This window comes from Elgaria multicarinata, chromosome 21 (genome assembly GCF_023053635.1).
Source record: "Elgaria multicarinata webbii isolate HBS135686 ecotype San Diego chromosome 21, rElgMul1.1.pri, whole genome shotgun sequence".
Lineage (NCBI taxonomy): Eukaryota > Metazoa > Chordata > Lepidosauria > Squamata > Anguidae > Elgaria > Elgaria multicarinata.
This window is the reverse complement of record NC_086191.1, coordinates 6,980,364-7,052,452: the sequence shown is the minus strand read 5'-3', so window position 1 is coordinate 7,052,452 and position 72,089 is coordinate 6,980,364. Positions and strand designations below refer to the sequence as shown.

Below are 72,089 nucleotides of genomic sequence, written 5' to 3'. Positions count from 1 at the left end.
TGGGCCCATAATGTTCTAGCATTATGAGCAAGGTGGGGGGAGGGGAAGCTAAATGTCTCCAAGAAGACCACAAGCAGGACATAAAGTCAATAAAGTTCACCTGCTCTTGCTCACCAGGAACATATGTTCAGTTCAGGATTTCATTTCAGTTTGGATTTATAAGAATTTACCAAAGAGCAGAAAGTTCTTAGTTGCAAACAGTTTCATTCATCCAAGCTAAGTGTTCTGAATGCTTTCTTCTTTAAGGTCTGGGTTTGAATCTCTGTTATTGAAGTCTGTAAGGGCTGAGTTAGAATTGCCAAAATGTCTTGGTGTCTCATCATTAAGAATGTTATGCCAACCAGGTACAACATGGTTCTCTCCATGCTAGGGACAGCTGAACACATTGAATTTAATTCATGCAGTTTGCTGAGAGTTTTGTGACAATTCAATTTTATAAAACTATATAAAAATGGTGGTTAAGTTTCATATTTTGGAGAGAGAAAAAGAATCTCGAAGACACTAAAACTAATACATTCACATATCCATATTTCAGAGTTAGTCTGACTCATATGACTGTTTTAATCCTGATGATTGAGAGGACCTTTGAGATCTCCTAGAAGATTCAAGGCCTACACTAAGGCGAATTTCAGACCAGCCTGAAAAGATCCCCAAGAAAAGGGACTTACCTGCTTTCCCAAGTAGATGTAGTGAAGACACGGATGTCAAGTGAAGCTGTTGGAATTGCAAAGGGATGGTGGAGTTTTTATACTGTTCTGACAGAGCCCCTGGTATTATTGACAACACCCATTTTCAACAAATTTAATTTGCTAAGCAGAAACAAGTTCCTTACCTTGACCTCAAAACACACTGCCTTCAATTTAGGCTCCATAAAGGGGAACAAATGAAACAATTAGTTTTTTTTAGAAACACCCATGTTTTAGATAAGGGATCATCAAAACACTTCAAAGAGCATGGCTTTCCCAGCTTTGCAGCATTTTTCTTTTCTTTTTTGGAAGCACTTTTCCCCCCACGATCGATGCTATCTGTTGTAGCTATAGTACAGGAAGCACCCACATAGTTTTCAGTAGCCATAATGCTTGCTATTAAATAGTAAAGATATGGTGGGAAAGAAGAATAGGAAGACACTTCTCAAACGCCCATAACTTCAGAGAGCCTGGTGCAGAGGCAGGTTCTGGCGTAATCAAACTGACTTTCTCAAGCCTTCCTTCCACCCTGTGCGTTTGAGCTTCTGGCGGACCCTAGCATCAGCTAGCTTGTCGGGATGCTCCCCTCCGGAAGAAAGCTCACTTCCCACTGTGTGTGTAGGATTTGGCCTTGAGGAAATAAGCTCTGGAGAGGGCTGACTCCCAGCTGGGGAATTGCCCGTGAGAGCTCCCTCCCACACTGGTACGGGCTGGCTGGTGTCTGGCACTGCGTCTTCTGGTTCTGAATCTGATTCTGATGGATTACCTGAAACATCTTCTCCCAAAACAGGGGCAGTAGGGTTAGACATGACACTGTGAATATCTGTGATCCAATGTTGAACTGAGGTCTAACATCCTTTGACTTGCCTACAATTCTCTGTTTTTTCATAAAGCTCCTGGGTCATCATGACCATCATGGTGCCTACTGGGTAGACAATGCTTATCAGCAGCCTTTCATTCTTATAACTTTTAATCCATTGTATATTCAGATTAGATTTCTATTTTGACTTTCTCCAGAAGCCCCGAGGAAAATCTTTACTTCTACCTCTCTCCTATTTCATCCACACAAAACCATTTGGGACAAGCTAGGCTCAGGGATATGGACTGGCCCTGTGAGTTTCATGTCTCCTTGTCTGATACTCTAACCCAGTGGTTGGAAATGTGTGGTTCTCCAGAGGTTTTGGCCTTCAACTCCCATCAGCCCTAGCTAGAACAGCCAATGGGGAGGAACAATGGGAATTGTAGGCCAAAACTCTATAGACCCACACTTGTCCTAAGGTCTATGCCACAGAGATCCTGAAAGTAAGATATATTCATCATGAATAGAAGTCACTGATAGCCTAAACTTCCATGCCTGGATCCAGTCCCCTTTGAATAACATCCACGTTTCTGACCTTTGGAACAGCTTTTGGTACAAAATCCCATAGTTTGCCTATGTGCTGTTTGAAAAAGTATTTCTATCTATCTCATAACGTTCAGCTTTATTAAATATGTTGGATTTCTAGATCTGTGATAGAGGGAGAAGAACATAGGTTTATCCACTTTCTCCACACCATGCATAGCTTTGTAAAACTAGGTCAAGTTCCCTCCTTCCTTGACTTTTGTCAGCTAAAAATGTTGCAGTACCCATATCGAATTGGATCATTCTTTCCCCATGGTTATTACCTTCCCAAGACCGTTTTTTCTTTCTTCCTGGGTCAAAACACAAGTTGGTGCCCAGGCCAGTTATAGAAAATTAAGATGGGGTCTTATTTCAGCACTGGCAATTTGAAATTTGGCTACTTTAGGAGGTCTCAATTATGTGTCTCTTATACACAGATTTCTCCTCCAACATATGGGAACATCTGGAGAGTCTATGAAAACAGCTCTGGGGCTATCTCTGCCTACATCTCAGCATCTTCCACCTGAGATGGTCCACCTGAGATGGTCACCTCAATTGGTCCAATAATAAAGTTGTCCCTGTACATACATCTCACACAATTTTTCAAGCTCCACACTCTTCTTCTTCATCTTCGTCTTCTCTTTCAGAATTTTTAATTAATTGGAAAAAAAATTCCAGGCCATAGCTAGACCTAAGGTTTATCCCTGGATCATCCAGGGGTCAAACCTGTTCATCTAGGTGACACACAGGGGATCCAGTGCTCAGGCAGGGGCTAACCCCGGATGATCCCAGGATAAACCTTAGGTCTAGCTGTGGCCCCAGAGTGGGGGAGGGGAACCGATGACAACAGCATACTAAGCAGACAATTCATACTCTAATCTAGATCAACACAATCAGTTGTGTTACCAATCAATGTAATTTCTTGACTATTCCAAAACTTTTAAACCATTTCCATCATTGCGCAAACAAAGCAGAAGACTGCTCCCCTAGGCCTTAGCTAGACTTTGCAGTCTAGCAGGGTGGAGGGGTGAAGATCCCATGATATTTTTATCACGAGATCTCCCCCTCAGTACACACGTGGCATGTGACGACCTCAGAGGGAGAGGCATTACGCCCGCCATTTTTAAATTTTCTTAAGGTGACAGCAGCGCACGAAAGGTTGTACGCAAAAGGTAAGTAATTTTTTTAAAATGAATTACTTTCCCCACTCCCCCACCCCCCACCCCCGATGGGCGCAGTGCTTCTGAGTAGCACTGCACCCCATGCACGGGTCCTGGCTCCTCACAAGGAATCGTGAGGAATCGGGACAAACCACGGCGCCCAGCCATGCGTTCCATGGTCTTGGGCTCAGCCAGAGACCACAGAAAAAGCAGGCATAAAGGGGTGGGTGAGATCCTGGGACAAGGGAGGGATCATCCCTCTGTGATCCCGGGATCCCCTGTGTGTCATGTGGATGCACAGGAATGATCCTGGGGATCGCCCTGGGATAAACCCCATCTTGCTAAGGCCTTAGAACATCTCTAATATTCAGAATTAATTGACTATTAGCCAACTCCAACCTTTGGACATTCGTCTAAGAACAAACTCTAGAATACAAAGGAAAAGATGATACAAATGGATGAAAAGAGGAGCTGGAAGCTGTAATACGCAGGAGAAAATGCAAGGAAATGTCTACAAGCAGTGAAACTTGACAGTCCATGCACATGAAAGTACAGTATCTCAGTATTGTGGATTTCAAAGCTAAACAGGACAAGTGAATAAAGAGAGAAAACCTAATAGTTCTCCAATTTCTGGCTGTTCCTATTCTTATGAGATATTCTTGTCTTCTTTAATTTTCTAGAAATTCAACTAATCCACCCCTCATCATGCTGAAGCCCCACAGAAGGCCCTGATAGGATTTTCAGTAGCTAGGGCACCCCTCTCTCCAGAAAATGTTTTACTTAGGGGCAGATGATTTTACTTTTTATGTACGAAATTACTTTACAGAGCAGGAAGTTATTTCTTCTGTGTTTCATTGACCTCAACACAGAGGTGATTAAATCATTGAATCATAGAACATAAAACAATTAGCAGAAGAATGGGAAACACCCAAGATTGATCTCAGAGATAATCAAAGCATTTTAAGGAGCATTCATTACCACTTTTGCAATATTCAATGTTTTGTTTGTTTGGTTAGTTGTTTAGAGCTTGTGAACTAGCTCATGAACAAATGTGTGGCTTTGTGTGTTTTTCAGAAGTTGTGATCTTCAGTTACCCCATGTTGAAGGCGTAGTGGAATACAATCTGTTCTCTACAACAATTTAATCCAAAGCACTGAGATTGGTGGAGGAAATTGAGAGCCAATGCACCCCCAACCGAAGCCTGTCCAACTTATGCATCATGACCACCAGCAAGGGAAAGATCACAACCACTCAAGATAACTGGTTGCATTGTCCAACTTCTCTATAAATTGAACCATTCCTCCAGATCTTCAACAATGGCCTACCCTCATGTTATTTGCCAAGTAAATTTAAATCTACCACGCATTGGTCTCTCTTGGATATCATATCATTAAATATTTTGGAGAAGTTGCTGAGGTTGACCTTGAGATGAAGAATGAAATCAAGGAGGCATAGAAGGGAGAAAAAATAGGTTGGGTACATCCATCTTCAGTTCACTACAAAAAGGTAGAATGTCAAGATACCCTCAATGCCTGTGTCCTAGATTTTGTACATAAAACAAAATTAAGTTTGAGTATTAGAGTTCGTCTTGGGGTAAGGTCTTCTGCTTTGTCTGACCAACAATGGAAGTGATTTAAGCAATGTTCAAGGAGTAATTACATTGCTTGGTAACTCACTTTGTATTGATCTACACCATAGTATGATGTTTAGTATCCTCTTTATCTCAGGAAAAGCGAACTTTGAAAATGAATAAAAAGTGCCAGAGACAAGCGCCCTGGACTTCTTAATGCAGTGTGCAGCAAAGGCCACTTTCTCATTACTTGTTAAGACTCAAGCTCCACATCTGTTCATTTATAACTGGGAAGGACAGAGGGCATTAAATTGTCCTATCTGTGGGAGAGAGAAAAGTATTGGGCTTTCCTGGAATGGTTAAAACAATAAAAACAGTACTATCCAATTCAGTACATATTACAGCATTTGAACCTTTGTTATTTAGGGCAAAAAAGTCAAGAACAACAGAAAAGATGGAGTTTTATGGAGATATTCAGGTTATCAATTAAGTAGATTGAAATGGCTCCCTCTCTCATAGAACCAGAACCCAATGAGATGTTCCAATGGGCTCAAGTGACGGGAAGCCAGATTCTGGCTGGACATCAGAAAAAACTTCCTGACTGTTAGAGCTGTATGACAATGGAACCAGTGACCTAGGAAGGTTGTGGGCTCTCCTACCCTAGAGGCCTTCAAGAGGCAGCTGGACAGCCATCTGTTAGGGATGTTTTAGGGTGGATTCCTGCATTGAGCAGGGGGTTGGACTTGATGGCCTTATAGGCTCCTTCCAACTCTACTATTCATGATTCCATGATTCTATGATTCTATGAATCTGAATGTTGTAAGATAGATGGACGTTATTCTTCACTCAGCATAATTAAACTATGGAAATTCATATCACAAGCTGTCATGATGGCCAAAACTTTGGATTTTTTTCAAGGGGGATTAGACAATCCATGGCAATTCAAGCTATTGATTTTTACTATTCATGATGACTGTGTCTTACCTGCAGGATAGGTGTGGTGTAGTACTTAGAGCAAGCATAGAAAATGTGATGTTCTCCAGATGTTTTGGTCTACTCCCATCAGCACTCACCATTGGTTGTTAAGGGTAGAGGGTTGTAGGCCATCACAACTGGAGAACCACACATGTCAAACCTCTAGGTTAGACTATTGGACACAAGACATATCTACTGCCTCAAAAGATTATTGTGTGGATAACATTGGTGGTAGAGGGAAACATAGAATCACCTGTGTGCTCTTTGGAGAAAAAGCAAATGAATGGTTATCACCATTGTCAGGCATGGTGGGCCCCAAAGAGTCATGATGGACCAGGTGCTTAATGAAAACCAACAGAGAAATGTAGACAAGTCACAAGTTATAGGCTGTCTGTTTTGAGAGGGTTTCATGCAGATTATTGACATCCTTCTACTGGGAATTCTTTTGTTCTCAATCAGTCCCATCTCACTCATGAAGTTAAATGAAATTCTGGGAGATACCATCTTGTATACCTCCATCAGTTCTCCATGGAATAGCCAAAGCTCATGACTTCTGAAAACTACATGGGTACTTCCATACAAAGCAGTTTTGATTTCATTCTTTTTTGCAATTAAAGCTTTTAACCTATAATGACCACAGATAGCATGGGTGATGTCCCTACCCCTGAACCAAAATGCAGCCTCACCCAAAGAAAAACCATGTAAAACATGGGAAAGCAGATAAAGAAGGCTTTTTGAAGTACTTTGATGTTATCTTATCTAAGCTTGGGTGTTTCTAAACCTCTTTCTAATTGTTTGACCAAAAAAATTATAAGTCACTTCATGGTGCATATATTGAAGGAAGGCTGTGTGAAATTCAAAGTAAGAAAAAAATTAAGCGATTTCTGCTTAGCGAAGTATGTTTGCGTGCAGCAAATTAAAATATCAGCCGGAAACAGGTGTTGTCAAAACAACCAGGGACGCTGAAAGAACTGTATAAAAGCTCGACCGTCCCGTTGCAATTCCAACAGCTTCACTTGACATCCCTGTCTTCACTACAACTTCTTGGGAAAGCAGGTAGGTCCATTTTCCTGGGGATACTTTCATTACGGTCTATTGTCCACATCTATGTAGGACTAGAGTCTTCACAGAAGGGCCAAGGGTCCTGTCAATCAACAGCAGATCACAGAGCTCTGTGACTCAGATTGCCTCTTAATAATTGGTGGGTGAGCATATTGGTTTCACATTATGCTTCAAATGATTTCTCTCTTGAATATGAGGAACTTGGCAATTGCTTTTTTTATATATACATTCTTTAAAAATGATTTGTAATGAAATGTGCATCCATCACATTGATTTAAATTCCATAGATCCAGTTGTTGCTAGCATGGGAAGGACTCAAAGTAAAAGAGCAAAGCACTCAAAGCACTTGGATTGGGTGGATGAAACTTTCTGATCTGTATTTTCCAATATGCATGTATTCATTATTTAAAAACATGGAGTTCTTTGTTCCTCTCTGAATATGGATCTTGTAAATTCTTATGGAAACCAACCATGAAATGAAATTCTCATTTCCTGGTGACCAAGACTGGGTAGAAATTATTTCCCCTGTGTCCTCCTTTTGGGCTCCTTGGAGACATCTGACTTGTTCTCCCTTGCTCCAACTACTAGAACCTAGGCCTTAGCTAGGAAGGAAAGGAAAGGAACCTCTTTTGCAAGCACTGAGTCATTACTGACTCTTGGAAGGACGCTAGCTTTCACTGATGTTTTCTTGGCAGGCCTTATAGCGGGGTGGTTTGCCGTTGCCTTCCCCGGCCGTTATTACCTTTCCCCCAGCTAACAGGGTACTCATTTTACCGAACTCGGGAGGATGGAAGGCTGAGTCGACCTGAGCCGGCTGCCTGAAACTAGCTTCCGCTGGGATCGAACTCAGGCCATGGGGAGAGTTTCAGCTGCAGAAACTGCTGCTTTACCACTCTGCGCCACATGAGGCTCTTAGGCCTTAGCCAGACCTAAGGTTTATCCCGGGATCGTCCCGGGGTTGTCCCTGCCTGCTCCCGGGATATCCAGTGTGTCATTTACATGAACAGGGATGATCCCGGGATAAACCTTCGGTCTAGCTAAGGCCTTAGCGAAGCCATCAAATGAAATGGAATGGTGGGAAATTCAGGGCTAATAAAAATAGGGACATATCACAACTACTAGTGTCAGAATCAGTATGCCTATGGCTGTTGCAGCCATGTGCTATTGCAGTTATGCCCTGCTTCAAAATTCCCCATGGGTGTTGGGTTTGCCACTGTGAGAACATAATGCTGGATGAGATAGGCCTTTGGTGCAATATATAATGACTCCTCTTATATCCATACACCTGTCCTTTTGTAGAACTATGATGCTGCATTTCATAGATCTTTGGTCTGATCCAGAGCACACCTCTTTTCTTATAATAAAATTTCAGTCGCCTCAAACATCTGTCTCTAGCGACTTCCTTGGCCACTAGGGATGAGAACAGTGTGTAGTGTTGGAGTACAACTTCCATAATATTGCTGCAGAATCATGGCAGCTGTAGTCCAATGTAGCTAGTGAACACCAACTTACTGAAGGCTGTGTTAGGGAATTGATTTTGCAAAAATTCTGGCGAGAGAAACAGAAGCAAGGATTTTTGTCTTAATGCTTTTGATCAGTTGATAGTTTATATTTCTGACTTCACGCCCAGCTTCAGCCATGAGGTTGGCATCTGACATACGGCCTGTAAGGTCGATGGCCCACCTGGTATTGAATGTCCACCATTCCTTCAGGAGCTTTAATCTTCCATGATGTATTTAGCAAACCAGACTGTACAAGCTCATATAAGTTATCCTGAAAACAATGGAGAGTATCACTTTGTGCCATTGCATATATAAGGATATGGCAGAGAGAGGGAGAGAGAATGTACATTGCACTTTATGTGGTTCTCATTCATTCTTGTTTCTCTTCCAGACCCCACCATCACCCAGAAAATGGCCTACTGTGGTCCAGCCTGTGCCATCCCAGCCTGTGCCTCTACCCCAGTGGTTGGTTTTGGCTCTGCCGGTCTCGGTTATGGAGGTCTCGGCTCTGGCGCTGGTGGATGGGGCTATGGTTCTGGTGCACTGCTCGGAGGAAGCACCACCTCAGGAGATCTCGGCACCCTGGCTGGAGTCATCCCTTCATGCGTCAGCCAGACCCCACCAGCAGAGATCACGATCCAGCCACCACCCATTGTCTTGACCCTCCCAGGGCCCATCCTGTCTGCAAGCTGTGAGCCTGTTTCCGTTGGAGGCAACAGCCCCTGTTCTCTGGCTGGTTCTGGTGCCTATGGAGGCCTTGGGCTGGGAGGAGGCCTGTGCTGGAGGAGAGGTGGAAGCCTTGGGAGAAGGTCCTGCCGCCGTGGAAGCGTGTGCTACTACTAGACTGTGAAAGATGAGAAGGATATCCTCCCAAGACACGATGTGACCAGGAATCAGAGACAAGACGCAGTTTCCTTGAGGAACGTTCTAAGCCTTGATTCAGAGCAGCTTTACCAGAGGAAACCCTGAATGACTCTGGGACTATTTCTTACACTTCACTTCTCCATGCTTTGCTTTTAAAACTGTAACATAAATCTATATCTTCTCACTGCTTTGCTCTTAAAGCCACAATTTAAATATATATCTGCCTGCATTGCCTGTTTTCATTGCCTAGTGTACAACTGTTAGTGCCATTTCTTTTACTTTTCCAATAAAGTTTCTGCTGCATTATTACAACCAATGTCCCTGTTTCCTTGAACCAATGATCAGGGAGATGAAGAAAGCTTTTCTCCACATTCAAATTTTAGACAAGAAATACGCTACCTTTTTATTTCAAGAGATAGAAAGCTACAGGCTCAGTCCAGACTATGGGTTAGTTAACTTAGTGTGAACACCCCACTCAGTGGTTGAATTTCTAGGGGATCTTGATAGGCTGGAGTGCTGGGCTAAACAACAGAATGAAATTTAATAGGGATAAATGCCGAGCTCTAAACCTAGGAAAAAGAAGCCAAATGCACAATTACAAGATGAGGTACACTTCACTTAGCCACACTACCATCTGTCAGGGATGCTTTAAGGTGGATTCCTGCATTGAGCAGGTGGTTTTACTTGATGGCCTTATAGGCTCCATCCAACTCTACTGTTCTATGATTCTAACTCCACTGTTGCGTGACTGTGGTCTACCATGGTGTTGAGTAAAAGCCAACAAAATGGAAAAATGTTTATCAGCACACAACTGCTAAAATGCTAAATGATATCAAAGCAACTGGGGTGGTAAACAAACATTTTATATAAATTTATCGTAAGTGAACAAACATTTAATATAACAATAATCAAGTATAAATAGTTAACGAAACTGAACAAATTGTCAACAGTACCAAACTGAAGTAGTGACAACAGAGTGATAACTGAGAGGTTAAACTACAGGCCTACATTTTTTTTCTACCTGTTTCACAACTGCTTAGTCAATGTCAGGTGGAGGGCCTTCTCTGCTGTGGCACCCCAGCTGCGGAATGAGCTCCCTAAGGACTAGTTCTGAGGCATCTTCTGACGGGACGCCAGCCGGGCAGACTTTCTCTCGCCGTCCTTTAGCTCCGCCCGTTTTAGTCTGCGGCGTACTCTAGGATCGGCTAACCTCTCTGTGCTCTCCCCCTTGGAAGAATATTGGCTTCCCACTGACTGTGTATTATTTGCCCTTGAGAAGATAAGCTCTGGAGAGGGTTCACTCCCAGCTGGTGAAGAGTCTGTGAGAGCTTTCTCCCCCACTGGTACAGGCTGACCTGTTTCTGGCACCGACTCCTCTACTTCAGAGTCTGATTCTGATTGATCACCTGAAACACCTTCTTCCGATCCAAGGGGAGCAGGGCTAGACATGACAACTACTGTGCAAAAAGGCATATTATTATTTTATACACAAAGTTTGTAGCAATGACAACCTATCAGATGAGGTGAAGGAGGCACATAAAATTAAAAGTAACAGCAGAAAATTTTTGAAGATTAAGGAAATGTTTTGAAAGCTGGGAGAGAACTACATGTACTGTGATGCCACAGGAAAGATTTCGTAGAATCAAAGAATCATAGAGTTGGAAGGGGCCTATAAGGTCATCAAGTCCAACCCCCTGCTCAATGCAGGAATCCAACTTCAAGCATCCCTGACAGATGGCTGTCCAGCTGCCACTTGAAGGCCTCTTGTGTATCCGAGAGCCCACAACCTCTGTAGGTAATTGGTTCCATTGTTGTACTTTAACAGTGAGCACCTTAGGATGGATGGCAATGAGGGCAACACTTTATGGGCATGGAGTTAGGATTGAGAAATTGTAGTTTGTTTCTGCCAATTAAATAATTTAGTTCGCTTCTGGCTTTACAATATGCCAAATGCGATCACTTCCCCACCCCATCTCAACCCAAGCAACAGACTTGTTTTGCTCCATGAGCAGTGAGGATGTATTCCCCTTGCAGCATGCTTGTCTGTGAGTCTCTTCAACAGTAATCAGACATTGAAAGTGGCTTGAAAATACAGGGATGGGCAAAGTCACCCAAGACCGATATTATTGCATTTATATCCTGCCTTTTAATTAGTTATTATTGCATTTATATCCTGCTTTTTTTTTTCCTCCAAGGAACCCAAGGTGGTGTATCTAACCCACCTCCTCTCCATTTTATCCTCATGATGACACCCCTATGAGGTAGGTTGGGCTGATAGCCTGTGACTGGCCCAAAGTCACCCAGTGAACTTCCAAGGCCGATTGGGGACTAGAACCCAGATCTCCTGACTCCCAGTCCAACACTTTAGCCACTACACCACACTGGCTCGCTCCACCATGCTCTCCACCATCTTTCCCTGCTCCTCGAGCTGTGTGAGCTTCCTTTGAGACTCGGTGAGGCCAGATGAATGCTTGCCAGCTGTCCGCCCTTGCTCTGAAAACTATGTACCTCCATTGCATAAATGGCAGCCATAAAGCCCCCTTCCACACAAGGGTGAAACTTACAATTTCCAAAGCCTCCATTGCTCACCAACTGTGTAAATGGGTGCTTACAGTCACTTTTTATGCAAAGGGGGAGGAAACGTAATTTCCAGAGCTTCCATTGTGGCTCACAATGGTGACTCCACACAGGGAGTCGCCATTAGGCCAACTAGGCAGCCGCCTAGGGTGCAAACCTCAGAGGGGCGCAGTACTGACCTTTAAGGGTCACAGTTCTATACGAAAAGATACTATTTATTCATTCATTTATTTATTGATTACATTTGGCTTGGCAACTATATCAATTGAACATGCCCAGGCATCAGCACTTGATCTGGTTGAACTGGTGACAAAATCTGCAAAGGAAAAAGCACACAAAGTGAGATTTTGATGTGCCTGGAATTGAAACGTTTATGAGACAGTTTTAGCTCTGTTTCTGTTTTTTGTTTGTTTCTCTGTCTGACTGTAAGCAAAATATTGTGTTAACGTGACGGGAAGGTTACGCCAAGTAACCTTAAATAGTAAATATAGTTAAAGGTGTGTGAAGTAAAAGGGTTTAACATTGTGTTGCCAATGGCAGAGGTATGCATTATACCGAGTGCCCTTTAGTTCACAACGATTTGTGTGCCAAAATATTTTCTTTTGTATTTGCGAAAGATAATCAAAAATGGGTTATTACTTATTCTTGCAATTTAAAATAAATTTAGCAGTTTCAAGTTTTGTGCTTTTTATTTTTCCTACAAAACGTCTGTTCTTAAAAATCGAAGTTGGCAAAAACAAATTTGGGTTGGGGGGTTCAAGTAGCTCACCTTGCCTAGGGCGGAAAATAGTCTGGCACCATGGTGGATGGCTTCAGAGCACTCTTTGGGCCTCATGGGTGCATGGAGTGCAGTTCCATGAGTGTGACATTGAGTGAGCACCCCCCTCTGAGGATGGGGGGGTGTTTGGGCATGGGGAAGTCTATCAGACTTCTGGACTCAGCCAGGTGCCTATGACATCCCTATTTGGAGAGGACTCAGAAATCCCTAGTTGGAGAGGACTCAGAAATCCCTAGTTGGAGAAGACTCAGAAATCCCTAATTGGAGAGGACTCAGAAATCCCTAGTTGGAGAAGACTCAGAAATCCCTAATTGGAGAGGACTCAGAAATCCCTAGTTGGAGAAGACTCAGAAATCCCTAATTGGAGAGGACTCAGAAATCCCTAGTTGGAGAAGACTCAGAAATCCCTAATTGGAGAGGACTCAGAAATCCCTAGTTGGAGAGGACTCAGAAATCCCTAGTTGGAGAAGACTCAGAAATCCCTCTTTGGAGAGGACTCAGAAATCCCTATTTGGAGAGGACTCAGAAATTCCTATTTGGAGGGGACTCAGAAATTTCCAGTAAATTTAGGGTTAGAAATCCTGTTCTCATAGTGTAGGGATTGTTTGCTTTTTTTTCTTTCTTTCCTTTCCTTTTTTCTTTTTAAGGGGAGGGAGAAATAAATTTTGGCTGATGGGTATAAAGCCCTTAGGAATGAGAATACAGTTTTAAGTGAAGTACACCTGAAAAGAAATGCAAAGAAGTCAAAAGGGGATGGGCTCGATTTTAAATAGGATTCTCTGTCTACCCTCCCTTGGAATTCCCTTCAATAGAAGAGAAATTGATTTCTTTTCATGTAAACGAATCCCAAATTAAGTTCATTAGGAGTAGTCATTGAGTACGTGTCTACACAGATACTCTCAACATTAAGTTTAATATAAATTCCCAGATAAGTGTCCACAGGAATGCTGCTGTAGTCATAGAACTTCCAGTAACCTGTGTATAATTGCTAGAAACATCAAAGCTAGGGAAGGTTCAGTCTAAGGTATATTTATGCCTTTAGCCATGGGAGGAACTAGCTGTCTTTTCCCATCCTTGAAAGCACTGCAGAGATGATCTTATGAATGGAGAAAGCAGGCTAAATACTCTCTCTTCTTAAAGTACTCAGCACACATTTTTGAAGGGGAGAAATATGGCTATACAGCATTTAGGAATGGGAAACAGACTGAGAGTTACTCACACACTGCCTTCCCCATTGATAAAGGTGACATATTGGTTTTACTCCCCTTTGAATTTGTGCACTCCCTGCTTTAGGAAGAAAGAGGAGCTAACTTTTTTTTCCCACTGGCAAAGGTTACAGTAGCAGCGGCGAGCCAGGGGTGAGAAACAAGCCATTCTAAATTCTGAGTGGCACTTCAGGAGTTGAGGATGTCCACCTCACTGCCCAGACGCTGCCCACCAAACCCTGAACCTTCAAATCCTGGAGTCTTCATGACAGTGCATCGAGAAATGCTTCCGGTTGCTGTTTAATGTGATGCTCTTGCTTCATGTGACACTGATGGACCAAAGCCATTTTCAGGAAAACACAGAGAAAGTGGGAAGTGTTTTTCAGTGGGCTGTCATGAAGATCCACACACACCCCTTGGACAGCTTGCCTCCTTCCAGGACAAGAGCAGAGTTATGATGATCTCAACTTGGTCAAGCTCTACAAAGCCTACATGAAGTCACAAATGGGATTTGTGCGCAATTGATCCTCCATGCAGCCACACATGCCTGTGGTCTTTCAGGCTCAAACCCAGAAAGAGTGCCAAGGACCAGCCCCACAATTACATGGTTCTGTGTTGCCTTGTGATTCATAGAAAACCTACTAAACTGACCCATGGTTCAGGCAATCCAGAGACAGCAAGGGAATCCAGGTTGCAACCCAGCAATGGGGGTAAGGATGCATACGGTTCACTATTTCGCCCAACAGAAATCTGTATACCCATCTAAATCTTGAGAAAAGGTGGAGTACACACTTCCGGTCTAAAATTTGAATTCAGAGAAAAGGTTGCTTAACCTCCAGGATGACAGATTCAAAAGAGACATTGGTTAGAATGTTGCAGCAGAAACTTTATTGGAAACATATATATATATAAAAGAAATGGCAATAGAAGTTGTACAAGATTTAAGAGCAAAGCAGGGAGCGGTAGAGAGAGAGAGAGACTCCCATCGTCATTCTGGCCTTCCACGGGTTCATCTGCTCTAAACCCAGGGTTAGAACAGTCTGCAATGAATCTGTGTCTTGTCTCCGATTCCTGGTCATGAGGATATTCTTCTTGTCTTTCACAGTCTAGCTGCACACGCTACTACGGCGGCCAGACCTTCTCCCAAGGAGTCCTCCTCTCCTCCAGCCCAAGCCTCCAAACGAGCCACCTCCCAATCCAAAACCTCCATACAAGCCTCCTCCCAGCCCAAAGCCTCCATAGGCACCAGAACCAGCCAGAGAACAGGGGGTGTTGCCTCCGACGGAAACAGGCTCACAGCTTGCAGACAGGATGGGCCCTGGGATGGTTACGACAAATGGAGGTGGCTCAATCACAATCTCTGCAGGTGGGATTTGGTTGATGCATGAAGGGTTGACTCCAGCAAGGGTGCCGAGCTCTCCTGAGCTGGTGCTTCCTCCGAGCAGTCCACCAGAACCATATCCCCACCCACCAGAGCCCCATCCACCATAGCCATAGCCAAGACCTCTGTGGCCAAGACCTCCATAGCCGAGACCTCCATAACCGAGACCGGCAGAGCCGAAACCAACCACTGGGGTAGAGGCACAGGATGGGACGGCACAGGCTGGACCACAATAGGCCATTTTCTGGGTGATGGTGGGTGTCTGGAACAGAAACAAGAATGAATGAGGGCCACAGACAATGCAATGTACATTCTCTCTAGTTCTCTCTGCCGTCTGTCTCTAAGTGTAATGGCAGAAAGTGGTACTCTGTGTTGTTCTCAGAATATCGTAAATATGCTTGTACGGTTTGGTTTTCTGAATATAACATGGAAGATTAAATCTACTGAAGCCACAGTGGTCCTTCAATACTGGGGCAGCCATTGACCTTAGAGGCCGTATGTCAGATGCCAACCTCATGGCTGGAGTTGGATGTGAAGTCAGAAATATAAACAATCAACTGACCCAAAGCATTAAGACTAAAATTCTTGCTTCTGTTTCTCTCGCCAGATTTTTTGCAAAACCAATGCCCTAACACAGCCTTCAGTAAGTTGGTGTTCACCAGCTACATTGGACTACAGCTGCTATGATTCTGCAGCACTATTGTGGAAGTTGTACTTCCATATGACACACTATATCTCATCCCTACTTGCCACAGAAGGAGCAGCAGACAGATGTTTGGGCTGACTGAAACTTTATAATAAGAAAAGAGGTGAGCTCTGGATCAGACCAAGAGTCCATGAAATGCAGCACCACAGTTCTACAAGTGGCCAGCTGTAAGAATATAAGAGCAGTCCTTGTGGATTGGATGAAAGCCACATGTCTCCTGGCATTATGTTCTCACAGTGGCAAAGCCAACACCTGTGTGAAATTCTGAAGCAGGTCATAACTGCAATAGCACACAGCTGCAACCGCCATAGGCATACTAGTAATTGTGATATGTCCTTATTTTTTATTAGCCCTGAATTTCCCACCATTCGATTTCATTTGATGGCCTCATTAGTTTCTAGTAGTTGGAGCAAGGGAGATAAAATCAGAAGTCTCCAAGGAGCCCACAAGCAGGACATAGAAGCAATCACATCTGCCTCCTTTTGCTCACCAGGAACTACTATTCATGGATGAGAATTTCGTTCCATGGTTGGTTTTGCTAAGAATTTACCAGAACATTCTCCATATTCAGCGGGGAACAAAGAACTCAATGTGTTTAATTAATACATGCATATTGGAGAATATGAAACAGAAAGTTTCATCCATCCAAGCCAAGAATTTTGAGAGCTTTGCTCTTTTACTTCAATTCCTCCCCATGCTAGGATCAGCTAAATCAATGGAATTTAAGTTAATTAGATAACTTAAGATAACTTAAAAGAATGAAGAAAAACAATTACCATGTTTGACATATTCAAGTGAGAAATAACTTGAAAAATACATAAACTGGTATGACCACCCATCAATCATTAAGAGGCAGATTGAATCATATCACTATGAGTTCTGCTGACAATTGACAGGACCTTGTGCCTTTCATGAAAACCCTAAACCAACATACATGTGGACTACAGACAGTAATGAAAATATCCCCAGGAAAATGGACTCACCTGCTTTCTCAAGAAGATGTAGCGAAGACGAGGATGTCAAGTGAAGCTGTTGGAATTGCAGACAGATGGTTGGGCTTTTATACAATTCTGTCAGCGCCCCTGTTTTTTTTTGACACCACTTATTTCCGGCTAAAGTTGTAATGTGCTGCAGAAAAACTTCCTTCGCTAAGCAGAAATAGCTTAATTCTTCCTTACTTTGAGCTTCACACAACCATCCTTCAATGTACGCACAGTGAAGTGAATTATTATTCATTTGGTAAACAATTAGAAAGGCTTAGAAACACCCACGCTTAGATAAGGGAACATCAAAGTACTTCAAACAGCTGCTTTCCCCTGTTTTGATATTGGGGTGTTTTTTTTTCCTTTGGGTGAGGCTGCAGTTTTGTTCAGGGCTGGGGGTATCAACCATGGTATCTGTTGGAACTGTAAGATAAATGACTGAGTTGCAAAAATGATGAAATCAGAAGTGCTTTGTAAGGAAGAAGTTGGAAGGAAGTGATGATCTTTGGCTATTCCATGGAGAATAGATGGTGGTATACAAGATGGTATCTCACGGGGTTTAGTCCAAGTTCATGAGAGAGATGGGAGGGATTGAGAACCATCACACCCCCACCAGGAAGTTGCCATACATCTGCATGAAAACCTCCAGCAAGAGAGAGCTCATAACCTCTCTAGGTAACTTGTTTTCTTATGAAGACCTATCTTCCAATGTTCAACTGAGATCTACCCTCCTGGGACTTGCCTACATTAAGCTCCTAGGCCAACATGACCATTTTGAGGCCCACCATGCATGACAGTGTGATCAGCAACCTCAACAGAACTTTGTTTGCCTTTTCTCCAAGGAGGACACTGGGCAATCTATGCTTCTCTCCTTCACCAATGTTATCTGTTGTTATTTGACGATAGGTCAATGTTATTTGACCTATAAAGCCTTACATGTCTTGGGACCACAATACCTGATGGAACGCCTCTACCGACATGAATATACCCGGTCACTACGTTCAACATCTAAGGTCCTCCTCCGGGTGCCTACTCTGAGAGAGGCTCGGAGTGTGGCAACGAGGGATAGGGCCTTTTCGGTGGTGGCCCCCAGACTATGGAATGATCTCCCTGACGAGGCTCGCCTGGCACCAACGCTGCTATCTTTCAGGCGCCAGGTTAAGACTTTCCTCTTTGCCCAGGCATATGGCGGCGCATCTTAATCACCCATGTGTTTAGTGTTTTTTTAACGGTTTTTAATGCTTTATGTGTGTATGTTCTGTGTTTTAGAATTTTAAATTTTGTATACTTGTTTTTATCTCAGTTTTAGAATTTCTGTAAACCGCCCAGAGAGCCCTGGCTATGGGAGCGGTATATAAGTGTAATAAATAAATAAATAAATAAATAATACACAAAACAATATTTTGGTGAAGGCTTATCTCAGAGATATTCACTGCCCCTGGGAGCGTCAGGGCTGAGCAGGGTGTTTGTATCCAGGTGTTTACACTTGCTATCCAATATCTAACCCAGGATTTTTAAATGTTTGGTGCTCCAGATGTTTTCACTTACATCTCCGTTAGCCCTAGCCCTAACAACTAATGGTGAATGATGATAGGAGTAGACCAAAACATCTGGAGAGCATCACATTTTCCATATCTGCTCTAACCACTACTCCTGAAGGGAAGACATAGTCATCATGAATAGTAACCATTAATAGCTTTAACTCCCATAAACTTGAATAATCCCCCTTGAAAAACATCCACATTTTTGGCCATCATGACAGCTTGAGATGCAAAATCCCATAGTTTAATTGTGCTGTGTGAAGAATAACTTCCATCTATCTTACAACATCCAGAGTCATTAGAATAGTTTACTGGGTTTTGGCTCTATGAGAGAGGGAGAAGAATTTATCTCAATCCACTTCCTCCGTAACCTGAATATCTCCGTAAAACTCCATGATGTATCCCCTTCTTGACTTTTATGCCCTAAATAATAAAGCTCCAAACGTTGTCATTTCTATACTGAATTGGATAGTACTGTTATAATTGTTCTAACCCATTCCATGAACAGCCCAAGACATTCTTTTTTCTCTCTAACAGATAGGACAAGTTGATGTCCTCTCTCTTTCCAGTTAAAGAAAATGAAATGACCTGGAGGTGGAGTCTTAACTATCCAAGCCTATCCAGGGGGGAATTTTAGGATGTTTTTAGAATGTTTTAACAATGTATATTATGTTTTAATTCAGTTTTATGTATTTTATATGTACTGTTGTTCCCCACCTTGGTCAAAATGGAAAGGCGGGTAAGTAATGCATTTATTATTATTATTATTATTATTATTATTATTATTATTATTATTTAACTCAACACTGGCAATGAGAGAGCGGCCTCTGCCATAGACTGCATTAAGAGGACCAGGGAGCTTGTCCTTTGCACATTTTATTCATTTTAAAACTTCAGTTTTCCTGAGAGGAAGAGCATGCTAAATAGCCAAATTATACAAACGTGTAGATCAATACAAAGTGGGTTACAAATCAATGTAATTTATTGACTATTTGAACAGTGCTTAAATCACTTCCGTTGTTGTTCAGACTAAGCAGAAGACCTCCCTCGAAGACTAACTCTAAGGCCATGGCTAGACCTATTGGGTCTAGCATGACAGAGGAGGGAGGATCTCGTGATATGGCTTTCATGAGATCTCCCCCTCTGTCTTCACATGGCACATGACATCCTAGGAGGAAGAGGATGTCATGACTACCATTTTGTTTTTGTTTTTTTAAAGGTGTAGGAGCACATACACAAAATTAGAGGTTTCTTTTTTTTAAAAAAAAATCCCTCCTCCCTCCACCCGACTGCCAATGGGCACAGAGCTCTGTGCCCCATGCCTAGCATTACTCATGAGGAGCCAGGACAACCCACAATGCCTGTCCATATGTTCTGTAGTCTCAGGATCATCCCGAGACCCTGGAAAAAGTGGGAGGAATGGCTATGCCGATATCCCGGGACAAGGGAGGGATCATCCCTCCCTGCTCCTGAAGTCCCCTGTGCATCATGTGGATGCACAAGGATGATCCCAGGGTAATCCCCGGAATATTGGCAGGTCTAGCCATGGCCTAATACTCAAACTTTATTTTGTTTTATGTATAAAATGTAGGACACAGTCATTGAGGGTATCTGAACATGCTACAAGTTTGTAGTCATCCAAAGATGAATGTACCCATGCTATTTTCTTCTCTTTTGGATGCCTACATGATTTCATTCTTCATCTCAAGGTCAACCTCAACAACTTCATAAAAATGTTTAATCTTATGATATGATATGATATGATATGATATGATACGAGAGAGAGAGAGAGAGAGAGAGAGAGAGAGAGAGAGAGAGAGAGATGCATGGTAGATTAAAATTTATTTGGCAAATGACATGAGGGTAGACCATGGTTGATGCAAAACACATTTTAAAACACTAACGAATTAACCAACAAACAAAGAAAGCACTGAATGTTGCAAAGGTGTTATCGAATGCTCCTTGAAATGGTTTGATGACCTCTGAGATAAACCCTGGGTGTTTCTCATGCTTCCTGTAATTGTTTTATCTTCTTGTATGATTCATCAATTTAATCTTGCCTGGGTTGAGGTCAATGAAACAGAGAAGAAATATCTTTCTGTCCTGTAAAGTAATTTTATACCTGTTTTTTCCAGTTAACAAAAAGTCTAAAACGAAGAAGAAGTTAGGAAACCAGCTGATGCCAGCAAATGATTTTTTTTTTTATGTGTTGCAGACCATCTTTCTTTACCTGTGCAAAATGAGTGCAAAGCAGAAAGGGGTGTCCACTCCCTTTAATTTGATGAGGAAAATAGCCGAGGCACCTGGATCCAAACCTGGATCCAAAGCCGAGGCACCTGGATCAGCCATGGAGCTCTCAGGGCCAGTGAGGATCCCTGGGCCTAGCCTGCCCCAAAGGTTGTTGTGTGGATAAAATTGGTGGTGGAAAGAAGCATCAATTCCCCAGTGAGCTCCTTGGAGAAAAAGGCAAACTAGAAATGTAATCCCATTATAATGAGAACAAAAGGATGGTGATCACCATTGTCATGCATGATGCCCCCCCCAAAATAGTCACAATGGCCCAGAGCTTCATGAACATGGACAGAGAAATGTAGGTAAGTTACAAGAGGGTAGATCTTGGTTGAACATTGGAAGGCAGGTCATGATAAGAAAATCTGTTCCTAGAAAGGGTATGAACTCTCCATTGTTGGATATCTTCATGTAGAGGATTGACAGCCATGTGGCGTTGATGATTTGGCTCCCAAATTCCTCCATTAATCTTAGAGAGTTGGACAAAACTGTAGGAGATAAGATGTTGTAGACCACCATGTATTCACTATAGAATAGCTAAGGATCATGACTTCTGGAAGAAGAAGAAGAAGAAGAAGAAGAAGAAGAAGAAGAAGAAGAAGAAGAAGAAGAAGAAGAAGAAGAAGAAGAAGAAGAAGAAGAAGAAGAAGAAGGCTAGACTCGTTATTGGACAAATTGAGGTGACTTGTGACAGATGCTAGGTTTTAAGCAGAGGCAGCCCCAGAGCTGTTCTCATTAAATCTCCAGATGTTCCCATATTTTGGAGGAGATACCCATGCATAAGAGACATGTGTCTTTGACCTCCAAAAGTAACCGTATTTCAAATTGCCAGCACTGAAATAAGACTCAACTTTCATGTCCGTCATTTTCTTGACCTGGGCTGGGGAGAGTGTCACCAAATTGTCCTTAGTCTCAGGCAGAAAGATGTATTGGAAAGGTAATAACATTGGGAACAGAACTATCCAATTTGGTATGCATACTGTAACAATTTCATATGTTACTGTGTAGGCGACAAAAGTCAAGGAAGGAGGGTTATTTGACTGAGTTTTACAAAGCTGAGCATGGTGTGGAGAAAGTGGATAGAAATACGTTCTTCTCCCTCTGTCACAGATCTAGAAATCCAACATATTTAATGAAGCTGAATGTTATGAGATAGATAGAAATACTTCTTCAAACATCACATAGGCAAACTATGGGATTTTGTACCAAAAGCTGTTCCAACGGTCAGAAATGTGGATGTTTTTCAAAGGGGATTGGATCCAGTCATGGAAGTTAAGGCTATCAGTGACTTCTATTCATGATGGATATATCTTACTTTCAGGATCACTGTGGCGTAGACCTTAGGGCAAGAGTGGGTCTGTAGAGTTTTGGTCTACAATTCCAATTGTCCCTCACCATTGGTGGTTCTAGCTACAGTTGAATGCGATTTGAAGGCCAAACCATCTGGATATCCACACATTTCCAACCACTGGGTTAGAGTATCAGACAAGGAGTCATGAAACACACAGGGCCAGTCAGTATCCCTGAACCTAGCTTGTCCAAAATGGTTTTGTGTGGATGAAATTTGAGAGAGATGGAAGTCAAGATTCTCCTCGGGGCTTCTTGGAGAAAGTCATAATAGAAATCTAATCTGATTATATAAATCAGTGATCTCGAGAAGTTATGCGCTCTTCCTTGCTGGGGGTCTTCACGTGGAGGATGGACAGTCATCTGGTGCTGATGTTTTGTTCTCAGGTTCCTCCAACCATCTTAGGAAGTCAGAGAAAATTGTAGGAGATACCATATTGTTTTCCACCATGTCTTCACTATGGATTAGCAAGGATTATGGCTTCTGAGAACTGCATGGATTCTTCCTGTACCATAGCTACAACAGATAGCATCAATGATGGAAAAAAATACATAGAAACAAACAGACAAACATGATGCAAAGCTGTCAAAGGATGCTCTTTGAAGTGCTTTGATGATCCCTTATCTAAAACATGGGTGTTCCTAAAAATACATATAATTGTTTCATTTGCTCCCCTCCATGGAGCGTAAATTAAAGGAAGTGTGTTTTGAAGTCAATGTAAGGAACTTGTTTCTGCTTAGCAAAGTAAGTTTTTTGAAAATAGGTGGTGTCAACATTACCGGGGGCTCTGACAGAACAGTATAAAAACTCAAGCATCCCTTTGCAGTTCCAACAGCTTCACTTGACATCCGTGTCTTCACTACATCTACTTGGGAAAGCAGGTAAGTCCCTTTCCTTGGGGATATTTTCAGGCTGGTCTGAAATTCACCTTAGTGTAGGCCTTGAAGCTTCCAGGCGATGTCAAAGGTCCTTTCAGTCAACAGCAGAAACAGCGTCAGATGATTTAGCCTAACTCTGAAATATGGATATGTGACCATATTCGTTGTATTGTCTCTGTCTCTGAGTTTTGTTTTCTTTGTCTACAAAATATGAATAACTTAGCAAATGTTTTTGTACATGCTTAAAAAAATGAATTGTCACAGAATCCTCATCAAACTGCATGTGCTCAGCTCTTCCTAGCATGGAGAGCACCATGTTGTCCCTGCTTGGCATAAAACTCTTAATGATGAGAGACCAAGAAGTTTTGGCAAATCTAACTTAGCCCTTACAGACGTCAGTTACAGGGATCCAACCCCAGACTTTAAAGGGCAAAACATTCCAAACACTCAGCTTGGATGAATGAAATTGTTTGCAATTGAGAACTTTCTGCCCTTTGGTAAACTCTTGTCAGACAAAACTTAAATGAAATCCTGACCTGAACATATGTTCCTGTTGAGCAAGAACAGGTGAACTTTATGGACCTTATGTCCTGCTTGGGGTCTTCTAGGAGACATTTAGCTTTCCCCCCTTGCTCGTAAAACTAGAACCTCATGGGCCCATTGAATGAAATGGAGTGGTTTGGGAATTCAGGACAATTGAAAAGAATAAGGGCATAGCACAACCACCAGTATCAGGAGCAGAATGCTTATTGCTGTGGAAGGTGAGCAGGTGTGTGCTATATCAGTCATGCCCTGCTTCACAATTTCCCATGGGTGTTGAGTTTGCCACTGTGATGTGTTTGGTCCAATCTATAATGACTCCTCTAATATTCTTATATCTGGCCAGTAGTAGAAATGCTGCATTTCCTGGGTCCAGGGTCAGATCCAGCACACCTCCTTTCGTATTATAAAGTTCCATTCACCCCAAACATCTGTCTATAGCTGCTTCCTTGGCAAATAGGGATGAGAACAGTGTGTAGTGTTGGAGTACAACTTCCATAATATTGTTGCAGAATCATGGAATGCATCAATGTAACTGACAAAGCCCAACTTACTGAAAGCTGTGTTGAGTTTTGCAAAAATTCAGGTGAGCTAAATAAAAGCAAGAATTCTAGTCAAAATGCTGTTGGTTGGCTTGTTGTTTACAATTCCGACTTCAAGCCCAGCTCCAGCCATGAGGTTGGGATCTGACATACAGACTCTAAGGTTGTTGGCCCAATCAGTATTGAAGGTCCACCATGGATTCAGGAGATGTAATCATCCATGTCATATTAAACAGTAGGGGTGTGCACGGACCCCCCGCTCCGCTTCACTTGCAGATCCGCCATTTTTCGGAGCGGGTCGCTCCGCCCCGCCCCCGCTCCGCCCACTTCCGCTCCGCTCCGCCCGGAGCTCCGGATCGGATCCGGAGCTCCGTTTTTGCCCCCCCATAGGCTTGCATTGAAAGCTAAAAAAGTAAACAACTTTTTTTCCGTTGAAGTTAGAAACCTCACGTTTGGCACCATGACACCTCATGGGCGTATACACACACACGCCAAGTTTCAAGGCAATCCCATCATCCCCTGATTTTTGGCGAATTTTTGAAAATCGGGCACCCCATTCACACCCCTTGGGATAGCTCCGTCAATTTGCATGTTACAAACCTCAAACTCGGCACCAGGGCAGCTTATCCATGTGTCCACATGCACGCCAAGTTGCAAGCAAATCCCATCATCCCCTGATTTTTGGCGCGGCTCTACCCTCTAACGCACCTCCCATAACCCTAATTCACACCCCTTTAGATAGCTCCGTCAATTTGCACGTTAGAAACCTCAAACTCAGCACCATGATAGCTTATCCACGTGTCCACATGCACGCCAAGTTTCAAGGCAATCCCATCATCCCCTGATTTTTGGGGAATTTATGAAAATCGGGCACCCCATTCACACCCCTTGGGATAGCTCCGTCAATTTGCATGTTAGAAACCTCAAACTCGGCACCAGGAGAGCTTATCCATGTGTCCACATGCACGCCAAGTTGCAAGCAAATCCCATCATCCCCTGATTTTTGGCATGGCTTAACTCACCCCAAATTGTCCCATTCTACAACTACGTCAATTTGCACGTTAGAAACCTCAAACTCAGCACCATGATAGCTTATCCACGTGTCCACATGCACGCCAAGTTGCAAGGCAATCCCATCATCCCCTGATTTTTGGGGAATTTATGAAAATCGGGCACCCCATTCACACCCCTTGGGATAGCTCCGTCAATTTGCATGTTAGAAACCTCAAACTCGGCACCAGGAGAGCTTATCCATGTGTCCACATGCACGCCAAGTTGCAAGCAAATCCCATCATCCCCTGATTTTTGGCGCGGCTTAAACTTTTTAACTCACCCCAAATCAAGTCCCATTCTACAACTACGTCAATTTGCACGTTAGAAACCTATCCTTTGGTCCCATGACAGCTTACCCATGTGTCCCCATGGACACCAAGTTTCAAGGCAATCCCATCATCCCCTGATGTTAGGGGAACTTTTGAAATTTGAACACTCCAGTATGTCAGGGATTTAAAGTTGCAATTGCAGACAGCTCAATGGGGCCAGTTCCAAGGCAATCCCAACATGCCACGAGATAACCCTAAATCTTCTGGCACATTTGAAAAAGGGATTATTGAATTTGATAAAGTCTAAGTGAGCGCAGGAAGGACTTCTCCCCTTAGTCAAAGCAAGACACATACACCATCGCTGCAAGGCGGGAAGGGGAGAATTATTATTATTATTATTATTTATTTATATAGCACCATCAATGGAAAGCAGGCAGGCAGCATGCATTGTAGTGCCGCAAGGATGGCTTGAGCACTAACGCATAGCAAACCAACCCATAAGTGGGCGCAAAGTGAGGCAAAGATGGCTGGTTGTTTCTTTCTAAGCCAGCAGTTACGCCTTGAGGGGCACAGAGGAGGACGATTGGGAGCAAACCAGGCACCAGGCGGGCAGAGAGGCAGGCAGAGTAGGCGAGGAGTCAGTCCTGGCAGATGCCCCACCACAGCAGCACCCCGGGGGAGGCGGGCAGGCAGGCAGGCAGGCTGCGGGCATTTCTGGGGGCACAAGGAAGTGATGGCTGGTTTCTAAGCCAGCATTGCAGTTAGTCACGCATTGCAAACGCAAACCATCCCAGCGAGTCGGTCACCGAGGAGGACAGGCTAGCAGAGGGGCAGGCAGAGTGACATGTCATAGATCTAGTATTGGGGAGGAGTCAGTCCCGGCAGATGCCCCAACACAGTAGCACCCTGGGTGGGCATTGGAAAACGCCATCTTGTGGGTCAATACTTCCCCCACCCCATGTCCTGCAGGGTTGCCTGCCTAACCCTTGTGGGGATGGGAGATGGAGAGCTTAGAGTGGCAGTGCCAGCAGCAGCCTTCGGCTTTCCCCTGGAACCAGTCGCCTTGCCCGCCTCTTTCCCCAGCAAGATCGCCTGGTGCTGCCTATGAAGATGCATCTTCATGCTGCTGGTTCCATAATGCCCTGTCGATGAACCCCTGCTTAGGCTGAGTTTGCAGTGGCGACAGACAGCAAAGCGGGGATCCGCTCCCAACTCAAAGTGGTCCCACACGATGCTTGTCTTTCGTTTCTGTGGTGACACCACCAATTGCCCGCCTGAGCTCTCTGGTGTTGCCACAGAAACAGGGGTGTGGGATGAGACTGGGGAGAGAGCCTCGGCCTGCTGCTGCTCCTCCTCAGCCCCCACATCCTGGAGGCCCACCGCCTCCTCCTCCTCCCCCCCCTCCACTGTGCTGAGGACCTCGTCTAGGTCCATCAGCGGGCTCGTGGGCTGAAAGGAGAATGAAGGAGTTGGGGATACTCCTCCTCCTCTAATGGCACTGCTGCCACGTGCCTCTTGCAAACGGGCACTTTTCCCATTCCCACCCTCAAAAAGAGAACGCCGGGCACAAGTTGCAGAAGAGAGTGGCTCTGCCTGCTGCTTGTCCTGCTTCTGTTTTGGAGCAGTCAGCCAAGGAGTTGCCCGTTTGAGTTTCACAGGAGGAGAGGAAGCCCTGCTGGCAGACTGAGCCTTGCTGCTTTCAGCACGCCTGCTTTCTCTTTTCATGATGACTAACAAAATATTAATACTACTAATACTATGTATAAGGTACTACTAAGAATATGTATAAGAAGAATATAATATGTTTAAATGTAGGGAAATGGGACAAGAACAATAAAATATACTACTACTAATATGTATGAGAATATACTACTAAGAATATCTACAAGAATATAATAATATGTTTTAGAATATTACTAATAAATGTAGGGAAATGGGACAAGAAATGGGACAACCACTACTATAAGAAGAACAAAATATGAATACTACTACTAATATGTATGAGAATGTATACTAATAGACTACTAAGACTATGTCAAAGAATATAATAATAATATGTTTAAGAATAGGGAAATGGTGTGCGTATGCTTTCCCCAAAATGCTCAATCTGTGGCTGCCTGTTGAACTTGACAAAAGCAGCCCACTCCGTCGAAGTTACACAGAGAAGAAAAAGAGAATCCAATTTTTTTGGTATATTTGGTATATAGAAGATAGAAGGAAACACAATCAGGATTTAAGAGAGGGGAGGGGGAAAAAGAACCAACCACTACTATAAGAAGAACAAAATATGAATACTAATATAATATGTATGAGAATATATACTAATGGACTATGTGAAAGAATATAATAAAATATGTTTAAGAATATAAATGTAGGGAAATGGGACAAAAAGTGTGTGTATGCTTTCAAAAGAAAGCTTTCACAAAAGCAGAACAGTCAGGCTTTAATACAGGGAAGGGGGGGGGCAACCAACCCAACCACACACTCCAAAATTCAAAAATAAAGTTTATATTAAATCAAAGTAAGGGGAAAACACAGGGCAAACTAAGCTACAAGTCAGAAAGAAGCAAACAAACACACACACGCGCCAAACTAAACCTATATTAAATTAATCTATCTCCAAAGCAGGAGCACTAGCTAAGTAAGTGTTCCCTCCACGAACGCCAACCCACAAAGAGACACAAAACAGAAAGTTCTCAGGGTGGGTCTGCCTTAGTCCCCCCTCCAACGCTGGGATTGGAGGAGGATGCTTTCTGAGGAGATGAATTCTCATCAGGATTGGGAGTTGAATGTGCCTGTCATCGCTTCCAAAAAAATAATAATAATAAAAAAAAAAAACCCAAACCCCGATTTTTAAAAAAATATTGCACGTGAACCACAGCACGCAGAAAGTTGAGAGTGGTCTCAAAATGACCCCCATCCACGACTCTCTGTGCACAAGAATTTTCAGAACGATAGCTTAAACCCCCCCCCAGTTATCCCCGATTCTTTCCCTCAATGCAATCCTATGGGCGAAAAGCCGAAACGGAGCCCCGCGGTTGACCCTATTTTTAAAAAACTTCTAGCCCGCGACCCGTACGATGCAGAAAGTTGAGAGTGGTCTCAAAATGACCCCCATCCACGACTCTCTGTGCACAAGAATTTTCAGAACGATAGCTTAAACCCCCCCCCAGTTATCCCCGATTCTTTCCCTCAATGCAATCCTATGGGCGAAAAGCCGAAACGCAGTTTGAGCCCCGCGGTTGACCCGATTTTTAAAAAAATATTGCACGTGAACCACAGCACGCAGAGAGGTGAGAGTGGTCTCAAAATGACCCCCATCCACGACTCTCTGTGCACAAGAATTTCCAGAACGATAGCTTCAAAAACAACGTAGTTATGCGCGATTATTTGCCGCAATGCAATCCTATGGCGAAATGTTTTCAAGATGGCGACCGGAGCGCTCCGACTGAACTCGGAGCTCCGAAAAATGGTCGCTTCTCTTCGCCTTGCTTCTAGGGGGTCCGCGGTCCGCTCCTACTCCGCCTCTGGGTAAGGCGGAGCAGGCCAATCCGCTACTGCTTCTACGCTCCTAATCGGAGCGGAGCACATCCCTATTAAACAGAACAAACCTTACAAGCTCATTTACGATATTGATGAGGAAAAAAATGTACATTGCATTGTCTGTGGTCCTCATTCATTCTTGTTTCTGTTCCAGACCGCGTACCATCACCCACAAAATGGCTTACTGTGGTCCAGCCTGTGCCGTCCCATCCTGTGCCTCTACCCCAGTGGTTGGTTTCGGCTCTGCCGGTCTTGGTTATGGAGGTCTCGGCTTAGGAGGTCTTGGCCACAGAGGCCTTGGCTATGGATATGGTGGATGGGGCTCTGGTGGGTGGGGATATGGTTCCGGCGGACTGCTCGGAGGAAGCACCAGCTCAGGAGAGCTCGGCACCCTGGCCGGAGTCATCCCTTCATGCATCAACCAGATCCCACCAGCAGAGATCGTGATCCAGCCACCTGCCTCCGTTGTGACCATCCCAGGGCCCATCCTGTCTGCTAGCTGTGAGCCTGTTTCCGTCGGAGGCAACACCCCCTGTTCTCTGGCTGGTTCTGGTGCCTATGGAGGCTTTGGGCTGGGAGGAGGCTTGTATGGAGGTTTTGGATTGGGAGGAGGCTCGTTTGGAGGCCTTGGGCTGGGAGGTGGCTCGTTTGGAGGCTTGGGCTGGAGGAGAGGAGGACTCCTTGGGAGAAGGTCTGGCCGCCGTAGTAGCGTGTGCAGCTAGACTGTGAAAGACAAGAAGAATATCCTCATGACCAGGAATCGGAGACAAGACACAGATTCATTGCAGACTGTTCTAACCCTGGGTTTAGAGCAGATGAACCCGTGGAAGGCCAGAATGACGATGGGAGTCTCTCTCTCTCTCTACCGCTCCCTGCTTTGCTCTTAAATCTTGTACAACTTCTATTGCCATTTCTTTTATATACATATATATGTTTCCAATAAAGTTTCTGCTGCAACATTCTAACCAATGTCTCTTTTGAATCTGTCATCCCGGAGGTTAAGCAACCTTTTCTCTGAATTCAAATTTTAGACTGGAAGTGTGTACTCCACCTTTTCTCAAGATTTAGATGGGTATACAGATTTCTGTCGGGCGAAATAGTGAACCGTATGCATCCTTACCCCCATTGCTGGGTTGCAACCTGGATTCCCTTGCTGTCTCTGGATTGCCTGAACCATGGGTCAGTTTAGTAGGTTTTCTATGAATCACAAGGCAACACAGAACCATGTAATTGTGGGGCTGGTCCTTGGCACTCTTTCTGGGTTTGAGCCTGAAAGACCACAGGCCTGTGTGGCTGCATGGGGGATCAATTGCGCACAAATCCCATTTGTGACTTCATGTAGGCTTTGTAGAGCTTGACCAAGTTGAGATAATCATAACTCTGCTCTTGTCCTGGAAGGAGGCAAGCTGTCCAAGGGTGTGTGTGTGTGTGTGTGTGGATCTTCATGACAGCCCACTGAGAAACACTTCCCACTTTCTCTGTGTTTTCCTGAAAATGGCTTTGGTCCATCAGTGTCACATGAAGCAAGAGCATCACATTAAACAGCAACTGGAAGCATTTCTCGATGCATTGTCATGAAGACTCCAGGATTTGAAGGTTCAGGGTTCGGTGGGCAGCGTCTGGGCAGTGAGGTGGACATCCTCAACTCCTGAAGTGCCACTCAGAATTTAGAATGGCTTGTTTCTCACCCCTGGCTCACCCCTGCTACTGTAACCTTTGCCAGTGGGAAAAAAAAGTTAGCTCCTCTCTCTTCCTAATGCAGGGAGTGCACAAATTCAAAGGGGAGTAAAACCAATACGGCACCTTAATCAATGGGGAAGGCAGTGTGTGAGTAACTCTCACTCTCTTTCCCATTCTTAAATGCAGTATAGCGATTTTTCTCCTCTTCACAAATGTGCGCTGAGTACTTTAAGAAGAGAGAGGGGCTAGCTTGCTTTCCCCATTCATAAGATCACCACTGTGGTGCTTTCATGGATTGGGAAAACCAGCTAGTTCATCCTATGGCTAAAGGCATAAATAATATAGCTTAGACTGAACCTTTCCTAGTTTTGATTTTTCTAGTGACGCTCATGGTGAAAGTTATAAATGATCTCTAGGACTGAATGTTTCCTACCTTAGATTTTTCTAACAATTATACACAGGTGACTGAAAGTATTATTACACTGGCTGCATTCCCAATGGGACCTGGGAAGATATAGTATACTTAATGGGGAGCATTTCTGTGTAGATATTTGCTCAGCAACTACTCCTAATGGACTTAATTTGGGACTCTTTTACTTTTGAACAAAATCCATTTCCTTTCCGTTGTAGCCAATTCCAAGGGAGGGTAAACAGGCATTACTATTTAAAAACTAGACTTTCCCCATGCTCTTGACTGCCCCCTTCCCATGGATGTTCGTGAGTCATTTTGACCATGCCATCAGCTTCCTGAGCATCTCCTGCTGCATTTCCAGGTTTTAGTGGTAAAAAATAAACCTAAGAAAACTGGACTCTTCTGAAATATATTGGCATTTGTTGCGTTTTCCTGCCATGTACAGGTGAAGTTTCACTCTAAAATGCCCACTAGAGGGGGCTGTTCTTTTGAATTGTATTGGCCACATGGTTGTGGCCCTCTTCCTTATATAACTACAGCTCATTGCAAATGTGGAAGAGAAGTATGAGGTAGAACCTCCATAGGGAATACAATTTTCCACCCTTCTGAAGGAGCTTTAAAACTCGCCTCTCATCCCTATGTGCTTTATGTGCATGGGAAGGAATTGTGCAAGGGCCGAGTTTAGGAAGACATCCAAACATTTGGTGCAAGGTAGAGAGGGGAAAGGATATTGCTGGTTGAATGATGGAGTGTCCCACATATCAGACACTGCGGAACCGGGCAAGAGAGCATGTGGGTTAAATGCAGTCCAAGTTCTTATGAAACAGGAGATGACAGCAGACACTTTGGTCTTAGCTAGACCTAAGGTTTATCCTGGGGTCATCCCAGGGTCATCCCAGCCTGTTCCCGGAATCCCCTGTGTGTCATTCAGATGCACAGGGATGACCCCGGGACAATCTAATGGTGATGGGTAAACACCTGACGCTCACCAGCTGCAAACCCAGTGGACCAGCTAGCGAGATAAGGGTTACCCTTGAGGCTGACCTTTCTCACTCACCCGGAGGCTGGTGTCATGGGGAGGAGTGACACTGGAAGGTCTCCCACCCCAAAAGGGGGAGCCAGGGGGTGGCGAACTGAGGAACGCCACCCTATGGCCAGGAATGACTCACCCTAGCAGTTTATGGCTGATGGTGGTTGTAGAGTTAATATCAGCTCAGGTTGCCCTTCTGCAGATATGTTTAATAAAATGTGGCCCAGTTTAAAACCCAGCTGTTTGTGTCACCTTGTTATTTCCGCCCTCCACATTCCGCAACCAGTAAAAGTACTTCACATGGTCCTGCATTGCCTTGTGAAGCCTAAAATGTGGTATAAAACACATTAAAAAACCAACTAAAAACATAGCATACATGATTAAAACATTCTTAAAACTTTTTGTGAACCGCCCAGAGAGCTTCGGCTATTGGGCGGTATAGAAATGTAATAAATAAATAAGTAAAACATCCTAAAACTTTCTAAAAATTGCCACTACACCACACCATTCCTACCTCCAGCAGTATCCATTTAAAATATTGATTTTGTTTAAATTTCTTTATTTATTATTCCATTTATATCTCACCCTTTTTTTCCTCCAAGGAACCCAAGGCAGCATACATAATCATCCTCCACTCTGTTTTATCCTCATAACCACAACCCTTTGAGGTAGATTGGGCTGAGAGTTTCTGATTAGCTCAAAGTCTCCCAGTAGGGTTCCATGACTGAGTGGGGACTAGAACCTGGATCTCCTGACTCCCAGTTCAAAACTTTAGCCACTACACCATACCATTCCCATCTCCAGCCACCAAGGGAGTAGCTAGAGACTGAAGTTTTGGAAAACTGAAACCTAAGAAGAAGAGAAGAGATAGGGTAGATCCGACCAGAGGGCCCTGAAGGGTTGAATATCTTTTCTACAAGGATCCAGACATGAAAACATAAAAAGGGACATTTCAGATTGGACCAAAGCCATGCCTTGTTCCAGTATAACGTTCCTACAGTGGACAACCAAATGCCCATTGGAAACACGGAAGTAGAACTTGAACGCAATCACACATTCCTGCTCACCTTACACAGCAACAGGTGTTTGGCTTCTGTGAAATGTCCTTCTTTTCATTGCAAGGGCCCATTTGCCTCTAGTATTACGAGCAAGGGGGAAATAGCCCAATCCTGGAGTAAGTGAAATGTATACGTCCACCTGTTCCTCATTCAGAGGGAATCTCATTCGTATAACTATGCTTCTGCTGATGATTGACAGGACCCTTCATTCTTGCTAGGGAAATGTAGGCCCATGTAGCTCTGAACCACAGACAAGCATGAAATTATCCCCAAGAAAATAGGCTTAACTGCTTTTCCAAGCAGATGTAGTGAAGACTGGGATGTCAAGTAAAGATGTCGGAATTGCAGAAGGATGGTTGAGTTTTTACACAGTTCTGTCAGTGTCCCTTGGAGTCAGGACACCACCTGTTTCCAGCAAATATCAATGTGCTGAAGTCGGATTTATTTTCATGTGCAAATTGACTTTGTGAATCAGAAATCGGTTTCTGCTCCCTATAATTGACCTCAGCACAAATTGCCATTTACAGAACATGAAGAACACCATGAAACAATTAGTAAGAGAGCAGAGAGACACTAACCATTTATGTTAGAGATGCTCAAAGCACATCAGACAGCCTTCATGACTCCTTTTAGACTTCAGTGGTTCATCTTTTGTTTTCTTTACTTTGCTGTTTTTCGTAAGGGACGGGAGAGGCTTAAAAAAGTTCTGTGTCATCCATTCAATCTGCAGTAGGCTAATAGTCTCCATAGAAAAAATGATGACATCGAAAGAAAGAAATTTGTCATTTGCATTCAGACACTTGTTACAAAGTTTCTTCCTCTTCTTCTTCTTCTTCTTCTTCTTCTTCTTCTTCTTCTTCTTCTTCTTCTTCTTCTTCTTCTTCTTCTTCTTCTTCTTCCTGAAGTCATGATCCTCAGCTATTCTATAGTGAATACATGGTGGTCTACAACATGTTATCTCCTACAGTTTTGTCCAACTCTTAATGGAGGAATTTGGGAGCCAAATCATCAACGCCACATGGCTGTCAATCCTCTACATGAAGATGTCCAACAAAGCAGAGCTCATACTCTCTCTAGTAACAGATTTTCTTATTATGACCTGCCTTCCAATGTTCAACCAAGATCTACCTACATTTCTCTGTCCATGTTCATGAAGCTCTGGGCCATCGTGACTATTTAGGGGGGCATCATGCATGACAATGGTGATCACCATCCTTTTGTACTCATTACTTTATAATGGGATTACATTTCTAGTTTGCCTTTTTCTCCAAGGAGCTCACTGGGGAATTGATGCTTCTTTCCACCACCAATTTTATCCACACAACAACCTTTGGGGCAGGCTAGGCCCAGGGATCCTCACTGGCCCTTGGAGCTTCATGGCTGATCAGGGTATTTGGATCCTGGTGCCTCTGCTATTTTCCTCATCAAATTAAAGAGAGTAGACACCTCTTTCTGCTTTGCACTCATTTTGAACAGGTAAAGAAAAATGGTCTGCAACACATTAAAAAAAATCATTTGCTGGCATCAGCTGGTTTCCTAACTCCATGGGACTCTGAAACCCCTGTATAAAAGTTGAAGTTGTGGTTGCTGCTGGTGCTGTTTCAATTTAAATCCCACATTAACATGTGGATTGAAAAACAAAGCAGATTCAAGTGCCTTTGGGGAGAAATTCAGTGATAAAAACCTGCTTGAGTGTCACCAGAGTAAACATGATATCATGTTTAGAGAGCTTTGGCTATTGAGCGGCATAGAAGTGAAATAAATAAATACTGTAAATGTTGACTCAAACACAAAGACCAGATCTTGGACAATAAGGGGGTCATCAGAAGGGGGATGTTTGTGTTTCTCTAACATCACTATGGCCTCGTGCTGCTGTCCCACCATAGCGACAATCTCTGCACATGGGGAGAGAAAGAGGAAGCAGCAACGTCCACGTGGCGCATTCAGTGCGCATTTTTATTGGACTGCTTTTCCTGCGCAACGCAGGAAATGGGGGTAAATTTCATTATTAAAAAATAGACAGATTTTTGGGGTATTTTTTAGCGACAGAAGAATGAGCAGAAGAAGTGGGACGTGCACAGGATGTGGGCATCATTGCCCAAAGCGCCGGCGAAAAACCATGGATCGGCAGTAGTGGGCATCCAGGACTATGGCATGGAATAAAATGCTCATCGATGATGCTCTAAAGCCTTCACTGATGTGCCCCATGATCAGTGATGATGTTGCACAATGTCACAAATTGGATATGGGTCCACCTTCCCCTCCATCTATGTGCATGTTTCCTTGGTATTCCAGGGTCAAACCCAGATGGGGGGAGAGTAGAGTTCCATGGACTAGATAAAATGCCTGACAATGGCCTAGTCTTGTACTGCCTTGTGAGACGTGTAAACCTTACTGTATTGCTAGATGACTCCTGTTCCAGGTAATCCCAAGACAGAGAGAGAACTCATCATTGAAAAGAGCAATGGGAGTAATATTTTAGACTATTTCCACACACCAGAAATAGATATTTTCAGTAGAAAGAGTAGAGCACGCTCTCCTTCTTTCCAATTTGAATTCAGAAAAGAGGTCGCTTCATCTCTCAGACCTTTTGGGGGACCTTGCTACAAGGAGTGAAGACCATAGCTTCCAAATCAAAGAGACTTTGGTTGTAATAATGCAGCAGAAGCTTTATTGGAAAAATAAAAGAAATGACAATAACAGTTGTACACGCGGTAAAGAAAACAGGCAATAGAGGCATATATATATATTTAAATTGTGGATTTAAGATCAAAGCAGTGAGACGTGGACAGTAGTAGAGTGTCTCACAGTCATTCAGGGCTTCCTGGGGTTCCTCAGCTCTTAATCAAGGCTTAGGAACTTTAGTAATGAATCTGTGCCTTGGCTCTGATTCCTGGTCACATCGTGTCTCGTGAGGATATCCTTCTCGTCTTTCACAGTCTAGAGGCACACGCTACCACGGCGTCCGAGGAGACCCCTTCTCCCAAGGGCACCACCCCTCCTCAAGCCAAAGCCCCCACCCAAACTTCCTCCCAGCCCAAGGCCTCCATACAAGCCTCCTCCCAGCCCAAGGCCTCCATAAGCACCAGAACCAGCCAGAGAACAGGGGGTGTTGCCTCCGACGGAAACAGGCTCACAGCTTGCAGACAGGATGGCCCCTGGGACGGTCACAACGAAGGGGGGTGGCTGGATCACAACCTCTGCAGGTGGGATCTGGTTGATAGGTTGAGGGTTGACTCCAGCCAGGGTGCCGAGCTCTCCTGAGGTGGTGCTTCCTCCGAGCAGTGCACCAGCACCAGAGCCTAAGCCACCTCCGTAGCCACCTCCAAAGCCAAGACCTCCATAGCCAAGACCTCCTAAGCCGAGACCTCCATAACCAAGACCAGCAGACCCGAAACCAACCACTGGGCTAGAGGCACAGGATGGGACGGCACAGGATGGACCACAATAGGCCATTTTCTGGGTAATGGTGGGAGTCTGGAACAATATTTGAGAAACAAGAATGTATGAGAACCAAATATAGTGTAGTGTGCATTCTCTCTTCCTCACTCAGTCATCTCTCTACAATTGTAATAGCAAAGAATATTATTTGTAGTTTTCAGAATATCATAAATGAGCTTCAACTTTTTGCCTCCTCACTGTTACCAGTTTTATTGTAAGAATGTACAATATGGGCCAGATCTACACCTGGTGTTATATGACTATAATCCCATCATGGTAAGACCCCCACAATGACACTTGTGGCAGAATTTTGGAGAGTGTGCAGTAATGTGCCCAACAGTTAGCAGTGCACTTCAATACCACTATAAAACAGTATTGTACATCTCACCATGGTCATCACAATGCTAGGAATAGCTGAACCTATGGAATTTAACTCATGTAGATGGATGTGCGTTTCATCACAAAACATTTTCTAAGAATTTATTTAAAAAATTGCAAGTTCCTCACATTCAAGAGAGCAATAACTTGAAAATGTTTTTTTTTTAAATCTAATTCTTCAGAATGTGAAACTGATATATTCACCAATCAATCATTAAGAATCATAGAATAGTAGAGTTGGAAGGGGCCTACAAGGCCACCGAGTCCAACCCCCTGCTCAATGCAGGAATCCACCCTAAAGCATCCCTGACAGGTGGCTGTCCAGCTGCCTCTTGAAGGCCTCTAGTGTGGGAGAGCCCACCGCCTCCCTAGGTCACTGGTTCCATTGTCATACTGCTCTAACAGTCAGGAAATTTTTCCTGATGTCCAACTGGAATCTGGACTGATTGAGTCATGTTGCCATGTGCTCTGCTGATGTTCGACAGGACCCTTGGCCCTTTCGCAAAGACTCTAGGCTTACACAGATGCAGACTACAGAGAAGCATAAAAAATATCTCGAGGAAAATGGACTCACCTGCTTTTCCAAGAAGATGTAGTGGAGAGAGAAGATGTCAAGTGAAGCTGTTGGAATTGCAGAGGGATGGCTGAGCTTATATACAGTTCTGTACAGACAAATTTACTTTACTAAGCACAAATATTTTATTTCTTCTTTACCTGGAGCATAACACAGGATTCCCTCAACGTATGCACCATAAAGTGTCTTAAAATAATAATAATAAAAACAATTACACGGAGATTAGAAACACCCAGGATTTAGATAAGAGATCATCAAAGTACTTCAAAGAACTTTCTTCAACTGCTTTCCCCTGTTTGATATTGTATTTTTTCGTTGGGTGAGGCTGCAGTTTTGTCTGGGGTGAGAGCATCATCCATGGTACATGTTGGCACGATAAAAGCCTTAATTGCAAAAAGAATGAAATCAAAACTGCTTTGTAAGGAAGAACCTGTGTGGTTTTCAGTAGTCATGATTCTTGGCTATTCCATGGAGAATAGATGGTGGTATACAGAATGGTATCTCCCAGGGTTTAGTCCAGCTTTATTTATTTATTTATTTATTTAGAATATTTATATACCGCTCCTCATTGAAAAATTTCGGAGCGGTGTACAAGGTAAAATGAAAATAAAAACAGAATAAAACAGTTAAAACAAAATTTAAAAAGAAGCAAAAAACAACACAGAAATCCAAGGCTGCATGTTAGAGAAAGGCTTCTTGGAATAAAGATGTTTTCAGGAGGCGCCGAAAGGAGTACAAGGTTGGAGCCTGCCTGACTTCCAGAGGCAGGGAATTCCACAGGAGGGGGGCCACCACGCTGAAGGCTCTTCCCGTGGTGGATTCCAATAGGAGGATGGATCTAGGTGGAACCACCAGGAGCAGGCCCTCGGATGACCTCAGGGACCGGGCAGGTGGGTAAGGGAGAAGGCGCTCTCTCAGGTATCCTGGTCCCAAGTTGTTTAGGGCTTTGTACACAAGGACAAGAACCTTCAACCTGGCCCGGTAGCGAATAGGCAGCCAGGGCAGTTCCCTCAGCAGAGGAGTTACATGCTGGAAAGGGGCAGCTCCAGACAACAGCCGAGCTGCAGCATTCTGCACTAGCTCCAGCTTCTGGAGCAGCTTCAAGGGCAGCCCCACATAGAGCGCGTTGCAGTAATCCAATCTTGAGGTTACCAATGCCTGTACCACCGTGGCCAAGCTATCCCTTTCCAGGGGAGGCCATAGTTGGCGAACCAACCAAAGATGGTAAAAGGCACTCTGAGCCGTGGCGGCTACTTGAGCCTCCAACGACAGAAATGGGTCTAAGAGTACCCCCCAACTACGAACCTGTTCTTTCAGAGGCAGAGCAACCCCATCCAGAACAAGCAATGAGCCTGTCTCCCGGACTCGGAAACCACTCACCCAAAGAGCTTCCATCTTGCCAGGATTCAGTCTCAGTTTATTGGCCCTCATCCAGCCCATTACTTAGCTTCATGAGAGAGATGGGAGGGATTGAGAACCGTCACACCCCCACCAGGAAGTTGCCATACATCTGCATGAAAACCTCCAGCAAGAGAGAGCTCATAACCTCTCTAGGTAACTTGTTTTCTTATGAAGACCTATCTTCCAATGTTCAACTGAGATCTACCCTCCTGGGACTTGCCTACATTAAGCACCTAGGCCATCATGACCATTTTGGGGCCCACCATGCATGACAGTGGTGATCAGCAACCTCAACAGCACTTCATTTGTCTTTTCTCCAAGGAAGACACTGGGCAATCTATGCTTCTCTCCATCACCAATGTTATCCATGAAACAATCTTTTGGCGAAGGCAAGATTCAGAGATACTCACTGGCCCTGGGAGCTTCAGGGCTGAGCAGGGTGTTTGTAACCAGGTGTCCACACTTGTTGTCCTATACTCTAACCCAAGAGTTATAAATGTTTGGTTCTCCAGATGTTTTCACTTACATCTCCGTTAGCCCTAGCCCTAACAACTAATGATGAATGATGATAGGAGTATTCCAAAACATCCAGAGAGCAACACATTTTCCACACTTGCTCTAACCACTACTCTGTAGTGATTTTTGAAGGTTAAAAGACATAGCCATCATGAATAGTGACCACTGATAGCTTTATCTTCCATGAAGTTGTCTATTCCCCCTTTTAAAAAATCCACATTTTTGGCCATCATGACAGCTTGTGATACAATCATAGAATCATAGAATAGCAGAGTTGGAAGGGGCCTACAAGGCCATCGAGTCCAACCCCCTGCTCAATGCAGGAATCCACCCTAAAGCATCCCCAACAGATGCTTGTCCAGCTGCCTATTGAAGGCCTCTAGTGTGGGAGAGCCCACAACCTCCCTAGGTAACTGATTCCATTGTCGCACTGCTCTAACAGTCAGGAAGTTTTTCCTGATGTCCAGCTGGAATCTGGCTTCCTTTAACTTGAGCCCGTTATTCAGTGTTCTCATAGTTTAATTGTGCTGTGTGAAGAATAACTTCCATCTATCTTACAACATCCAGAGTCATTAGAATAGTTTACTGGGTTTTGGCTCCATGAGAGAGGGAGAAAAACTTAATCCACATACTCCATAATCTGAATATCTCCCTAAAACTCCATAATTACCTCTGTTCTTGACTTTTATGCCCTAAATAAAAAGGTCTGAATGTTTTCATATGTACTGAATTGGATAGTACTGTTTTTATTGTTTTAATCATTCCAGGAAAGCCCAATACTTTTTTTTTCTCTTGCAGGTAGGACAAGCTGATGCCCTCTCTCCTTCCAGTTAAAGAAAATGAACTGACCTAGAGGTTGAATCTTTACTCAGGACTGGCAATGGGAGAGCGGCCTCTGCCCCAGGCTGCATTAGGATGTCCAAAGAGCATGTCCCTTGCACCATTTATTCATTTTAAATCCTCAATTTTCCTGAGAGGAACAGCATACTAAACAGCCAAATTATAGTATTGTGGAGATCAACACAAAGTGAGTTACCAATCAATGTAATTTGAATGTTGCTTAAATCACATCCACTGTTGCTCAGACTAAGCAGAAGACATCCCTCCAAGACTAAGGCCATAGCTAGACCTAAGGTTTATCCCTGGATTGTCCAGGGGTCAAACCTGTCCATCTAGGTGACACACAGGGGATCCAGTGCTCAGGCAGGGGCGAACCCTGGATGATCCCAGGATAAACCTTAGGTCTAGCTGTGGCCAAACTCTAACACTCAAACTTTATTTTGTTTTATGTACAAAATCTAGGACACAGGCATTGAGGGTATCTTAACCTTCTTCCTGTTTGTAGTGATCCAAAGCTGAATGTACCCAACCTGTTTTCTTCTCCTTTGAATTCCGCCATGATTTCATTCTTCATCTCCAGGTCAACCTCAGCAACTTCATCAAAATATTTCACCATATGGCATTGGAGAGAGAAAATGACATGGTAGGATTAAATTTATTTGGCATAGGAGGGTAGATCTTGGTTGAAGATTAGGAGAAATATTTTAAGTTTTAAGGGAAGTTGAACAATGCAACTAATTATCCAGAGCGGATCTGGTTATCCCAGGTCAAGGGAGGGTTTAGCCCGGCCTGAGCCCGAGATCCCCTGTGCATTGTCAGCCCAACTTACCAAGCAAACAAGCAAAGCTCTGAATGCTTCATAAGAGGTAACAACAAATGTTCCTTGAAGTGCTTTGAAGATCTCTGTGACCAACCTTGGGTGTTGCTCATTCTTCTTCTAATTGCTGTATTTTCCTCTGTGATTCATCAGTTGAATCAAGTCTGTATTGAAGACAATGAAACAGAGAAGAAATATGTTTCTGCTCTGTAAAGCAATTTTGCACATGAAAAGAAAATTGCCTGCCACAAAGTAAAGCATCGTCGGGAGACAGGGGTTGCCCTAACCACTGAGAATCCTGTCAGAGGCTTTTGTGAGGTTTCAGCATGAAGAAGTGTGGATTTCTTGGAAGAAGGTGTCTCTTGGACCACCGTCAAGTTTCTAGGATACTAAACAAGACTAGAATACAAAAGGCCCATTAGAATAGGCATGGCCAGGAATTGGACTTAGCTAATATTCAATTAAGTCAGAGATCTTCTGGGAGGGAGGTATTCTGCTGAGTTTGAGTAACAATTGAAACGGGTTAAAGTTTTGGAACAGTTAATAAATTACATTGATTGATAACCCAACTGATTGTGTAGATCTAGATGATAATATGAGTTGGATGGTTATTATGCTGTGGTCATATTTGTTTGTTCACCCTGTTGTTATATTTCCAAAAGGGAAGAAGAAGAAGAAGAAGAAGAAGAAGAAGAAGAAGAAGAAGAAGGAGAAGGAGAAGGAGAAGGAGAAGGAGAAGGAGAAGGAGAAGGAGAAGGAGAAGGAGAAGGAGAAGGAGAAGGAGAAGGAGAAGGAGAAGGAGAAGGAGAAGGAGAAGGAGAAGGAGAAGGAGAAGGAGAAGGAAGGAGAAGGAGAAGGTGGTGGTGGAGGAGGAGGAGGAGGAGGAGGAGGAGAAAGAGAAAGAGAAGGAGAAGGAGAAGGAGAAGGAGAAGGAGAAGGAGAAGGAGAAGGAGAAGGAGAAGGAAGGAGAAGGAGGAGGAGGAGAAGGAGAAGGAGAAGGGGAAGGGGAAGGAGAAGGAGAAGGAGAAGGAGAAGGGGAAGGAGAAGGAGAAGGAGAAGGGGAAGGGGAAGGGGAAGGAGAAGGAGAAGGAGAAGGAAGAAGAAGGAGAAGGAGAAGGAGAAGGAGAAGGAGAAGGAGAAGGAGAAGGAGAAGGAGAAGGAGAAGGAGAAGGAGAAGGAGAAGGATCTTGGAATTGTTGTAGATCGCAAGCTGAATATGAGCCAACAGTGCGATATGGCTGCAAGAAAGGCAAATGCTATTTTGGGCTGCATTAATAGAAGTAGAGCTTCCAAATCACGTGAGGTACTGGTTCCTCTCTATTCGGCCCTGGTTAGGCCTCATCTAGAGTATTACGTCCAGTTCTGGGCTCCACAATTCAAGAAGGACGCAGACAAGCTGGAGCATGTTCAGAGTATTGCATCTGGACGCACAGGGGTGAGCCCAGGGCTCTCACCAGGCTAACCCATGGTCTAGCAAAGGCCTGTGTGTTTCTTCCTGACAAATCGCCTTGGTCTTCCAAGCTTGGTGCCTAATGTGCTCCTAGGTCTAGAGACAGGCCAAATCTCAATTGAAGCCCAGGTTTTGATATATAAGTCAAACCTTGGGCCAAAACTGTTATTCGCCCCTTGAGGTTTGGCTCCTTTGACATTAAGTGATGTACTTCAGTCCAAATGGAAATGAGCTATGGATGAGAAATTGAGTAATTTGGTTCCCTCGCAAACTGCCATTCTGGCCCTGGGCCATACAAAGACTAAAGAAGACATAAATCAGCACATCAGGGACATTGAGCTAAAAGTTCATATAAGAGCAGCTAACCCACATGCCAAATTCAGAGACTGGGGTTGGGTGTTTTTACCTGCAATCTACCTGACTATTTTAACAAATAGTCTCAAAGAGCACCTTTTATCAGCTTAGATTGATATACCAACTACACCCTTATCTGGACAGAGATAGCCTAGCTACAGTTATCCATGCTCTGATAACCTCTTGTTTGGATTACTGCAATGCGTTATACGTGGGGCTGCCTTTGAAAACGGTCCGGAAGCTTCAGCTGGTACAAAACAGGGCAGCACGTTTACTAACAGGGACTGGCCGGCGAGATCACATTACGCCAGTCCTTTTACAGCTTCATTGGCTGCCAGTCCAGGTCCGGGCCCGATTCAAAGTGCTGGGATTGACATTTAAAGCCCTAAACGGTTTGGAGGAACACCTCCTCCCATATGTACCTGCCTGGACTTTAAGATCATCTACAGGGGCCCTTCTCCGTGAGCCCCTGCCAAAGGAAGTGAGGCAGGTGGCTACTAAGAGGAGGGCTTTCTCCGCTGTGGCACCCCGGTTGTGGAATGAGCTCCCCAGAGAGGTCCGCCTGGCGCCTACACTGTACTCCTTTCATCGCCAGCTGAAGACCTTTTTATTCTCTCAGTATTTTAACACTTAATTTTAACTTAAATTTAAATTTTACTGTTCTAACTCTGTATTTTAATCTTATATCAATTTTGCTGCGTGGTTTTATCCTGATTGTGCTTTTTATACTGTATTTTGTATTTGTGCTTTTAACCTTTTGGTTGTTTTATTATGGTTGTAATTTTTGTGAACCACCCAGAGAGCTTTGGCTATTCGGCGATATAAAAATGTAATAAATAAATAAATAAACAAACAAACAAACGGTCCTGAAATATTGGAAAGCGTTTACCCTAACCAAGTTTAATGAGTTTCCTTCTGCACTTCTGGAGAGAAGACACAATAGTACACCATATTATGGGCTACATCTCGCTGTATTGTTGCTTCTATTGTGATTTACAGCATATTTTTATTCCTCGTATTTTACAAGGAATACCCGGGAAACCTGATGTGCTTTATATAGATAATGTGTATTTTATATCATGTTTTTATACTCTTCATTTTATACTTTGAATGGTTTTAGTTTTTGTGAACCGCCCAGGGAGCTTCGGCTGTTGGGGGGGTATAAAAATGCAAATAATAATAATAATAATAATAATAATAATAATAATCTCTTAACTGACCAAAATCCACAGATAACAGCCAAGGGGACTAGATTCTGTGCTACTACAATTGCTTGCCAGCATGGGATAAGGAAAAACTTCCTGACTGTTAGAGCAGTACGACAATGGAACCAGTTACCCTCGGAAGCCATGGGCTCTCCACACTAGAGGCCTTCAAGAGGCCACTGGACAACCAACTGTCAGGGATGCTTTAAGGTGGATTCCTGCATTGAGCAGGGGGTTGGATTCGATGGCCTTATATCCCCCTTCCAACTTTATTTATTTATTTATTACATTTCTATACTGCCTAATAGCTGGAGCTCTACTATTCTAGGATTCTGTTAAATGTCTGACAACGTTTTTACTTGCCAAATCTTGTATTTTTAGGAAAAGGACATGTGCATATATATTTTTTAAAAATCTATGTGTTCAATTTTACATTTTTAAATTTTTATTTTTAATTAGCTCTTCCTGATTTTACATCGTATTCACTGTGCTATTTTACTTAGCTGGTCTTGTGACTGTAATGAACTCCTCGTGTCCCCCCCCCCAAAAAAAAATCCAGCATCAATCTTATGAAGTTTGACTAAACTAGGAGATGCCATATTGTATTCCATTATGTCTTTACTATGGAAATACAAGGATTACGACTCCTGAAAAAACACATGGACGTGTCATGCACTGAAGAGCATCACCCTATGGCTACAACAGATAACATCAATGATGCAAAGAAAGACAGAAAATGCAGCCTCACTCATACAAAGAAAAATAAATGCTGCAATGGTAGTAAAAAATGCTCTTTGCAGTGCTTTGATGATCCCTTATCAAAATATGGGAGTTTCTAACCCTCTTCCTAATTACTACACACACACACACAGCCCTTAATGGTGCATACATTGAAGGAAGTCTGAGTTGAGGTTAACCTGCTTCTGCTTAGCGAAGTAAGTTTGTCTGCAACGTATTAAACTCTTCGGTGAAATTGTGTGGTGTCAACATTACCAGGGGCACCGACAGAAAAGTATAAAAGCTCTTTGATTTGGAAGTTATGGTCTTCATTCCTTGTAGCAAGGTCCCCCCAAAAGGTCTGAGAGATGAAGCGACCTCTTTTCTGAACTCAAATTGGAAAGAAGGAGAGCGTGCTCTACTTTTTCTCCTGAAAATATCTATTTCTGGTGTGTGGAAATAGTCTAAAATATTACTCCCATTGCTCTTTTCAATGATGAGGTCTCTCTCTGTCTTGGGATTACCTGGAACAGGAGTCATCTAGCAATAGAGTAAGGTTTACACGTCTCACAAGGCAATACAAGACTAGGCCATTGTCAGACATTTTATCTAGTCCATGGAACTCTACTCTCCCCCATCTGGGTTTGACCCTGGAATACCAAGGAAACATGTGCATAGATGGAGGGGAAGGTGGACCCATATCCAATTTGTGACATTGTGCAACATCATCACTGATCATGCGGCACATCAGTGAAGGCTTTAGAGCATCATCGATGAGCATTTTATTCCATGCTCATAGTCCTGGATGCCCACTACCGCCGACCCATGGTTTTTCGACGGCCCTTTGGGCAACGATGCCCACACCCTGTGCACGTCCCACCTTTTCTGCTCATTCTTCTGTCGCTAAAAAATACCGCAAAAATCTGTCTATTTTTTAATAATGAAATTTACCCCCATTTCCTGCTTTGCGCAGGAAAAGCAGTCCAATAAAAATGCTCACTGAATGTGCCACGTGGACGTTGCTGCTTCCTCTTTCTCTCCTCATGTACAGAGATTGTCGCTATGGTGGGACAGCAGCACGAGGCCATAGTGATGTTAGAGAAACACAAACATCCCCTTTCTGATGACCCCCTTAGTGTCCAAGATCTGGTCTTTGTGTTTGAGTCAACATTTACAGTATTTATTTCTTGCACTTCTATGCCGCTCAATAGCCAAAGCTCTCTAAACATGATATCATGTTTACTCTGGTGACACTCAGGCAGGTTTTTATCACTGAATTTCTCCCCAAAGGCACTTGAATCTGCTTTGTTTTTCAACCCACATGTTAATGTGGGATTTAAATTGAAACAGCACCAGCAGCAACCACAACTTCAGCTTTTATACAGGGGTTTCAGAGTCCCTTGGAGTTAGGAAACCAGCTGACGCCAGCAAATGATTTTTTTTTAATGTGTTGCAGACCATTTTTCTTTACCTGTTCAAAATGAGTGCAAAGCAGAAAGAGGTGTCTACTCCCTTTAATTTGATGAGGAAAATAGCAGAGGCACCAGGATCCAAATACCCTGATCAGCCATGAAGCTCCCAGGGCCAGTGAGGACCTGCCCCAAAGGTTGTTGTGTGGATAAAATTGGTGGTGGAAAGAAGCATCAATTCCCCAGTGAGCTCCTTGGAGAAAAAGGCAAACTAGAAATGTAATCCCATTGTAAAGTAATGAGAACAAAAGGATGGTGATCACCATTGTCATGCATGGTGCCCCCAAAATGGTCACCATGGCCCAGAGCTTCAAGAACATGGACAGAGAAATGTAGGTAAGTTACAAGAGGGCAGATCTTGGTTGAACATTGGAAGGCAGGTCATGATAAGAAAATCTGTTCCTAGAAAGGGTATGAGCTCTCCATTGTTGGATATCTTCATGTAGAGGATTGACAGCCATGTGGCGTTGATGATTTGGCTCCCAAATTCCTCCATTAATCTTAGAGAGTTGGACAAAACTGTAGGAGATAACATGTTGTAGACCACCATGTATTCACTATAGAATAGCTGAGGATCATGACTTCTGGAAGAAGAAGAAGAAGAAGAAGAAGAAGAAGAAGAAGAAGAAGAAGAAGAAGAAGAAGAAGAAGAAGAAGAAGAAGAAGAAGAAGAAGAAGAAGAAGAAGAAGAAGAAACTTTGTAACAAGCGTCTGAATGCAAATAACAAATTTATTTATTTCGATGTCATCATTTTTTCAATGGAGACTATTAACCTACTGCAGATTGAATGGATGACACAGAACTTTTTAAAGCCCCTCCCGTCCCTCACGAAAAACAGCAAAGTAAAGAAAACAAAAGATGAACCACTGAAGTCTAAAAGGAGTCATGAAGGCTGTCTGATGTGATTTGAGCATCTCTAACATAAATGGTTAGTGTCTCTCTGCTCCTTTTGCTAATTTTTTTATGGTGTTCTTCATGTTCTGTAAATGGCAATTTGTGCTGAGGTCAATTATAGGGAGCAGAAACCGATTTCTGATTCACAAAGTCAATTTGCACATGAAAAGAAATCCGACTTCAGCACATTGATATTTGCTGGAAACAGGTGGTGTCCTGACTCCAAGGGACACTGACAGAACTGTATAAAAACTCAACCATCCTTCTGCAATTCCAACATCTTTACTTGACATCCCAGTCTTCACTACATCTGCTTGGAAAAACAGGTAAGCCCATTTTCTTGGGGACAATTTAATGCTTGTCTGTGGTTCACAGCTACATGGGTCTACATTTCCCCAGCAAGAATGAAGGGTCCTGTCAATCATCAACAGAAGCATAGTCATACGAATGAGACTGACTCTGAATGAGGGACAGGTGGACGTATACATTTCACTTACTCCAGGATTGGGCTATTCCCCCCTTGCTCGTAATACTAGAGGCAAATGAAAATGAAAAGAAGGACATTTCACAGAAGCCAAACACCTGTTGCTGTGTAAGGTGAGCAGGAATGTGTGATTGCATTCAAGTTTTACTTCCGTGTTTCCAATGGGCATTTGGTTGTCCACTGTAGGAACGTTATACTGGAACAAGGCATGGCTTTGGTCCAATCTGAAATGTCCCTTTTTATGTTTTCATGTCTGGATCCTTGTAGAAAAGATATTCAACCCTTCAGGGCCCTTTGGTCGGATCTACCCTATCTCTTCTCTTCTTCTTAGGTTTCAGTTTTCCAAAACTTCAGTCTCTAGCTACTCCCTTGGTGGCTGGAGATGGGAATGGTATGGTGTAGTGGCTAAAGTTTTGAACTGGGAGTCAGGAGATCCAGGTTCTAGTCCCCACTCAGTCATGGAACCCTACTGGGAGACTTTGAGCTAATCAGAAACTCTCAGCCCAATCTACCTCAAAGGGTTGTGGTTATGAGGATAAAACAGAGTGGAGGATGATTATGTATGCTGCCTTGGGTTCCTTGGAGGAAAAAAAGGGTGAGATATAAATGGAATAATAAATAAAGAAATTTAAACAAAATCAATATTTTAAATGGATACTGTTGTTTTTATACTGTTTTTTATGTTTTTTAAAAAAATTGGTATACTTTTAATGTTTACTATTTTTAATTGTTGTAAACTGCCCAGAGAGTTTCGGCTGTGGGGTGGTATATAAATGTAATAAAATAAATAAATAAATAATAAATATTTTCTGTCAGAGCAGCCAATCCTGGAGAAGAAGGCTATCAATGGCTACTAGCCCTGATGGTTGTGTGCTATCTCCAGTATTTGAGGCCTTAAGCCTGTGTGCACTAGTTGCTGGGGAACATGGGCTGGAGGGTGCTGTGGCACCATGTCCTGCCTTGTTGGTCCCTGGCTGATGGCTGGTTGGCCACTGTGTGACCAGAGTGCTGGACTAGATGGTTCCTTGGTCTGATCCAGCATGGCTCTTCTTATATTCTTATTCTCAGCCGGGAGTTCTCCATATAAGTAGGACTGCAGTTACCATAATATGACTGCAGAACCATTGGAGTTGTAGTCCAACACATCCCGTAAGCCCCAAGTTTGGGATGGTTGGGTTAGGGCATTCAGTTTGGAAAAAATCATGAGAGAAATCTAAAGACACGGATTTTAGGGTGAATTTCTTATTGCCAAATGCCAACTCTGTGGCCTACAACATCAAGTCAGCCCTGGGGTACTGCCTCCAAGATCCATCTCCCACCCTGGGTCCATGCCCACTCTCTGTTCAGGAGATTCAATTTTTTGCCCTAGATTGAGCAAGTCAAGCTGTAAATGCTCCATATACCCAAGGCAAATAAGCTCAAATGAAACATGAATTGAAGACCATCTCTAATATTCTGAAAACAGATAGTGTCATTTGACACTATTAGAATTATGGAGTGATGGATGAGTAATGGAGAGAGAAGGGACATTGCACTTGAATGTGGTTCTCATGTATTCCTGTTTCTCAAATACTGTTCCAGACTCCCACCAGCATCCAGAAAATGGCTTTCACTGGTCCATCCTTTGTCATCCCATCCCCTGTATCAAGTCCAGGGGTTGGCTTAGGATCTGAAGGTCTCCGCTATCCTTCCAATGTGCTGTTTGGCAGAGGCACAGGCTCAGGAGTGCTGGACACCCTTTCTGGAGTGATCCCTGAATCTATCAACCGAATCCCACCTGCAAAGCTTGTGATCTTGTCACCCCGTTCAGTTTTAAGATCACAGTGGCCATCTGATCACCAGGGATATCTGTTTGCAAGAAGCATCTGAAGGCCTTTCATGGGCCCCTGTGGTAGCTCCATGGTAGGCTAAGAAACTCCAGAAAAATATCCTCCTATAAATAGATGGGACCAGGAATCAGAGATAAGACACAGGTTCCTCGCAGAACCCCTGAATGGCTGTGGGACTATTTCTTACCCTCCACTTCTCCTTGCTCTACTTTTAAATCCATAACAGAAATCTGTAGCTGGTTAAATTGTCTGTCTTCACTGCCTCCTTTACAAATGATATGGCCATTTCTTTGGATTTTCCAGTAAAGTTTCTGTTGCATTATAATATGCTGTGTCTCATTGTTTTGAACTGATGATCTCAATTACTTGTAGCAAGGTGTCTCCCCCCACCTCCACACACACACACACAAATGTTGGGTGATGAATTTTCTCCAATTAAAATTGGGGTGTGAATTTAGCATTCCTCTCTTTCTATTGAAAATGTTTGGATTGTGAAAAGCCTTCACCACCACGCCCTGCTTGCATGGGCGTGGGGAGGTCATTGAACGGGAGGCGAATGGGACCGTGGTACTTGATCATTGGCTCACTGGCTGGTGGTGCCACTGATGCGGAGAGGGGCGAACTGCATTATTTAAGGCTTCACCTCGGCCCCTCTGCTCCGCTTTCATTTTTGCAGCTCCCTCCCTGTAAACTGTGTGGGTTCACTGGTTGCACTTTGGGGGGCCAAGTAGGAATTTTTTACTCTCAAATTCCTTTTATTTGGGAGGTTTTTTTTTTCCCTACTTCACATTGTAAGACAGTGAGGGTGTATTAACAGGTTAATTTGGTTCTATTTGGTCATATTTGAATGGGCAGGCATGCAGGCATTGGGAGGAAGAATAAGGTTGGTGAGCATTCGTAAGGCACCGTTGAGGTGATTGGTCACACCTGAGGCCCTCAGCTGGGAGTCCTGTGGCACAAGGTGACCGGATAAGGTTTACCTTTTAGGCCAACCTTACTCACTCAGAGTTTTGTAATCTGAGGGGGAGTGACATCGGAAGGCCTACCCACCCCAAAAGGTAGGCCTGCCCATCCTGATGGGTGGTGAAGAACACTCGTCACCTGTCAGGATAAGAATAGATCGCCCTATCCCAATTATGGCCAAGACGTTGGCCAAGATAGGATGCCTGCCTAGGCCTCCATCTTTCCTCACTGAATCTTCATAAATAAATGTGGCCCTATTTAACTCCAACCTTGTTGTCTGTCTCGTTATTTCGCCTTCCTCTCGCAAACGAGATGGCATAAGGACACTTACATCCATTGGACTTCGTTCCCACATGAGTTCTCTTTAAATTGCTTGGAAGAATTTATCTAGCAATATAGCACAATATAATATAGTTTTATAGTGTAACATCGCCTGTTCATGGCAGGAAAACACAACAAATACAAATACATCTTAGAAGAATTGGGGTTTTCTGATATTTTTACCATAAAACTGTGGAATGGAACAGGCAAGAAGCGGATGGCATCATCAAAATGACTCACGAACATCCGTGAGTGGGCAGTCAGGACCATGTTATAAAACACTCATTTAAAGATGCTCTTAATGAAGTACACTCGACAAGGAATCAAAAGAAGCCCAAAGGGGAACATCTAGCTTTTAAAAATGGATGGCTGTCTACCGTCCCTTGGAACTGCCTAAAATTGAAAGGAAATGGATTCGTTTACATATTTAAAAAGTCCCAAATTAAGTCCAACTGAGCACATTTCTACCAAAAAATGCTCCCCATTAAATTTAATATATCTTCCCAGGTGCCAATGGGAATGTAGCCATAGTAATAATACTTTCAGTCACTTGTGTATAGATAGGAAAAGCTCGATCTAAGGTTCATTTATATCTTTCACCATGGAAGTAACTTGCTTCCTTTTCCCATCGATGAAAGCACTACAGAGATGATGTGATGTAGGGTGACCATATGAAAAGGAGGACAGGGCTCCTGTATCTTTAACAGTTGTATTGAAAAGGGAATTTCATTTGTATATATGAAAAACCTGGTGAAATTCCCTCTTCATCGCCACAGTTAAAGCTGCAGGTGCCCTGTCCTCTTTAAAATCACTCTAGTATAGCTCCTGCAGCTTTAACTGCGGTGATGAAGAGGGAATTTCACCAGGTTCTCCATATATACAAATGACACCTGCTGAAATTCCCTTTTCTATGCAACTGTTAAAGATACTGGAGCCCTTTTCTCCTTTCCATAGGGTCACTCTAAAATGTTATGAATGGGGGAAGCAGGCTAACTACTCTCTCTCCTCTGAAAGGAGTCAGTGCACATTTTTGAAGGGGAGAAAAATCACTATACCACATTTAGGAATGGGAAAGACAGTGAGAGTTACTGGCAACGTGTTTTTGCTTCCATTTGAAATTGTGCACTTCCTGCTTTAGAAAGAGAGAGGAGCGGACTTGCTTTTCCAACTTGCAATGGTTACAGTAGCATGGGGCAAGCCAGGGGTAAGAAACAAGCCAGATTCTGAGTGGCACTTCAGGGGTTGAGGATGTCCATCTCACCACCCAGATGCTGCCCACCAAACCCTGAACCTTCAAGTCCTGGCATCATGACAATGCATCAAGAAACGCTTTTGGGTGTTGTATACTGTGATGCCCTTGCTTCCTGTGCCACTGATGAACCAAAGCCACAGAAAGAGAATGCAGGTTACAACACAGCAATGGGAGTAAGGATGTATACGTTTCACTATTTCACCCAACCGAAATATCTTCCGGTCTAAAATTTGAATTTGGAAAAAAAGGTTGCTTAACTCCTGAGAAGCAACTTAGCTCTCTGAGAAGCCATTGAGCAACATTGACTAACTGCGATTGGTCTGTTTGAATTGCAGCTTCTGCTCCCCCCCTCCTTTTCAGGTACTTCAAGCCTCCAGTCTGCTGGAGGCGCGAGCCGAAGGGCGACAGCACAAGGGCTCTCGGCCTGTGGCTCTCTGCCGTGGGCGCGAAGCCGGTCAAGCGGAACTTCTACTCCGGAGGAAAAACCCCAGCCACGGTCCGGTCGCTGCCACTTTCTGATTCAGGATACGATCTTCTCATTGTCTCCTCTCAATTCCTTTCTCCTCATATCCGTTCCTTATGGCTCGTTCCAATCTCGTCTCTCCTAACTTAGTTCCTATCCGGTGTCTCCCCTCTTCTCAGCTGCCTTTTTCGTGTTCCTTATGGAACTGTCGCTCTGTTGCTTCTAAGGCCCTTGTCATCCAGGACTTGTTTATCTCTAGGTCTCTCCACCTCCTTGCTCTTACTGAGACCTGGCTTCCTGCCCATGATACTGCCATCTCTGCTGCCCTCTCTCTTGGAGGACTCTCTTTCTCTCACACTAGTCGCCCAGAGGGTCGGGGTGGTGGTGTGGGTCTTTTATTATCTAGTTTGTGCCAGTTCCAGCCTCTTTCCATTCCACCTTCACATTGCTTCTCCTCCTTTGAGGTACATGTGGTGAGGCTCTTCGCTCCACTGCGACTGCGGATTGCAGTTCTGTACCGCCCCCCAGGCTCGTCCTCAAAATTTATCTCTGCTTTTGATTCGTGGCTGTCCTTTTTCCTCTCTGATAACTGTCCTACTCTTATCTTGGGTGATTTCAATATTCATGTGGATGACCCTCAAGATGCTGCAGCTCTACGATTTCGCTCATTATCTTCCTCTTATGATCTTAAGCTTTGGTCTGATGCACCCACACATTCCCTTGGACACTGTCTGGATCTTGTTCTCACTCGGAATTGCTCTGTGTTGGACTTTTCTACTGCTCACTTTCCGTTGTCAGATCATCACCTAGTTTCTTTCAATATTACTCATAATCCTCCTCCTTCACGTCCCGCTTCTCGCTCTTGTCGTGACTTGCAATCTATCAATTATGAGGCTTTTTCCCAGTCTCTAGCCTCCTCCCTTCCTTCTGTCTGTTCGGCTATCTCCTTGGACTCAGCTGTCTCCTTCTTTAATTCCTCCTTATCTTCAACTCTTGATAATCTTGCTCCATCTACAACTCGGATAGTTCGCCCTTCTCAACCCCAACCGTGGCTCACCTCTTCCCTCCGCTACCTTCGCTCTTGTTCCCGGGCAGCTGAACGCCTTTGGCGTAAGACCAGGGACCGGGCAGACTTTGTCCATTACAAATTTGTACTCTCCTCTTTCTCTTCTGCCATCTCACTGGCCAAACAGCAGTACTACTCAACGCTGATCCAGTCAAATGCTAGGCATCCTCAGCGGCTCTTTGCGTCCTTCAATTCTCTTCTGAAGCCTAATCCGCCATCTCTCCCCGCTTCTCTGTCTGCTAATAACTTTGCCTCTTTTTTTAATGCTAAAATCCAAACTATCCGCTCTGATCTGGCCAGCTCTGCTCCTCTTCCAGTTCCTGTTCCTCATCTGTCAGCTCCTCCTGCAAATTTCTCTGCGTTTCCTTCGGTCTCTGCGGATGAACTGTCTACAATACTGCGCTCTTCGAAGCCTTCCACTTGTTCTCGTGATCCGATTCCTTCTCGCGTCTTTATTAATCTTATTCCTGCTATCCTCCCTTCCTTGCTACATATTATTAATCTTTCTCTGTCCTCTGGTTCATTTCCTTCGGCTTTTAAACATGCTACAGTCTCTCCTATTCTCAAGAAACCTACTCTTGATAGGCTATCTCTGTCTAACTACTGACCTGTCTCTTTGTTGCCGTTTGTTTCAAAGATCCTGGAGCGTGCGGTCTACTCTCGCTGTCTTGACTTTCTTTCTAGTAACTCTGCTTTGGATCCATTTCAATCTGGATTCCGTCCTCTGCACTCCACCGAAACAGCCCTTACTAAGATCACCAATGATCTCCTTACTGCCAAGTCTAAAGGCCATTATTCCGTTCTTATTCTCCTTGATCTAACTGCAGCCTTCGACACGGTTGATCATGATCTTCTCTTAGATTCCCTTCATGACCTTGGATTTTGTGGCTCTGTCTATAACTGGTTTGCCTCCTATCTAGCGGGTCGCTCTTTCAGCGTGTTGGCTAATGGCAGCTCGTCTTCCTCCTTTCCCCTTTCAGTAGGGGTTCCGCAAGGCTCAGTGCTTGGCCCGTTGTTGTTTTCCTTATACATGTTGCCCTTGGGCAAGCTTATTCAATCTCATGGCCTCCAATATCATCTGTACGCCGATGATACACAACTATATCTGTCATCTCCGGAACTTTCTCCTGATGTTCACGATCGTATCTCGGCATGTCTTTCAGATATCTCAGCTTGGCTGCTTCATCGTCACTTGAAACTTAACATGGCAAAGACTGAATTGCTCGTTTTTCCTCCTAAACCTTCTCCTCATCTCTCATTCTCTCTTACTGTCAATGATGTTACGCTTACTCCGGTCAAGGAAGCTCGTAGCCTTGGCTTTATCTTCGACTCCTCGCTCTCCTTTATTCCTCATATTGAGGCAGTAGCTAAATCTTGTCGATTTTTCCTGTATAATATTGCCAGGATTCGATCATTTTTGTCTGTCTCTTCTGCCAAGACGCTTGTTCATGCACTGGTTATTTCACGGTTGGACTACTGCAACCTTCTTCTCTCTGGCCTTCCTTCTTCTCACATCAGTCCGTTGGTTTCTGTTCACCACTCTGCCGCAAAGATCATCTTCTTGGCTCGCCGCTCCGACCATGTTACTCCGCTTCTGAAATCTCTTCATTGGCTTCCAATTCACTTCAGAATCCAATATAAACTTCTCCTGTTAACCTTCAAAGCTTTTCACGGTCTAGCTCCTTCCTATCTCTCCTCTCTCATCTCACACTATTGCCCCGCTTGTGCTCTTCGCTCCTCTGATGCCATGTTTCTCGCCTGCCCAAGGGCCTCTACTTCCCTTGCTCGGCTTCATCCAGTTTCGTCTGCTGCCCCTTACGCCTGGAACGCTCTTCCAGAATATTTGAGAACTACAAGTTCAACTGCAGCTTTTAAAGCTCAACTAAAAACTTTTCTTTTTCCTAAAGCTTTTAAAACTTGACGTTGTGCAGACTTCTACTGTTACTTTCTACTGTTAGTTTTACCCTACCCTGTGCCTGCTTACCCTACCCTGTACCTGTTTGCATTCTCTTCCCCTCCTTATTGTTTTACTATGATTTTATTAGATTGTAAGCCTATGCGGCAGGGACTTGCTATTTACTGTTTTACTCTGTACAGCACCATGTACATTGATGGTGCTATATAAATAATAATAATAATAATAATAATAATAATAATAATAATAATAATGGGATGACAGATTCAAAAGAGACATTGGTTAGAATGATGCAGCAGAAACTTTATTGGAAAATAAATATATAAAAGAAACAGCAATAGAAGTTGTACAAGATTTAAGAGCAAAGCAGGGAGCAGTAGGGAGTGAGAGAGACTCCCATCGTCATTCTGGCCTTCCTAGGTTCATCTGCTGTAAACCCAGGGTTAGAACAGTCTGCAATGAATCTGTGTCTTGTCTCCGATTCCTGGTCATGAGGATATTCTTCTTGTCTTTCGCAGTCTAGAAACACACGCTGCTACGGCGGCCGAACCTTCTCCCAAGGAGTCCACCTCTCCTCCAGCCCAAGCCTCCCAACAAGCCTCCTCCCAACCCAAAACCTCCATACAAGCCTCCTCCCAGCCCAAGGCCTCCATAGGCACCAGAACCAGCCAGAGAACAGGGGGTGTTGCCTCCGACGGAAACAGGCTCACAGCTAGCAGACAGGATGGGCCCTGGGATGGTCACGACAGATGCGGGTGGCTGGAGCACGATCTCTGCTGGTGGGATCTGGTTGATGCATGAAGGGATGACTCCAGCCAGGGTGCCGAGCTCTCCTGAGGTGGTGTTTCCTCCGAGCAGTGTGCCAGCACCATATCCCCACCCACCAGAGCCCCATCCACCAGAGCCATAGCCAAGACCTCCATAGCCGAGACCGGCAGAGCCAAAACCAACCACTGGGGTAGAGGCAAAGGATGGGACGGCACAGGATGGACCACAGTAGGCCATTTTCCAGGTGATGGTGCGCAGTCTGGAACAGAAACAAGAATGAATAAGAACCACACACTGCTATCTCTCTAGAATTGTTGCCCTGCAAAATGACTGTTGTTTTTGGAATATCATAGATTCGTTTCAACTCGTGCTTCATTTGCATCTATTTGGAGCATTTATAGTAGGGGTGTGCATGGACCCCCCACTCCGCTTCACTTTAAGAGCCGCCATTTTCGGATCGGCCTGCTCCGCCCCGCCCCCACTCTGCCTGTGCCCACTCCGCTCCGCTCAGAGCTCTGGATCCGGATCGGAGCTCCGGTCCCCCCCCCATAGGGGGGTTTACCGGGCCCTGCCGCCATCGCCTCCCATCCGGTGACGGCGGCAGAGCCCGGTAGGGAGGAGGGGGGCCTTACCTGCCTCCGTCCGTGGTCCGTCGCCGTCTTCAATTGAGCCCGTGGTTCCACCAGGAAGTCTGGGCCATGCGGCCCAGACTTCCTGCTGGAACCACGGGCTCAATTGGAGACGCTGACGGACCGCGGACGGAGGCAGGTAAGGGAGAGGAGGGCGGGGGGCGTTCCCGGGCCCTGCTGCCGTCGCCGCATGGGCGACAGCGACAGCGGCAGGGCCCGGTAAACCCCACTTACCTTTCCGGCGGAGCTCCGGATCGAGGCGAAGGATCTGCCTTCACCTCGATCCTCTTCGCCACGCTCCGCCGGCCCCCCAATCCTCTTCGCCTCCGCCTTAAGGGCAGGCGAAGCCCCCCGCTCCGCTACTGCTTCTCCGGTCCGATTAGAAGCGAAGCACATCCCTAATTTATAGTATGTCTTGCTATGTGTAAGGTGGAAGATCAAATCTACTGAAGAGACAGTGGCCATAGATCCAGGGTAGGCTATGGACCTTAGAGGCAGGACTTCAAATGTCCACTTCCATGATGATTTTGGGCTTGAAGGGTTCTGCTTTGGTATTTGGGTTCAATGAGATAATGCAATAAAATATTCACAGTAAAAGCCTTGTCTTTAGCTTTCTTTCATAACTGTTTCCAAAGCCCTGACTGAACCATCCCAAACTTATTCATTTATGTATCCATTTACAGTATGGGTTATACCACTCCATATCTAAAATAGAACAGTAAACATAAGGGTAAAACAGTAAAAACCTAAAAAGTTTAGAAAGGCATCTTAATATTGTTCAATTTAAACAGAATACCAATAAAACTGGTGGGTGGTAATTTGACGAAAGCTTCCTGGAAAAGAGGTGTTTTCAGGAGGCACCGGAAGCAGCATGGTGGTGGTGCCCACCTGACCTCCAGGGGAAGGGAATTCAAATGAAAAGGGCCATCATACTAAAGGCTCTGCTCTTGTTGGACTCCAATTGGACCATAGGTCCATGTGGAACCACCAGGAACTTGCTCTCTAATGACCTCAGTGACCGGGCAAGTTGGTTAGAGAGAAGGTGCTCTCTAATGTATCCTGGTCCCAAGTTGTCGTACCAGCTGTGTTGGACCACAACTCCCATGGTTCTGCGGCTATATTGTGGTAGTTATAATCTAACACATCTGGAGACTCTCCTGAGCGCTATGCACTATTGTTACTAAGTCACTCAGGGAGAAGCCAGAGACAGATGTTTGGGATGCCTGAAACCCAGCAAAAGGAGAAAAACCCTGCTAGATCAGACCGGGGCCATAGCTAGACCTAAGGTTTATCCCTGGATCGTCCAGGGGTCAAACCTGTTCATCTAGGTGACACACAGGGGATCCAGTGCTCAAGCAGGGGCGAACCCGGGATGATCCCAGGATAAACCTTAGGTCTAGCTGTGGCCCAAAGGTCCCCGAAGAGCAGCATCTCATTTCTACAAGTGGAAAGCCATGAAATCACAAGACACAGCATTACAGATTGGACAAAAGCCATATCTCTCGTTTCAGGGTTATGGTTCCACAGTGGCCAAGCAAATGACCATGAGAAAGCCATACCAGGACATGAATGAAATAGAACATTCAGGCTCATGTGCCAATCTATACTAACACTGATGCAGACCATGCTATGGCTGTCTCTTTTATTAGTCCTGAAAGTCTCTTTCCCGCCCCCATCCCATTTCACTGAATGACCCCTTAGGTTCTAATATTATGGACAATGGTGAAAAAAGGCAATAAAAGCCCACAAATACAGCCTAGAGACTAAAATGTTCTGATGCTCTGAGGCCTTAGCTAGACCTAAGGTTTATCCAGGGATCATCCCAGGGTCATCCCTGTTCATGTAAATGACACACAGGATATCCCGGGAGCAGGCAGGGACGACCCCGGGACAATCCCGGGATAAACCTTAGGTCTAGCTAAGGCCTTAGTCACCAAGAACTATTATTCAGAGTAGGTAAGAATTTCATTTTCATTTCATTTTGGGGGGAAATGGACAGAATGTCTTCCTTATTCAGGGGGGAAAAAACCCAAAATCCTATTTTTTAAAATTGAATCTGACAGAATCCACAAATTTTGTCCACCCATGTGTTTTGAGTGCATTGCTCTAAAAGTCTGGGTTTTAATAATCCCATCTATTGCAGCATGTTAGTGCTTAGTAAGAGTTAACTCCTCATCATAACCAGCTTTATGGCAAGAAGGTACGACATGGTCCCCTCCATGCTAGGAATAGCTGTACATATCAAATTTAAGTCGTGGATGAACATTACGATTTACCAAAATTTCCTAAATTCATATTTGGTAGAGCAAAAAAAAATTCTAATCCCGGAGAAAGTGAAACTGAGGGCACAGCTAGACCTAAGGTTTATCCTGGGATCATCCAGGGTTCGCCCCTGCCTGAGCACTGGATCCCCTGTGTGTCACCTAGGTGAACAGGTTTGACCCCTGGACGATCCAGGGATAAACTTTAGGTCTAGCTATGGCCTGAGACGTTCAACTATCCCTAATCCTGAGAGAGTCGTAATCGTTACACTTAATGAAGGAATCTAGTCCTTCACTGATGTGAATTTCAGACAAGACTAAAAAATCCCCCAAGAAAATGGACTTACCTGCTTTCCCAAGAAGATGTAGTGACGACCGGGATGTCAAGTGAAGCTGGTGGAACTGCAGACGGACGGTTGGGTTTTTATACAGTTCTGTCAGTGGCCCTGGTAGTTTTGACACCACCTATTTTTGGGAACTACGTCAATGTGCTGCAGACGATTTTCTTTTCATGTGCAAAATAACTTTGCTAAGCAGAAAGTGGTTTCTTCTTTTCATTGAGCTCAGCGCAAACTTACTTCCATTTACGCATGGTGAAGCAATTTGAAAAGGAGTGGGGAACATCCCTGACTCAGATAAGAAATCATCAAAGCCCTTAAGATTATTATTATTATTATTATTATTTATTTATTTATATAGCACCATCAATGTACATGGTGCTGTACAGAGTAGCATTGTTATCCACCTTTATTATATTTAATGACTTTTTTGTGGTTGTTTGGTTGTTGTTGTTATTGTCTTTTACATCATACATACAATTTGATTTACTTAATTGTCTTAATTGCAATATATATATATATATATATATATATATATATATATATATATTATGGAATCAGCAGAAATGGATTTGCCATTGGCTTTCAAATGGCTTCATAAAGAAATGCCGAGTTAATATAAATAACTACAGTTGCTGTAATAATAATAAAAAAAACCAACTCAGTAAAGTATGAGTGTTTCCTCTAATACAAATGGTTAAGTTGATTATATCACGAGTAGATTAGTCCAGTAAAAACTTAGTGTAACGGTCCATATATTGTATTAGACTATGAGTGTTGCTACTTTTATTTAATTTTAAGTTGGATGAACTTATTTACAATGTAATATGACTTTATATATATTTCACTTGAATGTCTTATAGCTCCTGATGAAGGATCTCCGGATCCGAAACGTTGAGCGTTGTACAAGTTTGGTTGAAAGTTTTTTTGAACGTTTTTATATTTCGGATAAAAGTAAAGACATTTCTTTCTTCCTATATGGCTCGGGTCCAGGTTATTTGAAAGACCGTATTCTCCCTTATGAGCCTGCCCATGCTTTAAGATCTTCTGGAGAAGCCCTACTTTCAGTCCCACCATCTTCACAGGTGCGCTTGGTGGGAACATGGGAGAGGGCCTTCTCGGTGGCTGCTCCGGTGCTCTGGAACTCTCTTCCCGGGGAAGCTAGACTGGCTCCCTCCTTGAAGGGCTTTCAGAAGCAGGCTAAAACATGTTTGTTCCAGCAGGCCTTGGGAGAATAATCTGGTCCTCCATCTATGTATGCTAATGACTTATAATTTTGTTGTGTTTTTTAATATATATATATATATATATATATATATATATATATATTGTTTTAAACTTTGTAAGGCCGCCTTGAGGCCCAGTATTGGGCAAAAGGTGTGATACAAATTAATAATAATAATAATAATAATAATAATAATAATTTTGACATTTCATAGCACCAGAGCTGGTAACCTCTTTAAAAGAAATGCCCATGTATTTTTCAGAAGAGATGATCCGTGGCTTTTCTGTAGTGAAGACATGGTGGAATACAATAGGTGGAATATTGTATGGTGGAATACAATGTAAACTTGTATACATTGTGGAATACAATGTAAACTTTCTTACAGTTTAGTACAACTCCCTAAGATTGTCCAGGGGCATGTCTACACTTCCTAGCATTCTGGGAGGGATGGGGAAGGATCTCGAGATATCCGATTGTGAGATCCTCCCCTTTGGACAAATGGCGCGTGCAACATCCCGGGAGGAATGAGGGATGTCGTGGCTGCCATTTTTTTAAAAAAAACTTAACATGAGTGCATGAGCACTCCAACGCAAAAGTAAGTTTTTTTTAAAAAAAAAAAAAAAACATGATTGTCCCCCCTTCTAACTTTGGCTATTGGGCAGTATAGAAATGCAATAAATAAATAAATAAATAAATAAATACCCAAAAATGGAATTACTGCATGGGTAATTCACCGTGGTGGAGAGAGGGACCAGCTCCAGAAATTGAGGTGGAGAAACACCTCTACAGAGCTCCAGATCAAATTTCGAGGTGGAGAAGACCCACTTCGTACACCTCTAATTGCAAGTCTAGAAGAATCAGTGATACGAAAGAGTCAATACAGATGTAGCTCAGTCTTGCAGATTTCAACACAAAGTGTGAGAACTGCCAAGGCGAGAATACCCAATAGTGCTGCATGGCTTCTTCAATGTCAGTCGTTCTGAACATTAACCGAAGGAGAACATCATCATCATCATCATCATCATCATCATCAATTTCTATCATGTTCTCCAATTACCGGTCATTCCTCTTCTCATGTTTAATATAGTAGAAACCCAATGGTGGTCCAAGAGAGACCTTCTTCCATGAAATCCACCCCTCCTCCTGCTGAAGCCTTATAGACACACCTACCCCAGCAATCCCAGTGGTTAGGGCACCCTCTCTTTCCAGAAAAAAAAAATGTTTTTCTTTGAACCAAACAATTTTCTGTTAATATGCAAAACTACTTTACAGACCAAAAAGACATCTTCGCTCTCTTTCATTCACCTCAACGCAGACTTAATGTACTGTATGCATCACAGAGGAAAATAAAACAATTAGAGGAACAATGAGAAACACCCAAGGTTGAATTCAAAAATCATCAAAGCACTTCAGAGAGCATTCATTACCACCTTTGCAGCATTTATGTTTTTGTTGGTTGCTTGATTGGTGGGTTGACTCAGCGTTTTAAAATACAATTTGCGCCATCTATGCTAAATGTGGGAATTTAATAACTTCAATGGGAAATGATGAAAGCAACAAACAAAAAAGACGTTTGTTTTGTTTTGATGAAAGCAACAAACAAAAAAGACGTTATTAGATTGTAAGCCTATGCGGCAGAGTCTTGCTATTTACTGTTTTACTCTGTACAGCACCATGTACATTGATGGTGCTATATAAATAAATAAATAAATAAATAATAATAATAATAATAATAATAATAATAATAATAATAATAATAACATTCACCATTACCATTCAAATTGCTTTGTAACTAAGGTCATAGCTAGACCTAAGGTTTATCCTTGGATCGTCCAGGGATCAAACCTGTTCATCTAGGTGCCACACAGGGGATCCAGTGCTCAGGCAGGGGCGAACCCTGGATGATCCTAGGATAAACCTTAGGTCTAGCTGTGGCCTAAGTGTGTGGTTCCATGTTTCTCAGAAGTTATGATCTCTGCCTACTCCAATGATCTGTTTTCTCCAACAATTTTATCCAAACCGCTAAGATTGATGGGGACAACTGAGAAGCAAAATATCACACCAGCAGGCTGACCATCCTATTCATCAAGACCACCAATCACTCTAGACAATTGGTTACATTGATCAACTGTCCTTATAAATTAAAACAAACAAACATTGTAACGTTCAACGAAAGTGTATCCTTCTGTGATTAGCCAACTAGATTCAATCTCTGTTGAATTTTGTGTCATTAAATATTTTGATCATAGAGACATAGAATAGTAGAGTTGGAAGGGGCTTCTAAGGCCATCAAGCCCACCCTCTGCTCAATGCAGGAATCCACCTTAAAGCATCCCTGACAGATGGTTGTCCAGCTGCCTCTTGAATGCCTCTAGAGTGGGAGAGCCCACCACCTCCCTAGGTAATTGGTTCCATTGTCATGCTGCTCTAAAAGCCAGGAAGTTTTTCCTGATGTCCAGCCAGAATCTGACTTCCTGTAACTTCAGCCCATTACTCCATGTCCTGCACTCTGAGAGGATCGAGAAGAGATCCTGGCCCTCCTCTGTGTGACAACCTTCTAAGTATTTGAAGAGTGCTATCATGTCTCCCCTCAATCTTCTCTTCTCCAGGCTAAACATGCCCAGCTGTTTCCGTTTCTCCTCCTAGGGCTTTGTTTCCAGACCCCTGATCATCCTCATTGCCCTCCTCTGAACCCCCTCCAGGTTGTCTGCATTCTTCTTAAAGTGTGGTGCCCAGAACCTGAATTAAATTCATTTGGGAGAGGCAGAACAGTGCATTACAAAAAATATAATTAGATATTATGACCCGAGGATATTTACCACTTTAATTAAGAATGACAATAAAAGGAACAACTTGATTCCCACATCACAGTCAAGCTTGGTGTCCTTCATTGGGTTATAGTGCAATCACTGTATGCATATTATGCATATCTACTCAGAAGTAAGTCCCACTGAGTTCAATGGGTCTTACTCCCAGGTAAGTGGGGTATATTAATGCAGCCTTACCTACTCTTCTCATCAGTGAAGCTTAGAATTTTTGGCTTCCAAAAATTCTAGTGCCTAGGCTTACTTGGGTGCTTCCAAAATAATCCCAGACTGTTGAGGTACCTTAAAGAAAGAGTAGGTAACACATGATGATCATAGAATCATAGAATACCAGAGTTGGAAGGGGCCTATAAGGCCATCGAGTCCAACCCCCTGCTCAATGCAGGAATCCACCCTAAAGCATCCCTGACAGAGGGCTGTCCAGCTGCCTCTTGAAGGCCTCTAGTGTGGGAGAACACACAACTTCACCAGACAACTGATTCCATTGTCGTACTGCTCTAACAGTCAGGAAGTTTTTCCTGATGTCCAGCCGGAATCAGGCTTCCTTTAACTTGAGCCCGTTATTCCGTGTCCTGAACTCTGGGAGGATCATCATCTGAAAGATGGGCCAAAGGAAGAATGGGTGGAATCAAATGTGAAGATTAACATTTTAAACCTCTTCATCAGTAAAGGCTACAGCATGTCTACTCAGGAGTAAGCAGGGCTGAATTACTAAACAGCAATTCCAAATTGCATCCCAAATACCAACCCTCTGCAGCAACATTTTTTGAAAAAAGCTCTTCTAGTTTTCAAGCACTTCTTCTGGTCTCCACTATTTAAATCCCCAGAGAACGTTAGACTTCTGCAGTCTTTGTCTTGCACCTGATCTTTAGAAGCAACAGGGCGATATTGAAGAGGAAAAAATATTTGCCTAATTTTCTGAGAGAGGCAGCGTTTTCTCCACCTTTGCCCAAATTAACATACCTGTGCCCTAATTACTTCACAGCTTTACCACATTCCTTTTGATGACAATTTCATTAAGTCATCTGAGACTACTCTTTGTCAGGTTTGTTCAGATCTAGCATTAGCATTCTGGTGATTCAATCAATGTTCCTTCTAATTTAATGTGCAGGAAGGTTCTTTGAGATTAATCGATGGCCCTGTGGTATGTGGACCCATTTTGGACATAAAGAGCAAGATAGGTAATTTTAGACTTCCCTGCTTGGGGAAGGCTACTCTAATTACTATGAACCATTCCCATCTCTAGTGTGTAGATAGAAACAAATATGAAGACAAAGAACAAAGAAAAAGAGAACAGCCCTTCTAGATCAGACTGAAGGCTCATAGAATCATAGAATAGCAGAGTTGGAAGGGGCCTACAAGGCCATCGAGTCCAACCCCCTGCTCAACGCAGGAATCAACCTTAAAGCATCCCTGACAGATGGTTGTCCAGCTGCCTCTTGAAGGCCTCTAGTGTGGGAGAGCCCACAACCTCCCTAGGTCACTGATTCCATTGTCGTACTGCTCTAACAGTCAGGAAATCTATTCTATGATTCTATGATCTTCATGAAATGGCACTGTTTGCAATAACCACTAGAGGGCTCTCCAGCATCGGTTGGCACTTGGCAGTCACGGATGGACAACTGGAAATACTAATATATTCATTTTCTTCCAGCTACCCTCTGCTCCTGCTTGTTCCTGACCATACTAATCACATGCTTCTGATGAAATGGTCCCTTATTTATTTCAACTATATTATTTCATCACTTTTTTAAGGCAAAACCTTCCCCAAACAATATACCAAAAATCAATGAGAGAGACAAGGTGTGTGTGATGTAACCAACCTTTACACTAGGCCCATTGCATAAAGCCTTCTCAGGCCTAGCGCCACCACTTGGAAAACCTTTCCCCTAGCTATGAGGGAAACAGGTGTAATACAGGATCTGCTCTAAATGTACTGTGGGTAAAATCTGGTGTGGGTGTTTAATAACTGTAAGGCAGGTAAATAACGCCAGGCAGACATGTGGTATTTGGTAGGTAACAAAGTAATAGTAAGTTTATTGTTATTTCAAAACTTTTAATAGATTTTAAAGTTGATAGGACAACATAGCTGATGTCCAGCTGGACATCAGGAGAAACTTCCTGACTGTTAGAGCAGTACGACAATGGAATCAGTTACCTAGGAAGGTTGTGGGCTCTCCCACACTTAGAGGCCTTCAAGAGGCAGCTGGACAAGCATCTGTCAGGGATGCTTTAGGGTATCATAATATATGTTTGGCTTTGGGGTGTTTTATCATTGCATCCCTGCAGGATGAGAACACAGAGCTCTGTGTGCATGTGTGTAGTGGGTGCATATGAAGTTAAGGAACAGAAAGCTTAGGTCAAACTGGGCAAACGCTTTGAGCAACAGTTGCTGGGGAACTTTGGTGGGAGGGTCCTGTTGCTCCCCCCCAAAATATCTGCCCTTAGCAAAGCACCTAAGCCGAGACCCAGGAAAGGAGATTTGCAGGCCTTTGGAGCGCAATGGAAATGATTATAATTTTAACTGAGCTGCTGTCATTGTTAACCCTGGCAGCTTCCTTCTTAAGTATTCATTGCAGAATGCAAACCGGTTTGAGGAGTCATTAAGGAGGCCTCAGTTTATGAATGGCATAAACAGCACCGAGTAATTAGGGCACATCAGCTCATGTCAAAATAACCCCCCTGGGCTAAGCTCCTGCTCTGATTAAAATAACAGAGTACTTTGTTATGTCAGAAAGAATAAAAATAATAATGTAGCAATCATGGAACTTCTTCTTCTTCTTCTTCTTCTTCTTCTTCTTCTTCTTCTTCTTCTCTGTTTCCTCCTCCTCCTCCTTCTCCTCCATCTCCTCCTCCTCTGCCTCCTCCTCCATTTCCTCCTCCTCCTTCACCTCCTTCATCACCTCCTCCTCCTCCTTCCTCCATCACCTCCACTTCCTTCTGCTCCTCCTTCTTCTTCATCATCTCCTCCTCCTCTTCCTCCTCCTCCTCCACCACCTCCTTCACCTCCTCCTTTTCCTTCACCTCCTCCTCCTTCTTTATTTGAATGTCCGTCTTTAAAATCATTGTCTGCCACACCAGCCTACCATAGGCAATTGTAACAACAGATTTAAAACACTTGATGCTTAAACCAAACATGACAAAAGTACTGTACTGTTGATCACAGAATAGGGATTTGGCTAGTTTGGGATCGGGATGTGCAAATCAGCTAAACCTGAGCTTGTTGTGGTTCTCCCAATTACACCTCAAAGCTCATTCTTCTGATTTACATGTCCATATCAGTTTGCAAACATTTTTCACACACACACACACACACACACACACACACACACACACACACACACGTATATATCACTCATGGTATTATGTTTGTGTGCATTTTTTCAAGAAACATGCATGTGGCATTTCCTTGTTCTGGATAATAATAATAATAATAATAATAATAATAATAATAATAATAATAATAATAATAATAATGAGAAGGAGACAAAATGGGTATTTCCCTCATAACCAAAAGCATGAACATGAACACTTTGGAGGACTTGCAAAAAATTTTGTAAGGGTGAATTTACGCAAATGCGAATTTGCACAAATCTGGGACATTGGAGAAAAGAACTCCTGTTTTGAGGACATTCCTAGTCTTGGTATCCATTTAACACCGCAGCTATTGATGAGGGTGGATGCCAAAACGTTTAGCTACAAATATATGTTGAAATGATTGCATTGTTAACCAACATAACCATTTCAACATATTTTTGTTATTATTGTTATATGAAGTTATTTCCCTCCCAGATATGAAGAAAATTGTGCATCTTGGGAGATTCTTTTAATAAATGAACTAAAACAAAATTCTCACCCAGCCCTAATTAGAAACATAATCAAATCAAATGGGATTGTTGTTATTGTTGTTGTTGTTATTCAAGAAGTGCTTGACTGCTGTTTCCTTAGGTGCTGTAAGAACCCAACCTCACTCAAAAAATACAAGAGCATACTTCTTTTGACACATGTGCTAAAACAGGAAGGTATGCTCTTAAATCTCGTGTTTAGTGTTAGTTTCATTTGTAAGGAGTTACAACTCTGTCCTTGGTGAAGGAAGCAATGGCAGGACTTCTGGAGGGCTTCTCTTTTATTTGTGTGTTCAAAGGGTAATCAGAGTGCACATGAGCATTAAATCCCAAAGAAATAGATCCATCAATGAATTGATCAATAACTAGGTGGGTGTACTGCAATCACCATGAGATAAGTTTCATCTGATAAACGCCTATTTACTTTCTGACATGGCAAGTGCTGTTGTCATGTGACGATAAGCACTGAATGACTTGTGAGGGAGGATTGGGGATCATTCTCATGGAAACTCATGAAATCTATCAGCCCCGTCCTGTGTCCACCAGCCATACCCTGGGCAGGGCTGGTGCCAGACTATTTTGCGCCCTAGGCAAGGTGAGCTACTTTCACACACACACACACACACACACACACACACACACACACACACCCCAAAAATGCCAACTTTGATTTTTAAGAACAGATGTTTCCTGGAAAAAATAAGAAGCACAAAACTTGAAACTGCTAAATTTATTTTAAAGTGCAAGAAATACGTCATGCCAATTTTAGCAAACAAATTGGAAAAGAATGTCTATGGGTTTAATATGCATTATTTAATAGGAATAGCACCTCCAAAACATCCCCCCCAACTCACACGCATGTGCGCATCACTCACTCCAGACAAACACACGCATGAACACATGCATTAACTCAAAGACCCCATGCACCCCATTCACCCGTACATTCTCTCTCTCTCTCTCTCTCTCTCTCTCTCTCTCTCTCTCTCTTCCGGGCGTGTTCCAGAAGTCTGAACATGAAGCCACCCCACCCCCCATGCCAGCGTCCCTGGCTTCGCTTCGGCTGGGTGGGCGCGGGGAGCCATCTTGCCCACCCAGGCCCAGCTGAATCCTCGGGCCGGCCCAGCTCACAGCCAATGCGTGTGAGTGCTGTGCTGTGCCCAGCGCCCCTCTTAGCTTGGCACTCTAGGCGGCCGCCTGAGTGTCCTCTATGGTAGCACCGGCCCTGACTCTGGGCCAAAGCAACGAATGAGTAAAAGTTCTTATCCACCCTGCCAAACATGTAAAGGTAAATATTACCCAAGACCATCCACATTATCTAAGGTAGAAAATCACGCAAGCACCTCTCCTGCTCTCTGTTCTTGTGGCAAATTGCTGCCCTCTTATGACACCTAGCACACACACAAAAAGGAACGGCAATTGTTTAAGAAAATTATCCCAACTCTAAGACATAAAAAAGGATTTGTTGTTCACATCATCATCATTATCATCATTATTTCTCACTCATGGCGGTTTTTCTAGATGGACACGACGGGCATTGCCAAGTCATGCTGTCTTTTACAGATTCAGGAATTTCCTGACAATTGAGCATGTTTTAATTATGCCTGCTTTCTGGATGGTGGTGTGGGTGGATTTTGGCAGGGCCAGTTTCTGAAAGTTTTCTGTATAGTTTTTTGATGTGATGCCAGTGACTGACGTGATGGTGATGATTTTAAAAAAAACATTCTCAGGGTGATAAATCAACAAACATAAATGCAATTAGTAAATTCAGAAAATCTTCATAAATCAACCGCAAAAGCGACACAACAATCCATTCAAAAGCAAAACAGAGATGGAAAATGTCTCATGCATCAAACAGCCTCCCGAAATACAGACCATTTTGCAGGACTGCAGTGATCAGTAATACTTTGTTGTTATTCTTTCCCAGAGTGGGAGCAGTATCACAACAGCCAAACCCAAATCAACCAAGCCCTTAATTTGACTCTTATCACATCTGAGCACCCACTCATGATGCATGATGTAACATAGCAATTAAGGGCTTCCCCCCAACCCCATTTGCATGTTCTAAGCCCACGTTCTGCATTTGATCATTGAAAACAACTATCAAAATTCAAACCTTGTCAGTCTCCATTCCAATGAGGATCTCCCATCCTAGTCCTGCACACTGAAGCTGCTGGAGACTAGAAATGGTGGTGGTGGTGGAGGAGGAGGTTTGGAGGTCCAGTTTTTAAGATGATACAGGGACTTGAGGACATGCTGTACAAAGACAGGCTGAAGAAACTTATCATAGAATCATAGAATAGCAGAGTTGAAAGGGGCCTACAATGCCATCGAGTCCAACCCCCTGCTCAATGCAGGAATCCACCCTAAAGCATCCCTGACAGATGGTTGTCCAGCTGCCTCTTGAAGGCCTCTAGTGTGGGAGAGCCCACAACCTCACCAAGCAACTGATTCCATTGTCATACTGCTCTAACAGTCAGGAAGTTTTTTCTGATGTCCAGCCGGAATCTGGCTTCCTGTAACTTGAGCCTGTTATTCTGTGTCCTGCACTCTGGGAGGATCAAGAAGAGATCCTGGCCCTCCTCTGTGTGACAACCTTTTAAGTATTTGAAGAGTGCTATCCTGTCTCCCCTCAATCTTCTCTTCTCCAGGCTAAACATGCCCAGTTCTTTCAGTCTCTCTTCATAGGGCTTCTGTCAAACTCCTGTTTGCTCTTCCTGTTCGGTCGCTCTCTGGGAACTGGCTTACTTTTCTAGCTTCTACTTGAGCTGGGCCAGCTGCTCTTCCCTGCTTCTGCTCAGCTCCAAGTCAGGAAACTTGGAATGTTCAGAACTTGGAATGTTCAGTCTGGAGAAAAGAAGACTGAGGGGAGACATGTTAGCAGTGTTCAGGTACATAGAAAGGTGTGACAGGAAAGATGGTCAAGAGCCAGTGTGGTGTCATGGCTAAAGTAGTTGGACCAAGAGTCAGGAGACACAGGTTCTAGTCCCCACTTGGTCATGGAAACCCACTGGGTGACCTTGAGCCAGTCACAGATTCTCAGCCCAACCTACCTTACAGGGTTGTTGTCGTGAGGATAAAATGGAGAGGAGGAGGATTATGTATGCCGACTTGGGTTCCTTGGAGGGGGGAAAAGTGGGATATAAATGCAATAAAATAAATAAATAAAATATAGTATTTTCCATTGCAACAGAAATTAGGAGGTGAAATAATTGGTATAGGCTACAGCGACCTAGATTTTGATTTAATATAAGGGGGAAATGCCCAATGGTAAGATCTGTGCAACGGTAGAGCAGACTACCTAGAGCAGTTGTGGGTTCTCCATCTCTGGAGGTTCTTAAGAAGAGGCTGGATAGTCACCTCTCATGGATGGTTGAATTGGTTTTCATGCACATTGCACTAGATGATCCTTATGGTACCTTCCAACTCCACAATTCTATAATATGCAACATGTGTATATTTAGGAAGGTTGGGTACAAAATGCATACATGAGGGAAAGGAGCATGAGAAAATAAAGGCACATTTTTCATGCCCCTGCCAATTGATGCAAAAATTGAATGAAATGGAGTCAGGATTGAATTACATGTGTAACGGACATTGACTAGATATAGATAATTTGTCTGACTCTTCTAAAGACTAAACCTAGGGCCTTATACAGCAAGGCCTGGGTTGTCTTAATGAGCTCTCTCTCACACTAGAGGCCTTCAGGAGGCAGCTGGACTGCCATCTGCCAGGGATGCTTGAATGTGGATTCCTGCATGGAGCAGGGGGTTGGACTCGAGGGCCTTAGAGGCCCCTTCCAACTCTACTATTCTGTGATCCCTGGTACCATCGTAGTGATATTGTGTAGACATAGCATAAGATGAAACGGAGTACTTCTGGAGATTGAAGGATCTCTTTCACTGGAGAGGGAGGGCAGTCACCCCTCAGGGATGTTGTAGTTCAATCCTGCATTGCAGATCCTGCATTGAACAGAAGGTTGGACTAGATGAACTCCAAGGAACCCCATTCACCCATACATTCTCTCTCTCTCTCTCTCTCTCTCTCTCTCTCTCTCTTCTAGGCACATTCTGGAAGTCCGAACGTGGAGCCGCCCCACCCCCCACGCCAGCGTCCCTGGCTTTGCTTCGGCTGGGCAGGCACAGGGCGCCATCTTGCCCACCCAGGCCCAGCTGAATCCTCGGGCCGGCCCAGCTCACAGCCAATGCGCCTGAGTGCTGTGCTGTGCCCGGCGCCCCTCTTAGCTTGGCGCTCTAGGCGGCCGCCTGAGTGTCCTCTATGGTAGCACCGGCCCTGACTCTGAGCCAAAGCAGCGAATGAGCAAAAGTTCTTATCCACCCTGCCAAACAAGTAAAGGTAAATATTACCCAAGACCGTCCACATTATCTAAGGTAGAAAAGCACACAAGCACCTCTCCTGCTCTCTGTTCTTGTGGCAAATTTATTATTATTATTATTATTATTATTATTATTATTATTATTATTATTATTCCTCTGGAAACGTGTTATCAAGGATTCGGTCCAAGATGAAACATGGAATGACAGATGTCTCCAAAGGAGCAACATTCCTATCATCAGAATAAGTTGTCCCAGATTCATCTCTCACCAAATCTCCAGCAAACGAAAACCAAGTGAGAGGCAATTGAGGAGATTATCAGCAATGAGTCAGGTCATGAATGCTGATGCTATCAGCCAAAAGAACTTCTGAACTCCTCCTTAAGATTTGATGCAAAGTTCCCCGTAATTCAATACTTGCTTGCTTTGTTGTGTGAGGGACTGGAGGACGTGAGCTGAATTCATCGCCCGAAATAGTTTAATCCTCTTTTCTTTTTCTGTTCT

At 43.7% G+C, this 72,089-nt stretch overlaps 2 protein-coding genes across 4 annotated transcripts; one reads left to right on the top strand and one right to left on the bottom strand.

Moving 5' to 3' along the window:
• Nucleotides 1–14,625: 14,625 nt before the first annotated feature.
• LOC134412194 (chorion class B protein B.L1-like) lies at nucleotides 14,626–59,453 on the bottom strand. Of its 3 annotated transcripts, none has more exons than XM_063146032.1 (2): nucleotides 59,369–59,453; nucleotides 14,626–15,403 (listed from the first exon to the last, which is right to left on the bottom strand). In XM_063146032.1, the coding sequence occupies exon 2, from the start codon at nucleotides 15,380–15,382 to the stop codon at nucleotides 14,867–14,869; it is 516 nt and encodes a 171-aa protein (XP_063002102.1). In that variant the 5' UTR covers nucleotides 15,383–15,403; nucleotides 59,369–59,453; the 3' UTR covers nucleotides 14,626–14,866. The 3 variants fall into 3 exon arrangements, with proteins under 3 accessions (XP_063002102.1, XP_063002103.1, XP_063002101.1); XM_063146033.1 differs by lacking the exon at nucleotides 59,369–59,453 and adding an exon at nucleotides 33,302–33,325; XM_063146031.1 differs by lacking the exon at nucleotides 59,369–59,453 and adding an exon at nucleotides 16,831–16,918.
• On the top strand, nucleotides 28,979–29,586 carry LOC134412193 (acanthoscurrin-1-like). The gene has a single exon (XM_063146030.1). It carries the CDS (start codon nucleotides 29,010–29,012, stop codon nucleotides 29,553–29,555), a length of 546 nt encoding a protein of 181 aa, XP_063002100.1. The 5' UTR covers nucleotides 28,979–29,009; the 3' UTR covers nucleotides 29,556–29,586.
• Nucleotides 59,454–72,089: the final 12,636 nt, after the last annotated feature.

Excerpts from the sequence above, each read along its gene's own strand:
- LOC134412194 (XM_063146032.1), bottom strand. The coding sequence starts at position 15,382 with ATGGCCTATTGTGGTCCAGCCTGTGCCGTCCCATCCTGTGCCTCTACC.
- LOC134412193 (XM_063146030.1), top strand. The coding sequence starts at position 29,010 with ATGGCTTACTGTGGTCCAGCCTGTGCCGTCCCATCCTGTGCCTCTACC.